The following is a 70,891-nucleotide window of genomic DNA, read 5'->3' as shown; positions in this document are numbered from 1 at the left end:
AGAGGTGGTGCACCCCAACTCCATAGAGACATAGGCTTCTGTACTTGGGACCCTATTAGACTTACCCTACTTACCTCCTCATCTGGCTGTTGATTTGTATCTTTTATAATAAATTGCAATCATAAGTTATTATTTTCCTGGGTTCTGTAAGTCCTTCTAGCAAATTGTTGTACTTGGGCACAGGGGTTGTGGGAACCCCTGATTTGGTATCTCAGTCATACAGAAGTGTAAGTATCCTTAGCACTTGATGCTTGTGACTGGTATCTGAAGTATGGGCAGTCTTGTGGGTGAGCCCTTAACCTGTGTGGTCTGCTCTACCTCTGGAGTTAGTGTCAAAATTTAGTTGAATTATGGGACTCTAGCTGGTGTTGGAGAAGGCACCACATAGTTGGTGTCAGAAGGGAAAAAAATTCAATTCCTTATATATTTTTTTGTCTCTCTGGTCTATCAATTATTTTTTTTTATTTTGTTAGTCACCATACAGTACATCATTAGTTTTTGATGTAGTGTTCCATGATTCATTATTTGTGTATAACCCCCAGTGCTCATTACAACACGTGCCCTCCTTAATACCCATCACTGGGCTAACTCATCCCCCCACCCCCCTCCCCTCTGAAACCCTCAGATTGTTTCCCAGAGTCCATAGTCTCTAATGGTTCATCTCCCACTCTGATTTCCCCCCTTCTGTTTTCCCTTCCTTCCCCTAATGTCCTCTGTGCTATTCCTTATGGCCCACATATGAGTGAAACCATATGATAATTGTCTTTCTCTGATGGACTTATTTCACTTAGCATAGTCCCCTCCAGTTCCATCCATGTTGATGCAAATGGTGGGTATTCATCCTTTCTGCTGGCTGAATAATATTCCATTGTCTATATGAACCACATCTTCTTTGTCCATTGTGTTGAAGGGCATCTCGGCTCCTTCCACAGTTTGGCTACTGTGGACATTGCTGCTGTGAACACTGTAGTGCATGTGCCCCTTCCTTTCACTTATTGAAACAGGCACATAACACCCCCCACTGTGATGGCAAGTGTGTGCAACAGGCACATAACACCCCCACTGTGATGGTGAGTGTGTGCAACAGGCACATAACACCCCCCCACTGTGATGGTGAGTGTGTGCAACAGGCACATAACACCCCCCACTGTGATGGTGAGTGTGTGCAACAGGCACATAACACCCCCCACTGTGATGGTGAGTGTGTGCAACAGGCACATAACACCCCCCCACTGTGATGGCGAGTGTGTGCAACAGGCACATAACACCCCCCACTGTGATGGTGAGTGTGTGCAACAGGCACATAACACCCCCACTGTGATGGTGAGTGTGTGCAACAGGCACATAACACCCCCCCACTGTGATGGTGAGTGTGTGCAACAGGCACATAACACCCCCCCCACTGTGATGGTGAGTGTGTGCAACAGGCACATAACACCCCCCACTGTGATGGTGAGTGTGTGCAACAGGCACATAACACCCCCCACTGTGATGGTGAGTGTGTGCAACAGGCACATAACACCCCCCCACTGTGATGGCGAGTGTGTGCAACAGGCACATAACACCCCCCACTGTGATGGTGAGTGTGTGCAACAGGCACATAACACCCCCACTGTGATGGTGAGTGTGTGCAACAGGCACATAACACCCCCCACTGTGATGGTGAGTGTGTGCATTGCTCTTCATGATTCTATAACTTTGAAGTATTTTGAAGCTACTGCATTCTGTGAATTTAAAATATTTGTTTCTTCCTGTTTAAATAATTACAGAATTACGTAATGGCATTCTGTTATCTATAGTAATGACCTTGGTCTTAAAGTTCATACTTCATCTCATAGTTATACAGCTTCAATAGCTTTCTTTTTTCCATCTTCTTACTTTTAAACTTTATGTCCTCAGGTTTTACGTAGGTCTCCATAAATCCTGATTTTTTAAAAATCCAGTCTGGTAATCTTTGCCTTATAACAGGAAAACTTAACCTGGTTAAGTTTTATGACTTTTATGACTAATATCCTGCTTTTTGTCACTTTTTTTCGTTTCTTGCCTTACTTTGAATTGATTAGGGTTTTTTCTTTCTTTCTTTCAGTGTTTACCTCTCTACAAGCTTGTAAACTACACACTCTATTTCTATTCTTTTATGGTTAATCTTGAAATTTTAATATGCCTTCTTAATGTATAAAAGTCTAAGGTTTGTCAATATTTTCACCTTCCTCCTGAATGACATAAAGACCTTTGAATAGTCCAGTATTCTATTCACCCCTTCCTGACTCATCTGCTATTCCTATCTTGACTTTCTATTTGCTTTTTAAACTTCCCAAATTAGACATAATTTCACAGTCACTGTTTTTGCTAGTAAGCTGAGCTGACCAGGTCAGAACATGGGATTCCTGCTCATGGGAAAGTAAATGATGTTTCTTGGGCACACAGAACATACCTGCACCAGTGCCAGTCTCTAGGTTTACAAAGTCGTGTTGTTTGAGACAGGGAAGCCATACTTTTAAAAGTCCAGGGGGTTAAGGGTAATATTTAGCTATAGAGAAATAACAAACTGTGTCTCCTTTCCTCAATGGGAAAGCAGAAAAGGAGTATGGTGCAGTGGTCAAGAGCACTACTGTGAAGGCGGGAATGTCTGCATTCAAATCTCAGCTCCAATACTTACTGTGTAACTTTAAAGAAGGTACTTAACCTCTGTGATCCTCAAGTTCTTCATCTGTAAAGTGGGAGGGAGGAGTCGTTGCACCTGCCTTCATTGGTTTGTTGCAAGAATTAAGTGAGATTATGTGAAGAGCTTGGCACAGTGCTTGGATAAATGTACCTCTCATGGTTGGCATTTGTTGGTTTTTTGGCTCTCCAACACCTGCCCCCTTCTCAGTAGCACCCAGTTTTGGGGGGAGGGGGGAAACTGCCTCTGCCCCACTGTGTGTAATCTTGGAGGGACATAAATTCGAGGTTTCCTCTTGGGAAGCTGAGTCATAAGCTTCCTCTCCTTGCCACAGTCCAGTCAGGGAGAACATATGTGACCTATGTATGTGAATCAGAGAAAGGCAGAGGGAATACTGGTAGAAATTTCACTTAGCAGAGCAGCCAGTTTCGGCTACGTGGGCCTGCTGCCCCCGTTCCTCCCAAGCATCCTTGTTTCCCACACCACTTCCCTTGATCCTGCAAGTTTTCCAACTTCAATATTTTCACACAACTAAGAATCCCAGATAAAACGATTGTGATGCCCTTCAACAGATGACTTGATTAAGAAGATGTGGTCCATATATACAACGGAATAGTACTCAGCCATCAAAAAGAACAATTTCACAACATTTGCAGCAACATGGATGGGACTGGAGGAGATAATGCTAAGCGAAATAAGTCAAGCAGAGAAAGACAATTATCATATGGTTTCACTTATTTATGGAACATAAGAAGTAGGAAGATCAGTAGGAGAAGAAAGGGAAGAAGGAGGGGGGGTAAAAAGAAGGGGGAATGAACCATGAGAGACTATGGACTCTGGGAAACAAACTGAGGGCTTTAGAGGGGAGGGGGGTGGGGGATCGGGATAGGCTGGTGATGGGTATTAAGGAGGGCACGTATTGCATGGTGCACTGGGTGTTATATGCAAGTAATGAATCATGGAACTTTACATCAAAAACTAGGGATGTACTGTATGGTGACTAACATAACATAATAAAAAAATTTTATTAAAAAAAATTAAAAATAAAAAATAAATTTTGATGCTACAAATCAGCTGACACTGGGTGTGGGTTTCATGCTGGACCTTTGGAGGAATCCTGGAATTGGAGTGTTTAGGCTGGTTATCAAAGGAGCTCAAAGAGGAAAAAAGCATAAAATCAGGGATCCCAAAAGAAGACAGCCCATTTCAAACTGTCCTTAACAATGGAGAAGAGGAAATTGAACTTTTTTTTTTATTCACTATAAGGTACTAGGTATTCAACTAGGAACTTAATATACTTGTCTCATTTAATTTAAACAACTCCATAAGAAAGGAATTATTCTCTTCTTAACAGAAACCAAGACTCAAGGGCACATGGGTGGCTCAGTCGGTTAAGGGGCTGCCTTCAGCTTAGGTCGTGATCCTAGGGTTCTGGGATCGAGCCCCACGTCGGTCTCCCTGCTCAACAGGAAAGTCTGCCTCTCCCCCTACTCATGCGCTCTCTCACTTGCACTCTCTCTCTCTCAAATAAATAAATAAAATCTTTTTTAAAATTAAGAAAGAAACCAAGGCTCAGAGAATTTAAATGTCTTAAACAAGATTTTAGGTACAGAACTGACCCCATCCCAGGTCTGACTTCAAATCCATGGTCTTCCCAGTGTACTAAACTGTCTGAGAGATGAGGCCTTCTCTTGAATTAAGCCCTGATGGATCCCAAGTCCAAACATCACTCAGCTTTAGAATCCACAGTTATGCTTAGAGAAGATGAAGCTAAGATGCAGTTAAGATTTGCAGGACAGTTTTTACCCTGCAAGACTAGGTTCCTGCAGGTCTCCTGCATCATGTCGCTGTAGAAGCCCCACTGAGCAGGACCTAGGAGGTACCACTTCATCAAGGAGAGGGATGCAGTCTTTGAAGGTCATCTCAGCCTGGAGCACAGAGCAAGAGAAAGCAGGTCTGCATGCGTGGAAGGTAAATCAGAACCTGTGGGTAAGGCAGAACAGAGGAGAGGGCACCTGCACTTCCCTCATCCCACTTTCCTTTCCTACCCCTCAGTTTCCTAGTCCCTCCCATCTCACCTGTCCTCACAAGGTCCTGGGCAATAATACTCACCAACACCAACCTCCTTCCAAACTAACCTGAACACTCCCTTCTAATTCACTAACTTGCCTAGTTGATGGATTCACCTAAGGGACACATGCCAGAAGCTCCTGGGCTTTTCCCAGAGCCTCGGGGACATTCTGGTTTGTCCTTCCCACCCAGTTAGCAAATTCATGACATAACTGGTGTAGCTGCTCAAAGGTAAGAAGATTCCAGGGATCCACTTACTTTTGCCCTTTTGTCACACAACACAGTAATAACTATGTACATTGTTAAATGTTTCGGGCTATCCTTGGTTGTTCCTGATCACGGCACTAAAAATGCAGTTAGCATGGAGGTGCAATATAAAGAGACTCTAGAGCTTGCAAGTATGGCTGCCTCTAAGACTGAATCCAGTTGGAATCAACACCGTGGAGGAGGTTCGTCACTTGTAGGTATAATTTTGAGATTACAACATGCAGTTGAGGAGGCTGGGAACACTCAATCCAATCACAGTGACCTGGTTAAAACCTGCGGAGATGATCTTTATTGGTGTTAGTTCAACTTTTCGGGATCCCGCCAAAACCACGAACTCGAAAGTGGACCCAGCAGCCATTGCGCCAGACTTCCGGTGGAAGGTACTTTGGGCCATGTTTGTTGGGGGTGTAGGATGGACAGGGACGCGCCGCCATGTTTATTGGGGGCAGAGGAAGGGAAGGGACTGCCGTGTTTATAGTCGGCAGAGAACAGGGCACTATCTCGGGGCCTTGTTTCTTGTGGGCACGGGAGGGGGAGAAACTCCCGGGGCTTTGTTTATCGGGGACTCAGGACGGGCAGAATCCGTAGCAACCTTTGGTGGAGAATATAAAGATCCATGGCCACCCCGTTTACTGGGGTCAATGAAAGAATCAGAGACTCAAGAGCATAGGAGACTCGGAGGAGACCTGGAGGTGGACAGCGTGCCCAGAAGAGGGCCAGTACCCGAATCCAGACTTGCCAGTGGTGCGGGTTCAGGCTAGGGGTAGGGTTACCTGGGCAGCCACATCCCCAGACCGACGCGGGTTAGGCGGGCCAAGATCTGTGTTGGGGCTCCCTCGCTGCGGCCAGAATGGGGTGGCCTTCCGGAGTGCAAGGTCACCTCCAACAGGTACCACGGGTCCCAGCCCCAGTGACCCGGAGAGAATGTGGAGGAAAAGCGTGGGGCTGGGAAACCCAGCCAGGCTCGGGAGCTGAGGAGCCGGGTCGGGAAGCCGCGGTAACCTACCTAAGCCCAACCAAGGGGTCTGCCTAGCAGGTCTCCCACCATCCAGCAGGTGGGCTAAGGACTGAAATGAGGAAGGGATGTGGGAAAGGGCTGCATATTTTTGGATTTCCACGAATGTTTACCCTACAAGTAAAAGTCAACAAGTCAAAAAGAAAGGTCAGTTGTTTCCAAAGGCAGGAATCCGACATTACCCGAATGACCATTTTGGTCAGTCTGGTCAGTTCTATGGCAATCATCTTACCTAACCACTCACTCCATTGGACAACTCCCCCTACTCCCACCCCCCCTTCTAGAAACATAACTGGTAGTTGCTGGAACAGGTGGACTGGATGGGGCAGAGATAGGTTTCAGCACCCCAACAAGGGACTGGTCTCAGGCAGGGTGGCAGTCAGGGCTGCAGTGGTGGAGGGAGCCTGTGATGCCTTCTGTGTTTGTTGGGAAATAATAATCAGAGTAATTCTGGCTGGGTGAAGAGAATCTTGAAAGGAACAGAAGAGAATCTTGAAAGGAGCAGAAGAAAAGTGACGCATTGTATACAAGAGATCCTCAGTAAGATTATCAGCAGATTTCGCATCAGAAACTTTGGAGGCCAGAAGGCAGTGGGCCAATATATTCAAGACACTGAAAGAAAAAAAAATGTCATCAAAGAACCCTATATCTGGCAAACAGTCCAAAAGTGAAGTAAAATTAAGACATTCTCAGATACACAAAAGCTTGAGGGGGTTTGTTACCACTAGACCTGCTCTGCAAGAAATGCTGAAGGGAGTCCTGCAGGGTGAAATGAAGGGGCACTAGACAGTAACTTGAAGTCATGAAGAAATAAATATTTCAATAAAGTTAAATACATGGGTAATTATAAAAGCCAGTATTGTAACAATGGTTTGTAACTCTACTTTTTGTTTTCCATGTGATTCAAGAAACTAATTTTTTTACAAACTCGGAAAGCTAGTATAATTGTAACTTTGGTTTTAAACTCTAAATTTTGTTCTCTATGTAATTTAAGACTTCAATGCATTTAAAATAATTGTTCAAATTTTAAGGCACACAGTATATAAAGATGTAACTTTGTGATATTGACAACCAAAAGGGGTGGGGATAGAGCTGTAAAAGAGCAGAGCTTTTCTTTTATTGAGGTTTAACTGGTGTAAATTCAAATTAGAGTGTTATAACTTTAAGATATTAAATGTAATTCCCATGGTAACAACAAATAGCTATAAAATATATGCAACAGGAAGTGAGAAAGGGATTTCACTACAAAAGATAAACACACAAAAGAAGACAATAATACAGAAAGTGAGGGACAAAACTATAAGGCACAGAAAATAAATAGCAAAATGACAGAAGTCCCTCTTTATCAATAGTTACTTAAATCTGAATGGATTACATTCTCCAATCAAAGGACAAAGATTGGCAGAATAGATAAAAAATACACAATCAAACCATATGCTACCTACAAGGGTTCATTTTAGATCCAAAGATACAAATAGATTGAAGTGAAAGGATAGAAAAAGATATTCCATGCAAATAGTCATCAAAAGATAGCAGATGACTGTATTAATATCAGACAAGATAGACTTTAAGACAAAAAAAAGTTTACAAGAGACAAAGAAGGACATTATTTGCAGCAGCCCCTGGCTGAGAGCTAATGCTAAGGATACAATAGGAAAACATGTCTGTGACCCTGTGGGCTTTAGCGTAAATGTCAGAGCACGAGCAGTTGGGAATGCCCAGCTTGCTCAGGGTGGAACGCTGCCCTTCCCAAAATTCCCTCAGATAACGAGCGGCCAGGAACGCCTGGTCTTCTAAGGGCAGAACGCCGCCCCAACCGAAACCTGATTGCTCTTGACAATAGTCCATGGGGTCCATAGACACATGTTTAAGAATAGGCCTCACTTGCTGAATGTTACATCATCTAATCCTGCGACCTTCCCCCGATGTACTACTATTCACTAGGATCACGAGACTCCCCTTGATTGTCTTTGATTGTCTACCGCCAATAAATACGTGAGGTTGCAGCTGTTCAGGGCGGTCGCACTCTTTGCGGTCGTCCCCTGCACCCACGCTTTCTTTCGCAACTAACCTGTCTGTGCCTTGTCCTTCTCCCCAGTCACGCTGCGGCTCTGTGGGTGGTGTCGTGGCAGTTATTAATATATTAACGTTAATAAAATGTTAAATACAGAAAGATGTTATAACAGTTATAAACATTTACGTACCTAACAACAGACCCATCAAATATATGAAGCAAAAGCTAACAGAATTAAAAGGAGAAATAGTTCTACAATAATAGTTGGAGACTTCAATACCCCACTTTCAATAATGGATAGAACAGACAGAAGGTAAGAAAGTAGAGGATTTAAAAACAAAAATACCAGCTAGATATAACGCTCTACCCAACAAAACTCTACATGTTCTCAAGTGTACATGGGACATTTTCCAGGATAGACGACGTGTTAGACACAAACTAAGTCTCAATAGACTTTAAAAGGTAGATATCCAAAGTATCTTCTCTGACCTCAATAAAATGAAGTAGAAATCAGTAACAGAAGCAAAACTGGAAAATAAACAAATTTGTGGAAATTACACAATATACTGTTAAATAACCAATGGATAAAAGAGGAAATCACAAGAGAAATCAGCAAATACTTAAAGATGAATGAATGTAAAAGAATACCAAAACTTACGGGCCACAATGAAGGCAGTGTTAAGGGAGAGATATATAGCTATAAATGCTTACATTAGAAAACAAGAAGGTCTCCAAATTACAAGCCAGAAGGAGTAAGACAAGAACAAACTAAACCCAAAACTAGCTCTAGAGGAAGGAAATAATGAAAATTAGAGCAGATAAATGAAGCAGAGTAGAAAAACAATAGAGAAAATTAATTAAATAAACATGTTTCTTTGAAAGATTAACAAGAGAGACAAACCTATAGGTAGAAGGACTAAGGAAAAAGGAGAGAAGACTCAAATTACTAAAATCAGAAATGAAAACTGGGACATTACTACCAATTCTACATAAATAAAAAGTATCATAGGAGAGTACTGTGAAAAATTGTATACCAGGGGTGCCTGGGTGGCGCAGTCGTTAAGCGTCTGCCTTCGGTTCAGGGTGTGATCCTGGCGTTCTGGGATGGAACCCCACATCGGGCTCCTCCACTGGGAGCCTGCTTCTTCCTCTCCCACTCCCCCTGCTTGTGCTCCCTCTCTCACTGGCTGTCTCTCCCTCTGTCAAATAAATAAATAAAATCTTTAAAAAAAAAAAAAGAAAAGAAAAATTATACCAACAAATTGGATAACCTAGATGAAATGAAATTTCTGGAAACATGGAACCTACCAAAGCTAAAGATTTTCTGATCTGAATAGACATATAACTAATAAAGACTGAATCAGAAATAAATATTTTTAAAAATAAAATATAAAATAAAAATCTCCTGACAAAGAAAAGCCTGGACCTCATGGTGTCACTGGTGAATTCTACCAAACATCTAAAGGAAAACTAATATGAACCCTTCCTCAAACTTTTACAAATTGAGGGGATACTCTTTCTAACTCATTCTGAGGCCAATGTTACCCTGATACCAAAGCCAGAAAAAAGCACTAACAAGAAAATAAAACTATAGGCCAATATCCCTTATGAACATTTATGCAAAAATCCTCAACAAAATTTTAGCAAACTGAATTCAAAAGCATAATAAAAGAATTATACACAATGATCAATGGGATTTATCCCTGGAATGCAAGTATGGTTCCACATATGGAAATATGAAAATTGTTCAATGTAACACACTGCATACACAAAATTAAGGGGAACACCACATTATCATCTCAAGGCAGATAAAGCTTTTGACAAAATTTAACACATTTTCATGATGAAAACACTCAACAAACTAGGAATAGAAGGAAACTACCTCAGATGTCAGTGAATAAGATCTGCCCCCATAATTGGTAGAACATGTCATGCTACCTATGAATAACAGAAAGTTAAATTCTCAACAAGTGGTAAGTTTTTATAATGTTTTACTGAAAAAAATTATTCCCCTGGACGCCTGGGTGCTGCAGTCGGTTAAGCATCAATTCGTTGTTTCTGCTCAGGTTGTGATCTCAGGGTCATGAGATCAAGCCCCAAATCAGGCTCCATGCTCAGGGCAGAATCTGCTTAAGACTCTCTCTCTCCCTCTTCTTTTGCCCCTCCCCACCTCAAATAAATAAAAACAATCTTTAAAAAATATTTTCCCCTTTTAAAGATATCATATCAGGCCCCCTTTCAAACAGTCTTTTTGAAGTGTGTTAATTTATGTCTACCAAGCTGCTTCCCCCCATTCCCACCCCTGGCCCTGCAAGTCACGCAAGGTCTCCTATTCCCTATCTCACTCTCAGGAAGCCCACTCCCCTCTTACTCGAGTGGTTCCTTTCTCCATACAAATGTCACAAGACACTACCTCCACTGGCCATAAGGCATTCTTGGGGAAGGGGGTTTGTCTAGGTTGTAGCTGTGTGTACAAGGAAATCATTTTGATGAACTAAGAAACTGAGGAGTGGTGGCCTCCCAATATCTGACTGGTGGAAGACCACTTCCTTTCTACATGTTTCTACATTGGTAAGAAGCACAGTCTAATTCTAAATTCTGAGTCCATGATCTTCGTTTCATACCACAGAAGTAAACAGAAGTATACGGTACTAGAGGACAAAAGTAAGTGCTGTGAGAACTATCTGGGAAAGGAAAGGTTTGGGGAGAACTGAAATCCTGGGGTAGTGAGCCTTGGTGGAGGGGGGTGGAGAGAAGCTCTTGAACTGTGCTCTTTTTCCCCCATCTCACAACCTTGGGAAGATCACTACCTGTGCCCTCGCCACTGTGAAAATATGTATTGGCTAGCTGGGGCTGTCATAGCAGAGTATCACAAACCACGTGGCTTAAAGCAATAGGAATATACTTTTCATAACTCTGGAGGGTAAAAGTATAGATCCAGGGTGTTAAGAGGGCCATGCTCCCTCTCAAATCTATAAGGAAATCCTTTCCTGCCTCTCCCTAACTTCTGGCAGTTTGCTGGCAATCTTTGGCATTCCTTGGCTTGTATAACTCCAATATACCCTGTGTCTGTGTTCAGATGGCCATCTTCCTACAAGGACATCAAATTGGAGTCCACTGTACTTCAGTATGACCTCATCTTAACTAATTATATCTGCAATGACCCTATTTCCAAAGGTCATATTCTGATGTACTGGGACTAGGACTTCTGGGGTTTGGGGGGGATACAATTCAGCTCATAACAGGCTGATACACACAAAGACAATCCTAGCAGCATGCAGTCCAGTGGGGTTATGTCAGGAGTCACCAGAACCTAGTTAACCCTGAATAGTCTATACCACCTTCTTGATGGCCACAGGCCTAACATCAGGTGATTCCAACTATGGGAGATAAGTTCTTTCAAAAGACTAGTGCTGGGGCGCCTGGGTGGCTCAGTCGGTTGAGCAGCCAACTCTTGATTCTGGCTCAGGTCACGATCTCGGAGTCCTGGGATTGAGCCCCAAATCAGGCTCCATGTTCAGCAAGGAGTCTGCCTGAGGACTCTCTCCCTTGTCCTCTACCCCTCTCCCCTGTTCACAGTCTCTCTCTCTCTCTCTCTCTCTCTCTCTCAAATAAATAAGTCTTAAGAAAAGACTAGTGCCAAGAGAAGATATGTGGAGGTTCCCCCAAGAGGCCTGACCATCTGGTAGGGGAGGGGGTAGTCAGAGGTAGACTGTGAGCTGTATCTGATATATGCCTCTTCCCCTTTTAAGCCATTAGGTGTGACAGAGACTGAGCCCTGGCCACCTGGGAAAAAAGCTTACAAGCAGAACTGCCAGACTACTTTGAAGCACAATCATGATAAAAGATTGAAACAATCCGTACAAACTCTACTGGATGAACTAAAATTAACAGAACAGCTGAGCCAGAATTTAAAATAAACAAAATGAAAATCTGTAAAGACATAAGAAGGAAAAGGCACTACTAATAAACCAACTGAAACTGCTGAATATGAAAACAAATATTTGAAGTAAAGAACCCTGAAGAAATAATGTAATTGAAAACACATTAGTGAGACAGAAGATGAAAGTTGAAGAACTCTTTAGCAAGCATTAGGAAAAAATGAGGGCAAGGAAATATTTTAAAAAATTGTGGTGTGCCTGGGTGGCTCAGTCGGTTAAGTGTACAATTCTTGATCTTAGCTCAGGTCTTGATCTCAGGGTCATGAGTTCAAACCCTGTGTTGGGCTCCATGTTGGGTGTGGAGCCTACTTTAAAAAGGAAAAAAAATTGAGTGATACAAAAGATGAAAATAGAAGTATCAAAATTGATATTTAAAGGAAAAAATAAATGGAAGACAAGTATTTTTAAAGTGACTTGGAATAAAGGATCAGCAACCTCAGACTAAAATGGTTCCTTGAGTGTCAAACATGAAAGAAAGAAAGAAAAAGTACACGCTCTAGACACACTGTAGTGAAATTCAAGAACATAACAAGAAAAAATGGCATCTCAAAAGCTTTTATTTTTTTTAAGATTTTATTTATTTATTTGACAGAGAGAGAGGCAGCAAGAGAGGGAACACAAGCAGGGGGAGTGGGAGAGGGAGAAGCAGGCTCCCCACTGAGCAGAGAGCCCGATGCGGGGCTCGATCCCAGAACCCAGGGATCATGACCTGAGCCAAAGGCAGACGCTTAATGACTGAGCCACCCAGGCGCCCTTCTCACAAGCTTTTAGACAAAGATTATTACTTACAAAAAAAATGTAATTAACATCAGACTGGTCAATAATGATACTAGAAACAAGAAAACAATAGAATAATATATTCATTGTGTTGAAAGAAAATAATTTTGCACCTAGATTTTCACACTTGGGGTAAACTATAATTTAAAGTGATGGCACAGGGATGCCTGGGTGGCTCACACAGTTGAGTGTACTTGACTTTGGCTCAGGTCATGATCTCAGGTGGTGGGATCCAGCTCTACATTGGGCTTGTGTTGACTGCGGAGCCTGCTTAACAGTCTCTCTATACACGCCCCCCCCGCTCACATGCTCTCTCGCCCCCTCTCTCTAAAAAATAAATAAATTTAAAAATTAAAAAATACAGTGATGGTACAAGGCAAATAGGTGAAGCACAGAGAGTCCACTGTACATATATACTGGAATTGAACAATTAAATAAATGCGTGACAGATTAGAGCCAGATTTCTTAATGCTGAAGTGGAAGATCACAGACAAGCAAGGGAGAAAGACCAGAATGATCCATGCAGTAATGGATTAGAGTTGGAAATGTCAGGTTTAGCTTAATATAAATACAGATAGATGAGTATAGAAATATTTATGTGTGTGTATAGAGTATATTAGTATACACACATGTGATTCCTTGCTGTGTTAGCTGAGATGACCTAGAAGCAATGACACTCCATTGGCAATGATCATACTTGGCACCCAGATCTTGATTTCTAATACCATTCTTCTATAAAAGAAACCAGAGTTCCATGAAAGATGACTGATGCTAGAGCTGGAACAGGGCACATACAAAAACAGCCGGGATAAGAGGTCGCAATTGCCGACTAAATTACAGTCATGTCTCAGCCAGCCCTTCTGATTTTTATTTCAAGGTCACGTTGATTAGAACTTTGAGTCTTCCTAGGTGTTATTAAAAACAAACTAAACACCTAGTTAGCTCTAAGATCCATTCTGAGTTAGTTTTTGTGGAAAGCGTAATGTCTGTGTCTAAAAATTTTCTTTGATGTGGATGTCCAATTGTTCCAGTAGCATATGTTGAGAAAGAGTATCGTTTCTCCATTAAGTGCCTTTTCTCCTTGATCAAAGATCAGTTGACTGTATTTGTAGGAGTCTATTTCTGGGCTCTCTATTCTGTTCCATTAATCTATTTGTCTCTTCTTTCACCCAGACCACACTGTCTTGATCACTGTAGCTTTATAGAGTGTTTTAAAGTTGGGTAGAATCAGTGCTTAGATTTTATTGTTCTTCAGTATTGTGTTGGCTATTCTGGGTCTTTTGTCTTTCCTTACAAACTTTGGAATCTGTTTGTTGATATCCACAAATTTTGATAACTTGGATTTTAACCTCTATTTAAAATATTTTTAAATTTTTCTTAAGACATTCTTTTGACCATGTGTTTTTTACATATGTATTGTTTAATCTCCAAATATTTGGGGATTATCTAGCTATCTTTCTATTATTGATGCCTAGCTTAATTTCACTGTGGTTTGAGACATTTTGTATGATTTCTATCATTTTAAATTTGCTAAGATGTGTTCTATGGCTCAGAATGTGGTTTATCTTGGTGACTGTTCCATGTGAGCTTGAGAAGAGTGTGGATTAATATATACCATGTTTGTAATTGTTTTTAATTCATTGCATTTGTTTCTTAAAAAAAAAAAAAAAACTCTTTCCCAGGGTGCCTGGCCAGTTCCGTCAGGAAAGCATGTTGACTCTTGATCTCAGGGTAGTGAGTTCAAGCCCCACATGGGGCGTGGAGCCTACTTAACAAAATAATAGTAAATAATAAATAAATAAATAAATAATAAAATCTTCCTTCTCTGGTTTAACTGAGCATTTTATTTAACTCCATTTTTTTCCTCCTTTATACTTCTTTGAAAAACGATTTTCATGGTTGCAATATCTATTTACAACTAATCTGCGTCCGCTTTCAAGTAACAGTACACTGCTTTCATAGGTAACACAAGTACCTATGACCAAGTATTCCCAGGTCCTCCCTCCCATCCCTTATGGCACTGCTGTCATTCATTTTACTATTGCTATTATTACTTTGTAAAACAATAATCTTTTAATTAGGAGTAAGAAAAATAAAAGATTTTGTTGTTTCACCTTCATTTATTCCTTCTCTGCTCCTTTTCCTTTCTTTAGGAGTTTCCCACTTACAACAGTTCCCACCTATCTGAAGAACTTAGAACATTTCTCACACGGTAGGTCTACTTGGGGCACCAGAGTCGGGACCAGGACCAGGAACTTGCCAGTAGCATAGAATCTTCTGAGCGGCTAGAGCGGCCGCCGGAAACGGGCCTCCGATTGGAAGGAGCTGGAGGGCGCGGCGGAAGTTCAGGGCGCGCACTTCCTGTCCTGCCGCCCGGTCTGGTGTCTGCGAGCCGTGCTTCGGCGCGAGCCCGGGCAGAGTGAGTCGGAGCGCCTGTCGTCGGCGCCGAGGCGTCGGAGCGGCCCCTGGGAACGCGGGCGGGGCCCCCGAGAGCGCGCGGAGGCTGCGTGGAGTGTGGAGGGCTGGCGAGTGGGGGGAGACGCGGGCGGGGGAGCGGCGGAGGCCCCCAGCGGAAACCTCGCGGGTGGGGGTCCGGGTTCCGCAGGCCGCCGAGCCGGGGCGGCCGAGCGGGTGGGGAAGTTGGGGCGCGCGCGGTCAGGGGATGAATCAGATAGTGCTTTCCTCGGAAAGAGGAAAGTGTCTTGCACGCCGCAGGAGCCGAGGACGGGAAAGGATGGAGCTGGGAACGCTGTCGGGGAAGGGGCCTCGGTTGCTGGGGCTGAAGGCGGGTGGGAGATCTTTCCGGAGCGTTCGTTCATTCATTCTGTGGGTGCTCAGGAAGCATTTCCTCAATGATAGTAATTAGGTTTCCTTACATTTTCCTTGTCTGTGGTATGCCAACGCTATACAAAATACCTTATACATTTTCTTCATTAAATTCTCAAAACAGTATTTAGGGTAAGTCTCATTTTAAGTCCGTCTAGAGACTCAAGTCACGTCCCTGAGACGTTTGCACCAGCAGGTGGTGTGTTCGAGATTGGGTTCAGCCCATGCTTCCAGCAGCAGTGGTACATGCGTCCCCGTCAGTCTGGAAGCAGAGACAGAGTGCCGGTCCACTTGTGATACACGTTTCGCTTGCCTGGGGTGGGGGGCTGTGGAGGTGGGAGTTGGCTTTGTATCAGAGGCTGTTTGGGAAGGTTTTCCTGGGAGGGATAGCCCTCATGTCAGCTGTCAGCCTAAAGTAAAAGCAGATGGGTGGTTCTAAATGTCTTGTGTATGCTGCCAGTTCCCAATATACCCAGCCAGCTTCAGCCTTTCTCTTGAATTTTGGACCTATATATCCAAAAGCTCTGACTCCCCATTTGTAAATCTAATGGCCACCCTAAATACAAAAAGTAAAAAAACAGCTTTTAATTTTTACCCTTTTGATGTAAGTCTTATCCTTTAGAGTGAATGGAAGTTTCATCATCTCAGTAGCTTGGAGCAAAAATCTTGGTGTCTCATCCCAGATCTAATTCATCAGCAAATCCTATTGACTGTACCTTTGAAATGCATCTAGAATCTGATCACTTAGCCCCTGCTTCCACCGCTCTGGTCCAAGATACTGTCATCTCAAGTGGATTATTGCTAGAGCCTTCCAGCTGGTTTTCTTGTTTACATCCTTACACTCCCCACCCCCACCCCCAGTGTGTTCTCAAAGCAGCAGCTGGAGAGGCCACATGGCAGGTCATATCACTGCCCAGATCTTCTGGGTGCTTCCCAACTCATTCAAAGTAAAAGACTAAGTCCTATAGCCTATGAGGCACCCCACCCTCCTCTCTCTTGCCCTACTCCACTTCAGCCCCTCTGGCCTCCTTGCCCTTACTTGAACACATCAAGTGGGCCATCACATCACCACCTTTGCACTTGTGCATTCCCCTTCCTGGAGTGTATTTCCGCTAATATCCACACAGTGCTGCCCTTACTCCATCTAGACCTCTGCTTTAGTGTTGCTTCATCAATGTTGCCTTCCCTGGCCAACCTGTGTAAAATATCTCTTACCACCAACTGCTGCCCTCTTGCTGTTCGTTCTTTCTATCCCTTATCATCACCTGACGCAGGCATTTTGTCTGTCAACCTCCCTACTTGTTTGTATACTGTCTTAAGAGTAGGAGCCTGGCCTGCTTGTCCTCAGCTGTTTGCCCACTCTCCAGGACCTCTGAGGTGGACCTGAGATGCAGCCTATTGTCTACCCCAGCCAGGTGCACTGCTGGGGCCATCATGTGGTGGCCTTAGGATGCTGTTTGTGTTGGGGGCTGCTGGGGAGGCCTCACGGTGGACAAGGGGATATAGTCTCAGAGACCACTGGATGTTTAGTCCCTCTGCCCTTCCCAGGGCTTTCTGGCAGCCCCAAACTTGGTCTCTGCTGCCATAGGCCTCTTGAGATCCAGGCACGGAAGTCTCAGTGTTGTTGTGAAAAGCAGGCTGGTCACACTCCATTACAGTCTTCCCTCTCCCTGCAGTTTCGCCTGCCTCCTTGGGACAAGCTAAGAGATCCAATGATGGCCTTCAAGCAGCTCCTTCTTCCTGGGCCCCAGGTGAGTGGTCCTCATGGAGGACCTTTCTTAGCCCTTTCTTGGCTAGTGTCTCCACGGTTCTCTCTATGAGGGGCTGGTCCCAGAGGGTAGATGGCTCCCTGTCTTCACCAATGTCCTCAGTTCCTGAGTTCAAGCCCCTGAAATGTGCTGCACAACATCTTCCCAAACCCTGCACTAGGCATAGTAGAGGGCAGGGGTTGGGCAGACAAAGACAAGTCAAAATGGTACTGATCTCAAAGAGCCCACTCTCGTGAAGACAACAGTCTGGTACATGCGTTCAAAGGGGGTTTGCCCATCATGAGCCACCCTGGGCCTGACCCTGGGGTTGCAACAAGATGCTGTTGTTCCAGGTCTTAGTTTCCTTTGAGGATGTGGCTGTGTTCCTCTCCCGGGAGGAGTGGGGCTGTCTGGGCCCCGCTCAGAGGGGCCTCTACAGGGACGTGATGCTGGAGACCTACAGGAACCTGATCTCACTGGGTAAGGCTCTTTCTGAAGTTCAGCTCTGGGTTCCTTGCTCAGGAACAGGACTAGGGTTGGGCTCGAGGTTCAGAGGCATCTCACCCTCCGGGCCCAAACACAAGGCATTCTGACCCTGGTCCCAGGCAGGCCTGATCTGCCAGAAGAGAGGACAGGCAGTGCCACGGACTCCTTCAATTTCCTTGTAGGAAATATAGAAGAAGAATATCATTCGTTGAACCCTAAGTATAGTCATATCCCGAGTTAATCGTAATGTAACTTTAAGGTTGATGTTGGGTTAAATGGTTTATAGTGGAATCTGAAGCTGACAGATATCATCACTTTCTTAAGTTCACACAGGCAGTCAGGGGCAGATCTAGGATTTGAATCCATTTGGTTTCAAGCCCTGCATTACACCAGAATATGCTGCTTCCCTTTAGTCCTTGTGGATGTCAACACTAAGACTATTATGAGTCTTCTAGCGTGATGTGTTCAGGCCCCAACTCTGTCCCTTATCCTTGGCCCCCAGAAGAGCTGGGTTTAACTTTTCTTCAGCTGGGGAAGAGGCATGCATCTGTCTCCTAGGTTTACAGATAGGTGGCAGGGGAGGTCATGACCGGCACACAGGTGCTGCCCATAGGGCCATGCTGCCCTGGACTTGGCTGAATTGTCAGCCTTGCTTCCTTTCTCTGGAGCAGGATTTCAAGATTCCAAACCTGATGTCATCTCCAAGCTGGAGGAGGGGGAAGAACCATGGGCCCCATACTCACCGAGAATTGAAGAGGGCTGGATCCAGAGTCATGGGAGTGAAAGTGAGTCTCCAGGAATGCTGCCATGCTCTCCTGCCCCTGCTGGCAGGTGCTGCCACTTTGCCAGGCCCTTCTCTGTGAGCTCTGGACCACATCTTTTGTCACTGCCAGAACTTTGCTGTCCTGTTCTTCATTTCTACCTCTCTTTTCTTTCTGTTAATACCCCTATTCTATACCCATAAATGAGTTCATGTTTCCCTTACCCTACAAAATGCTCTTTGAATACCAGAAAAGAGCTCAGGTATCTCTCTGGGGCAGCTGGCTCTGTGCCCTGGCTGCCTCCCGGTTGCTTCTGTATCTCCCAGTCTTTCTTGGGCCTTGCTGGCCAGCTCTGCCTTGGCTGCTTAGAAAGACCATCCAGAGACATGCCCTCTGCCCAGACTCACTCCTGCTATTGCTCACTCAGAGTTCCCAAGCTGATTCAAGGCCTTGGTGAAAAACATGAACTAGGGTTTCTTCCTGTGTAGCAAAGGATATGAACATGTAAATAGTAAACAGTAAGTGGAGCAGAGTCTCCAGTGCTAGCACAGCAGCTGACGATGCCTGGACCTTTGTGCTCAGTGCATGCCTAGCACTTTGCTGACACGGTGAACTTACGCAATCCTCCAATATCCTCGCAAGAAACTCTGAGACACAGAGATTCGGTTGCTGGCCTGAGATCACACAACTGGTCAGGAACAGAGCTGGATTGGACTCTGGCATACCGGCTCCACACCCTTTGTGTTCTTTTTCCCCTCTTAGAAATAACTTTATTGAGGTATATTAAGTGTGTAATATGCTCTGTGTACTTAAGATATGCAGTTTGGTAACATTTCTGCATTATGTATGTATGTGTGAAGCTATTCACTACAGTCAAGATAGCAAACATATCCATTACCCCCAAAAGTTTTCTGCTGTCTCTTTGTAATTCCTCCCTCTCACCCCTTCCCATCTCTGTCACGAAGCAGTTACTGACCTCCTTGCTGTCAATATGAATTACATTTTCTAGAGTTTATATAAACTGGAGTCAGAGAGCACGTACCCTCTCTTTGGTCTGCCGTCTTTCGACTCCACATAAGTCTTTTGATATCCCTCTATGTTACGTACCAGTAACTCATTCGTTTACTTTGGTTAGTATTCTGTATGGATATGCCGCAGTTTGTTCATCAAGTGTGTTAACAGACATTGGGTTGTTTCCAGTTTGTGGTTGATACAAATAAAGCTGCTGTGAACATTTGTGTACAGACCATACATTCCTTTTCTCTTGGAAAATACCTAGTAAGAGAATGGCTGGATTACATGGTAGGTGTGTATTTAACTTTTAGGAAACTGCCAGAATGTTTTCCAAATTGGTTGCACCATTTGACGTTCCCACCAACAATGGGTGTGAGTTCTGTTTTGCCGCATTCCCATCAGCACTTGGTGTGCTCAGTTGTTTTCATTTTAGCTACTCTGATAAATGTGTGGTGGTGTCTCCTTGTCATTTTACTTTAATTTCTCTAATAGTTAAAGATTTTGAGTGTCTTGTTTTCCTTCTGTGTATTTTCAGTGGTGAGGTGTCTGTTCATATCTTTGTTTATTTCTTAACTCGGTTTTTGTCTTCTTATTCTTAAGTTTTAAAGAGTTGCTTTCTGAGTACAGGAATGTTCTAGATACAGGCCCTTTGTCAGATATATGCTTTGCATAGATTTTCTCTCATTCTTTGCCTTGTCTTTTTATTCTCTTACCACTGTCTTTTGAAGAGTAGAAGTTTTATTAAATTTTGAAGAAATCCAATCTATCAGTTTGTTATTTTATGGATTGTGCTTTTGGTTTCACATCTAAGAAAACTGCTTACTCCAAAAGATTGTTTTCTTATAGAAGAAAATTTTATAACTTAGAAATTTTAGTATTTGGGTCTGTGATTTTGTGTCTGGTATGAGTTATGGAACCAAGTTAAATTTTTCACAGGTGGATGTCCAGTTGCTCCAGCACCATTTGTTGAAAAAAACACCCTTTCTCCACTTGTATTGCCTTTGTCAAAAATAGTAAAAAATAGCAAAGTAAATCCCTTTGAAGTACTGTGAATATGTCACTGAAGTCTGTTAAAATGACTTAGCCGAATTTTAGATGCCATCTAGTCAACATTTTCAGCTCAGTCTCCTCGTCTGCGTAAACAGTCTGAAAGTGACAGAAGGTAACAGTTACAGCTGTAATAATAAGCAGTTTACAAAAGAGAGGTTCCATTGTGCTTCCATGGAATTTCACAATGGGGCTCCCCTCTCACTGTTCTGACCTGGTTGTCCTTCTAACAGTGCTTGTGTCCACATGATTCAGAGGTTTTGTTTGGGTTTTTGTTTTGTTTTGTTTTTGGTAAATATTCATTGGATTTCAGAATTCATTTGTATCCCAGTTTTTACAAATATTCTGGTACTTTTATTCATTGGGAACGTGTGGTGTGCATTATCGCACATTTAGCTTTTCTCCCTTGTGCTGCACCTGCTATTGGGATGAGTAGTTCGCTTCTTTGTATCTTTTTTTCTCTATTTACCCTGATTTGCTTCTGTGACGCCAAGTTGTCCAGATCAAATCATTTTTTCCATTATCCTTTCATCTGTATACCCTTTATTCATTATAAGTCATTTATCATTTTTTTAAAGATTTATTCATTTATTTCAGGGGGAGAGGGGCAGAGGGAGAGACGCAGACTCCCTGCTGAGCATAGAGCCCAATGCAGGGCTTGATCTCATGACCCCGAGATCATGACCTGAGTCGAAATCAAGAGTCAGACACTTAACCGACTGAGCCACCTAGGCGCCCCTCATTCATTTGTTTTTAAATAAATATTTGAATACCTATTATAAGTAAGCTAGACGATACCTTGTTTACAAAGTAGGAGCAGTGACGGTCAGCAGTCTTTCTCATCAGCCTCGTCACCTTTCTAAGAGCTTTTTTCCCTCAGGTCATGCCTCACTGTTCCTGCTCTGTCTGTGCCTAGTTAGCCCATCTGTAGATATAAGCCTTTGACCTTGGGCTTCTCTCCTTACTTACTTCCTTCCCAAACCCGCCTTCCCCTCTTTCCTCTTCTCCTCCCAATGAGGGTGTTTTTTGGTTTTACATTCTGAAAATCCAGTGTCCTCCTAGGAGATAATTGTTTCATATAAATGTTCCTATTTATTCTCTAATTCTTTTTTCCACAGTGAAATACAAGTAATTCATTTTTCTTCATTCTTTCAGGCTTTGAGTCTTGGATGGGAAAGAAGGGATTGTCTCCAAAACAGGAAGTTTCCAAAGCAGTGGGGTCCCAGAGACCAAAATCAGAAGAACATGTAAGGAATATTTTCAAGGAACCTGATTTTGAAGAGATGAGTAAAACTGAGGGAAAGTTAAAAAATTGCTGGAGAAAATCTGCAGAGAAAGGACTTAAGAAATCCTTCTCCCAGAAGAACAATTCCAGGCCAGTGACATTGACATGTGTGAAAACCCCTACTGGAGGGGAAGGCCAGAAATCAATTTCTGTGGAGGTAAACTTCACTGCAGACCCAAACCCTCTGGGATTTCATAGAGCATCTAGAGGGGAGCGTCCCCACCAGAATGTGCCATGTATGTGTGACTTTCAACAAAGTGAGGACCTCATTAATCTCCAGTGTTTCCATCTAGAAGAAAGAGCCTGTCAGACAGATGTGTTGTTGAAAGTGCCCAGGCAGAATTCAGTTCTTACTGAGAATCAGACGGTTAACAATCCAGAGAAATCCTTTGAATGTACTGAGTGTGGAAACCCTTTCAGCCCGAGTAGGGCTCTTTCTCGGCGTCAGAGGAGTCACCCTGGAGAGAAACCCTATGAATGTAATGAGTGTGAGTGTGGTGGATGTGGAAAAACTTCCCGCCGCTGCTCTGTCCTCAGCCAACATCAGAGAGTTCACTGTGGAGAGAAGTCCCACACCTGTGCTGAGTGTGGCAAAGCTTTCAGGGCTCATTCCTATTTCATTCAGCACCATAACACTCACACTGGAGAAAGACCTTATGAGTGCAGTGAATGTGGGAAAGCTTTCAGTGCACGTTCATCTTACAGTAAACATGTTAAAATTCATACTGGCCAGAAACCTCATGAGTGTAATCAGTGTGGGAAAGCCTTTAGTCATACCTCTAACCTGATTCATCATCAGAGAATTCATACTGGAGAGAAGCTGTACAAGTGTAAGGAATGTGGGAAGGCTTTCAGTAGACACTCACACCTCCTTCAGCATGAGAGAACTCATTCTGGAGAGAAACCTTATAACTGTACTGAGTGCGGCAAAGCCTTCAGTGCACGATTATCTCTCATTCAACATCAGAGAACTCACACAGGAGAAAAACCCTATGAATGCAATGAATGTGGGAAATCCTTTAGCCTGAACCGAACCCTTACTGTTCATCAGAGAATTCACACTGGAGAAAAACCCTACAGGTGTAATGAATGTGGAAAATCCTTCAGTCAGCGCTCCCAAGTCATTCAGCACAAGAGAATTCATACTGGAGAGAAGCCTTATGTCTGCAATGAGTGTGGAAAATCATTCAGTGCTCGCCTGTCCCTCATCCAGCATCAGAGAATTCACACTGGAGAAAAACCTTATGGATGCAGTGAGTGTGGAAAAACATTCAGTCAAAAGGGACATCTGATTCAGCATCAGCGAATTCACACTGGAGAGAAACCCTATGAGTGTAATGAGTGTGGAAAAGCCTTCAGCCAGAGTTTTAATCTTATTCATCATCAAAGGACACACAATGGTGAGAAGCCCTATGAATGCAATGAGTGTGATAAAGCCTTCAGTGTGCTCTCTTCCCTTGTTCAACATCAGAGAGTCCATAATGGTGAGAAGCCCTATGAATGTCACAAATGTGGGAAGGCCTTTAGCCAGGGCTCACACCTCATTCAGCATCAGAGGAGCCACACTGGAGAGAAACCCTACGAGTGTACCGAGTGTGGGAAAACCTTTGGGCAGATATCCACCCTAATTAAGCATGAGAGAACACACAATGGAGAGAAACCCTATGTGTGTGGTGACTGTGGGAAAGCCTTCAGCCAAAGTGCACATCTCGTCCGCCATCAAAGGATTCACACTGGAGAGAATCCCTATGAGTGCAGTGACTGTGGGAAGGCCTTCAATGTCCGCTCCTCTCTCGTCCAGCATCACAGAATTCATACGGGGGAGAAGCCTTACGAATGCGAGAAGTGTGGCAAGGCCTTCAGTCAGCATTCGCAGTTTATTCAGCATCAGAGGATTCACACTGGAGAGAAGCCCTACGTGTGCAATGAATGTGAGAAAGCCTTCAGTGCACGCTTATCCCTTATCCAACACAAGAGAATTCACACAGGAGAGAAACCTTACAAATGCACTGAATGTGGAAAGTCCTTCCGACAAAGCTCTCACCTCATTCGACATCAGAGAGTTCACAGTGGAGAGCGACCTTACGTGTGTAATGAATGTGGGAAAACTTTTAGTCAAAGAATAACTCTTACCAGTCATGAGAAAATTCACACTGGAGAGCAAGCCTATAAGTATATTAAATGTGCGGACCTCTCTAGTGCTCAGGCAGCACCGTGAAGTTCACAGTGCAGAGTAACTGCATTCTTCTATAAAGTCTTCACTGTTTTACATCAGGAGCAGTATACCGATGGGGAAGCCGCCACTTTTACAGCTTTCATTTCAAGATTCATCTCTTGAATGATTTAACAATCTCCCAGTACACTGTTAACTGAAGGCAGGCTGCCAAATTATGTGGTAAAAATTCCAAGGTCACATGCCTTTCCTCTGATTCAGAGGGTTACCCCGTGCTTGAGTACTTGAGACGAGCACAGTTTAATTACACTTATTTAGGATTCTGTTTTCATAGCTCCAGACCTGAAGGTGCACTGAGGTGTTTCGTGTGGCCACTTGCTTTTCTTTCCTCATCATCATCTATTTCAGGTTCAGGGAAAGTAACTGGAATCCTTGCACTTTAAATCAGGAAAGATCCAGGTTGGGATTTCCTGGTTGGTTTGTTTGGGCCTCTTCAAAAGGTTTTTGTTTTAATGTGAGGGTTGTGGTCCCTTTAACTTGAAAAATGTTCTCCCTTTTCAGCATCAGGTAATCCAACCAAGAGCAAAATTTGTTAAGGAATGAGGTGAGGTGTGTATGTAGATTCAGACATTGAGGTCCTGCTAAGAAGTCAAATGACACACGTGACATGAGTTTTTCTACAAGGTAATTTGGAAAGTCAAACCCCTGTGAATTGGGAGGAAAAAAAGCATGAAGTAGACACATAGTGGCATGGGATATGATTTACAGATTTTGTTCTCAAAACCAAAGTTGGTGTATTCCCTATCAGTTTTTCAGGGAGAGAAGGGGAGCAGTCACAGCTGTTCCCTTTCACTGGGCAGCCTGGCACTGAACAGACTCTGGTGAGGAGTGGCAGGTCCTGCTGCTGCCAGAGGACAGGACTCTAGGTGAGGCAGGCCCATTGAGCAGCTTTTAGTAGGTAATCGTTCAGGTTGTTGCCAACCTGTGCGCCCTTGTCTGCGTCGTTTAAAGGTGCCTTTTGTCCCCTGGAGTGATGTTAGTCAGCAGTGTCTCCGTGTCCTCTGATTCTTGATGTTTGAGATGAAATATATCCTGGGAGCTCTGTTTTCCTAAACACAGTTTTCAGAGTTGCCACCCTTGCCTGTGGTCTTTCTGCCCCTGACTCAATCATGAGTGGCTCACTTCAGTATCCTTAGAACCCTGTTCTCCAGAAGCTTCTTTAGCACTTTCTCCCACTTTTTTTTTTTTTTTTTGTGGAGGAAAGATTAGGATCAAAATGAGCTGAAATAGGTTGTAGATATGAGAAATTCAGCAACAACAGTCTGTGATAGACAGTTCTACAAGCTGAAATCTGGCAACTGAAGTAGCTTAAGTCTTTGATGATCAAGCTGGATGCCATATGTACAAACATTCAGAAGGGATTGGTCAGTTAATATTTGGGATAAGCTATAATGGAGCGATGCTTCGTATGTAAGAATCAGGATAAGAAAGAAGAAAAGGTAAGAATAATGAATTACTTAATAATTGGCCGTTTTATTCCTTTATAGTGTCCTTTTCACTAATAAAATTATTCCAGTTTTCCCTTTTATCAGAGGAAGTTTCTTAGAATTTGACTGATCTTCTCCCCTTACGGTGACTTGACCTATACTTCAGGTCTTATTTTCCAGGCTGTTGTCTATATAGTAGTGGTAGTGGTCTTGGCTTATCTTAGAATGTTGAAAAGCTGATTGGAAAATCTGCCTCTTTGTGATAATCTTCCTAAGCACACTTCACCACAAATAGCTTTGACTTAAAATAATAAAATAAAAATAAAAACTGGAGTGAATTTACTGTGATAATAATGGTTATATGGTGGGAATCAGCCTGAGGTGCAGGAAGATATATCTGGATCTCTACAAATGAACATCTCTAGCACTGAGCATTGAGGTACCAAGCGGGGAGCCATGAATCCGTGCACAGATATCAGAAGATAAACGGAAGGGGGAGGTAACCTCCACACTTGGGTGCCAGAAAGCGGTAGCCACCTGCACTGGGGAGTGGGCAGACTCGCAGACCGGCACCTGTGAGAAAGCAGACTGAGACCGTGAGCCTGGGAACGCATGTGTGACCAGACAAAACCGGAGCTCCGGAGCTCTCACTGGAACTGGACTGAGACTGGGAGCTTGGGAGCGCGTGCACATCCAAACTGAAAACCAGAGCTCTGGAGTGTTCACTCGAACTAGGCTGAAACCGAGAGCTCTTACCCTATGACCCAGCAATTGCGCTACTGGGTATTTACCCCAAGATACAGATGTAGTGAAGAGAAGGGCCATATGCACCCCAGTGTTCATAGCAGCATTGTCCACAATAGCTAAATTGTGGAAGGAGCCAAGATGCCCTTCAACAGATGACTGGATTAAGAAGATGTGGTCCATATATACAAAGGAATATTACTCAGCTATCAAAAAGAACTATTTCTCAACATTTGCTGCAACATGGATGGCACTGGAGGAGATAATACTAAGTGAAATAAGTCAAGCAGAGAAAGACAATTATATGGTTTCTCTCATCTATGGAACATAAGAAGTAGGAAGATTGGTAGGAGAAGAAAGGGGGGTAATCAGAAGGGGGAATGAAGCATGAGAGACTATGGACTCTGAGAAACAAACTGAGGGCTTCAGGGGGGGTGGAGGAATGGGATAGGCTGGTGATGGGTAGTAAGGAGGGCACGTATTGCATGGTGCACTGGGTGTTATACGCAATTAATGAATCATGGAACTTTACATCAAAAACCGGGGATGTACTGTATGGTGACTAACATAATAAAAAAAATACTATTATTAAAAAAAAAAAAAACTGAGAGCTCAGGAGTGTGTGCGACCAGACTGAAAACCAGCGCTCCGGAGCGCATGCAAACCACACTGAAACAGAGAGCTCAGGAGCGCACGTGGGACCCTGGGGCGGCTGGCAGTGTTAGAAACACAAAGGACTGAGACGTGCCGGCCCTGGAAGTGAGGGCTGGGACACCGGCTATGGGGCGCACAACCCAGGACGCTGCAGGGGTTTTGGCAGCATCAACAGAAACAGAGTTAAAGAGGCCAAAAACGCTCAGTGGAGAGCAGACTGTGATCTCCCTGTTCTGAGACAGAGGCTAGGATATGGCCACTGCTGCTGTGACTCTCAGAAGAGTCACAGAAAACGTCCAGGGAAAGCCACCAGAGAACAAAAGCCCGGAAATGCCAGCTCACATTGTGCCCATCCCCATCCCCCCTCGCAGGGGACAGTGTGACTCTACCCAAACAGGGTTGCCTGAATATCAGTGTGGCAGGCCCCTCCCCCAGAAGGCAGGCTGAAAAATCAAGAAGCCCAAATCCCTAAGGTCCCTATAGAACAAGGGCACACGGCCTGGGTCCTGGTCAATAATTTGGGCTCTGGGCAACCCCGCAACCTCTCCTCATCAGAATGACGAGAAGGAGAAATCCCCTCCAGCAAAGAAAAGATAATGAGTCTGTGGCTTCTGCCACAAAACTGATGGATATGGATATAACCAAATTGTCAGAAATGGAGTTCAGAGTAACAATGGTCAAGATGATGTGTAGACTTGAAAAAAATATTAACGAAAATATTAACGAGAATATAGAATCTCTAAGGGCAGAAATGAGAGCAAATCTGGCAGAAATTAAAAGTTCTATGAATCAAATGCAGTCAAAACTAGATGCTCTGAGGGCCAGAGTAAATGAGGCAGAAGAACGAATCAGCGAATTGGAGGATGGGATGGTAGAAGAGAAAGTTAAAACAGAAACTTGGCTCAAAAAAATCCATCACTCTCAAGAATGTAGATTACAGGAGATTACTGACTCAATGAAACATTCCAATGTCAGAATCATCAGCATCCCCGAGGGGGTGGAGAAAGAGCGAGGTCTCAAAGAGATATTTGAAAAAATTATAGCTAAGGGGTGCCTGGGTGGCACAGCGGTTAAGCGTCTGCCTTCGGCTCAGGGCGTGATCCTGGTGTCCTGGGATCGAGCCCCACATCAGGCTCCTCTGCTAGGAGCCTGCTTCTTCCTCTCCCACTCCCCCTGCTTGTGTTCCCTCTCTCGCTGGCTGTCTCTATCTCTGTCAAATAAGTAAATAAAATCTTTAAAAAAAAAATTATAGCAGAAACTTCCCTAATCTAGCAAAGGAAACAAGCATTCATGTCCAAGAGGCAGAGAGGACCCCTCCCAAGGTCAACCATGGCAAACCTACACCACGTCACATCATAGGGCAATTCGCAAATATTAGGTCCAAGGATACAGTATTGAAAGCGGCCAGGGTGAAGAGATTTCTCACTTACAGAGGCAAAAATATCAGAATAATGTCAGGCCTGTCTACACAGACCTGGAAAGAGAGGAAGGATTGGCAGGGTATTTTTAAAGCTCTATCCGAGAAGAACATGCAGCCAAGGATCCTTTATCCAGCAAGGCTGTCATTCAGAATTGATGGAGAGATAAAGACCTTCCAGGATCAGCAGAAACTGACTGAATTCGTAACCACAAAACCAGCCCTACAGGAGATATTAAGGGGGTTCTATAAAAGTAAAAAGGCCCCAAGAGTGATACAGAACAGAAACTTACAATCTATAGAAACAAAGACTTCACAGGCAACATGACATCATTAAAATCATATCTCTCAATAATCACTCTCAATGTGAATGGCCTAAATGCTCCCATAAAACGCCATAGGGTTGCGGATTGGATAAAAAGACATGTCCCATCCATTTGCTCTCTACAAGAGACTCATCTTGAACCTAAAGATACATCCAGACTGAAAGTAAAGGGATGGAATACCATCTTTCACGGCAATGGATCTCAAAAGAAAGCTGGGGTAGCAATTCTCATACCAGACAGATTAGATTTTAAACTAAAGACTGTAGTTAGAGATACAGAAGGGCACTATATTATTCTTAAAGGATGTATCCAACAAGTGGATATGACAATTATAAATATCTATGTCCCCAACAGGGGAGCAGCTAGATACACAAGCCAACTCTTAACCAGAATAAGGAGACATATAGGGGCGCCTGGGTAGCACAGCGGTTAAGCGTCTGCCTTCGACTCAGGGCGTGATCCTGGCGTTATGGGATCGAGCCCCGCATCAGGCTCCTCTGCTATGAGCCTGCTTCTTCCTCTCCCACTCCCCCTGCTTGTGTTCCCTCTCTTGCTGGCTGTCTCTATCTCTGTTGAATAAATAAATAAAATCTTTAAAAAGAAAAGAATAAGGAGACATATAGATAATAATACGTTACTAGTAGGGGACCGCAACACTCCACTATCAGCAATAGACAGATCACCTAACCAGAAAATCAGCAAACAACCAAGAGCTTTGAATGACGTACTAGACCAGATGGACCTCATAGATATATACAGAACCCTACACCCCAGAACAACAGAATACTCATTCTTTTTGAATGCACATGGAACTTTCTCCAGAATAGACCATATACTGGGTCATAAAACAGGTCTCAACCAATACCAAAAGACTGAAATTATTCCCTGCATATTCTCAGATGACAATGCTTGAAATTGGAACTCAATCACAAGGAAAAATTTGGAAGAAACGTAAACACTTGGAAACTAAGAACCATCCTGTTCAAGAATGATTGGGTAAACCAGGAAACTAAAAATCAATTTAAACAATTTATGGAGACCAAGGAGAATGAAAACACAATGGTCCAAAACCTATGGGACACTGCAAAGGCGGTCCTAAGGGGGAAATACATAGCCATCCAAGCCTCACTCAAAAGAATAGAAAAATCTAAAATGCAGTTTTTATAGTCTCACCTCAAGAAGCTGGAGCTGGAACAGAAGAACAGGCCTAACCCACGCACGAGAAAGCAGTTGATCAAGATTAGAGCAGAGATCAATGAATTAGAAACCAGGAGCACAATAGAGCATATCAACAGAACCAGAAGCTGGTTCTTGGAAAGAATAAATAAGATCGATAAGCCACGGGCCAGACTTATTCAAAAGAATAGAGAAAGGATCCAAATTAATAAAATTATGAATGAAAGGGGAGAGGTCAAAACCAACACTAATGAAATTGGAAGGATCATTAGAAACTTTTATCAACAGGTTTATGCCAATAAATTAAACAACGTGGCAGAAATGGATGCCTTCCTGGAAACCCATACACTACCAAGACTGAAACATGAAGAAATTGATTTTTTAAACAGGCCGATTAATTATGAAGAGATTGAAGCAGTGATCAAAAACCTTCCCAAAAACAAGAGTCCAGGGCCTGACAGATTCCCCGGGGAATTCTACCAAACATTCAAAGAAGAAATAATACCTATTCTCCTGAAGCTGTTTCAAAAAATAGAAACAGAAAGAAAACTACCAAACTCATTCTATGAGGCCAGTATTACCTTGATCCCCAAACCAGGCAAAGACCCCATTAAAAAGGAGAATTACAGACCGATTTCCCTGATGAATATGGATGCCAAAATTCTCAACAAGATCCTAGCTAATAGGATCCAACAGTACATTAAAAGGATTATCCATCATGACCAAGTGGAATTCATCCCTGGGATGCAAGGGTGGTTCAACATTTGCAAATCGATCAGTGTGATAGATCATATCAACAAGAAAAGAGTCAAGAACCATATGATCCTCTCAATTGATGCGGAAAAAACATTTGACAAAATACAGCATCCTTTCCTGATTAAAACCCTTCAGAGTGTAGGGATAGAGGGTACATTCCTCAATCTCATAAAAACCATCTATGAAAAGCCTACAGCGAATATCATTCTCAATGGGGAAAAGCTGGAAGCCTTTCCCTTAAGATCAGGAGCACGACAAGGATGCCCACTCTTGCCATTATTATTCAACATAGTACGAGAAGTCCTTGCAACAGCAATCGGACAACAAAAAGGGATAAAAGGTATTCAAATTAGCAAAGAAGTCAAACTGTCTCTCTTCACAGATGACATGATACTCTATATGGAAAACCCAAAAGACTCCACCCCCAAACTACTAGAAGGTATAGAGCAATTCAGTAATGTGGCGGGATACAAAATCAATGCTCAGAAATCAGTTGCATTTCTATACATGAACAATGATACTGAAAAAGAGAAATTAGGGAATCCATTCCATTTACAATAGCACCAAAAATCATACATTACCTCGGAATTAACTTAACCAGAGACGTAAAGGATCTATATTCTAGAAACTACAAATTGCTCTTGGAAGACATTGAAGAAGACACAAAAAGATGGAAAAATATTCCATGCTCATGGATCAGAAGAATAAACATAGTTAAAATGTCTATGCTACCCAGAGCAATCTACACTTTCAATGCCATCCCGATCAAAATACCAATAACATTTTGCAAAGAACTGGAACAAACAGCCCTTAAATTTGTGTGGAACCAGAAAAGGCCCCGAATCGCCAAGGAGTTGTTGAAAAGGAAAAACAAAGCTGGGGGCATCACAATGCCGGATTTCGAGCTGTACTACAAAGCTGTGATCACAAAGACAGCATGGTACTGGCACAAAAACAGACATAGACCAATGGAACAGAATAGAGAACCCAGAAATGGACCCTTGGCTCTTTGGGCAACTAATCTTTGACAAAGCAGGAAAAAACATCCAGTGGAAAAGACAGTCTCTTCAATAAATGGTGCTGGGAAAATTGGACAGCTACATGCAAAAGAATGAAACTTGACCACTCTCTCACACCATACACAAAGATGAACTCCAAATGGATGAAAAGACCTCGATGTGAGACAGGAATACATCAAAATCCTAGAGGAGAACATAGGCAGCAACCTCTTCGACATCAGCCACAGCAACTTTTCTCATGACACATCTCCAAAGGCAAGAGAAAGAAAAGAAAAACTGAACTTGTGGGACTTCATCAAGATAAAAATCTTCTGCACAGCCAAGGAAAGAGTAAAAAAAACTAAGAGGCAGCCCACGGAATGGGAGAAGATATTTGCAAATGACACTACAGATAAAAGACTGGTATCCAAGATCTACAAAGAACTTCTCAAATTCAATACACAAGAAACAAATAAAGAAATCAAAAAACGGGCAGAAGATATGAACAGACACTTTTCCAATGAAGACATACAAATGGCTAACAGACACATGAAAAAATTTTCAAAATCATCAGCCATCAGGGAAATTCAAATCAAAACCACCTTGAGATACCACCTTATGCCAGTTAGAATGGCAAAATTTACAAGGCAGGAAACAAAAAATGTTGGAGAAGATGTGGAGAAAGGGGATCCCTCTTACACTGTTGGTGGGAATGCAAGTTGGTACAGCCACTTTGGAAAACAGTGTGGAGGTCCCTTAAAAAGTTAAAAATTGAGCTACCCTATGATCCAGCAATTGCACTCCTGGGTATTTACCCCAAAGATACAGACGTAGTGAAGAGAAGGGCCATATGCACCCCAATGTTCATAGCAGCAATGTCCACAATAGCTAAATCGTGGAAGGAGCCGAGATGCCCTTCAACAGATGACTGGATTAAGAAGATGTGGTCCATATATACAATGGAATATTACTCAGCTATCAGAAAGAACAAGTTCTCAACATTTGCAGCAACATGGACGGGACTGAAGGAGATAATGCTAAGCGAAATAAGTCAAGCAAAGAAAGACAATTATCATATGGTTTCACTCATTTATGGAACATAAGAAGTAAGAAGATCGGTAGGAGAAGAAAGGGAAGAAGAAAGGGAGGGTAAACAGAAAAGGGAAAGAACCATGAGAGACTATGGACTCTGAGAAACAAACTGAGGGCTTCAGAGGGCAGGGGGGTGGGGGAATGGGATAGGCTGGGGATGGGTAGGAAGGAGGGCACGTATTGCATGGTGTTTCTGTTTACTGGGTGTTATATGCAAGTAATGAATCATGGAACTTTACATCAAAAACTAGGGATGTACTGTATGGTGACTAACTTAATATAATAAAAAATTATTATAAAAATAAATAAAATACATCATCAAAAAAAATGGTTATATGCTGAACAAAAATTCTGTTTAAGTCAATAAACCTTGACTTTTTTAACTTAGCATATACCAGGCATTGTGATTAAGGCTTTGCATAGGTTTTCTCATTTAACCTTCACGTCATTTCAGTGAAGTGGGTACTTTTATTTACCCTGTTTCACAGTGGGACTGAGACACAGAGAAACTGCTCAGTGGCAGTACTGGCTCTACCGCCCAGGCTCTGGATACCTCCTGAGCCCTGCTGCACCCCAGCACCCCAAGAATGAAGACAGTGCTTGCAGGGAGCTTGCAACCCCAAGGTTGGCCCACCTGGCTGATTCCAAATGGGAAATGGTACATTTTACTTAAATGTGGTTTGGTACGTGGGTCTTTTAGGTGTTTTATCAATGAAGGAAAATGAGAAAATAGTCCAAAGGTAGGAGCCTCTGGCTTATGACTTCACTAATCATTGCCCAACAGCATGCTCCTCGTAAAAGAGAGGGAATGTTGGTCTTTTCCTGAGGTGACTGGAAACTTTAGTCTCCTGAAGTTGTGTCAGAAGCTCCTCACCTGGCTCTCCTGGCTTCTCAGGGCCTTGGAGCTTTTTATCCAGTTACAGCTTCTTCTAGAGAAGGGACCTTTAAGAAGGAATAAAAAGAAATTAACTGTTTTTGCTCCAAGGATCTCTGGCGTCCTTTTAGGAGACAGAAGGACTAGGAAGCCATGGCAGTGTCTTCCTCAGGACCACAAGTGATCTTAGAATGCCTGATCAGGAAAAAATACTGGGTTTTTTTTTCTTTTTCATTCCATCTTTACATATAGTGGAGGTATTTACTTAACTAAGAATCCAAACCTGTATCCTGACCATCTGTTTCAGTTTATACGGCTAAAACATCCTTCTGACTAATTCCTATGATGAGTTTCTCATTGTTTTAGTTTTCAGTTAAGTACTTTATCCAAATTGTATTCAATCTTATTTACGTAGTTGTTAATGTTCTCGGTTCCAGTCATAGGTTTTTCTGTTGCCCAGTTTCTTCCATAGCTTGGTGATGACATTAACACTGTTGGCAGCCAGACCCTGATGGTGCAGACCCTCTCTGCCGTCTCTGGGCTGTACTTGTTGATTACAACAGAGCCCACATCCACTGGGCACCCCAGCTTCTAAACCAGGTTAATTAGCTACAGTTGAGAAGAGAAGGACATTTCAGTTTCTTCAGTAGAGGGAAGGAAGCTTCATTCTGTAGTGACTGGCAGTGCTGACCGATGCCCTGTTCACCTGCCCCAGCCTACTTCCCCCACCCCAGGAGGGTCACCCAGGCTTGAGAAATGCATTGGCAAGGGTGCACCAATCTCCGTGGGAAATGCTCCAGTGGCTACTTTCTATGGGCTAGGAATGGCATCGGGAGGGTTGTCATGAAAATGGGTTCCATACCTTAGTGGAGTTGGTTGAATACCAGACAGTAGCTCATAACCCTTTCAAAGACTTGGAACTGTGTCACTTTAACAGGCCCAGGGCCAGAGCAGTAATCAGCACAGTTACCCTGGATAACAGTGGCAGTGTCTCTGAGACTGAAATAGTGAAAAACAGTAAATTTGGTGAAAAGACCCAAGCCTCATGAAAGGAAAAAAGACCAGATTCCCCTGAGGAAAGATCCTGATTCTCTCCCCCAATTTATACTATATCTTATTTCCTTCCCCAAAGGGAATGTGGCCAATTAGGGGTAACCACATTGAAAGACAGGAAATACCCACACTTAACAGAGATGAGAAAGTAAAAATTAGCTTGGGCTGGGAAAGAATAAGATCTATTAAACTATTCACTGGGCTGGAATCACAGGAAAAAAACAGCTTCAAGTTAATAGGAGACAGCACTTTCCCAACAGAGACGCGTGGCTGTAAAACGTCATGACATTTGACCTCTGCTTTCTTGCCGAGAAGCCTGCTCTCCGGTGTGACAGACTAGCAGAAATGCGTCATGAATTACCAAGAATGGAATACCACTCTTTCCTGACAGTCAGTCACTTTGATACGGAGAAGCAGCCTTGATTTACAACTAGACCCAGATAAGTACTTTTGGACACCGCATTCCACATCTAAATTTTGTGGTTCCCAAGGAAATAGGAACCTGGGTCCACTTCACAGTCCAGACTTGATGTTGACCACTACCCACAGCCCAGCTTTGCTGCCTACCCAACCAAGCACGGCTCCATACAGAGTTCACCTAAAATCTACCCTTCCCGGAAGTCCTGTAACAGCTCCGTTTTTCTTTGTTTAGTGGGACACCCCACAGATCTCACATTTGTCACTCTCGTGGTCATGGGTCCATGACCCTGACTTGGTTGGCATAAGCCTTGCTCCTCGTAGTCTGAGGCTGATCAGCCTAGGGCGGGGGTTACTGGGCTCTGACTGTGAACTGACATTGGTTCAAGATACTGCTGTTGTTTACCAGTCAGAGTAGGAGCCTATGGAGTCAAGTGGCAAATAGATTTTTAACTCAGAATCATCTCACAGTAAGATCACTGGGACCCAGAACCCACCCCATGTATTTATGCAAATCGAGAATGTATACCTCGACTAGACATACTGCACTTGGCAGAATCCCCATGTGAGTTCTCAGGGTGTTATGATAGGAATCTTTGGACTACAGAGGCCTGGAGGTGAGCCCAGATCCCCACCTGTAGGCTAGATTACTCTGGGCAAACTAACCTCTCTGAGTGAGTTTGCTTATATGCAAAATGGGAAAAGAAATACCAACCCATGTGGGGCTATCTGGGGATGAGATAGAGCCAAGTATGCAGAGTGACCCGTGTGCTGCTCAGAGCAGTGGGTGCACAGCAGAGCCACTCTGGTCAGGGTAGCAAGAGCAGAGGGAGCACATTGCCTTTGCAGAGGGGTAGCTTGAGTTATAATCTTCGTTTCATCTCACTGGCCTGTTTTTCAACGTAAAAGAGGGTATAATAGAAGTACTGCAGAGAGATTTATGTGTAATAACCCACATAATGTTGTGACGTAATGTTTTCCCAAATAGCACCATCTTCCTTTCTTAAAAGAGATCTAGTATAGTTGATTCATGGATTCATTAATCAACAAATGTATTTGGTAGGTACCTATTCTAGGTACGGTTCTAGATGCTAGGGATAGAGAAGTGAATAAAACGAAAACCTGCCCTCACGGAGCATACATTCTAGCAGGGAGAGAAAGACGATAAGCAGAGAAATTAGCTGGCGGTGATAAGAAAAACAGAATTGTGGAACAGAAGTAAGGTATCCTTTCCATCCTGTGGCCAAAGAAAAGTATCTAGAAGCTCTTATCTCAGAAGAATTTGGCAAGTAGCTTCAGGGCATAGGCCCCCAAGCCCTGTAGGCTGGGGTGCCTGAAGGGGAACAATTGTTTTCCCCTCAAAGCTATGGGGCCTGCATGAGGGTGGGGACTGGTCTTTATCTGCTTCTATACCCTAAGCATTCCAGGTAGAACAGTGGTCATTGCAGGTTTCAAACACTGGCTAACCATAGAAACACCTCAAGTCACTCATTTCTCACCCTTCACCCACTCCATGCCCTTGGGAAGAGGTTAGGGATCAGGTTTCAGGCCACAGCACTAGGCTCCAAGGACTGAAAACTCACCTAGGTCCCAGCAGCTGAAAGAGGAGAGAGCAGCAGGAGGGAGTGCAAGCTGCTCAGAGCCCACCTGCCCCGAATTCCTCACCAACACGGCGGGCTGCCTGGTCCTCATTATGGGCATCCATTACGAGCCAAACTAGAGAGAACCTGGCTACAGTAGCCCCAAGACCCAGGAAAGAGCAGAGAGCCTCATGGAGTTCCCGTTCTCACACTTCCAGATGCTCGGGCTGTTTTATTTGCTCCTCCTGAGTCCACTTCCTCTTCTCACCTGCCTGGGCTTCAAGGTTCTCATTCTAACTGCAGAATGAGAGGAATGAGATCAGGAGAGCTCTCTGTATTATTCACAATCCCATTTTTCCAGAAACCTAGAACTAAAGGGGCCTTAAGAGACCCCCAGCTGTGCTGAGAATCCCTTTTTCTGGGGAGGGTGATTCCCTGCCACAATGAAACTGTGACGCTGTCCAATTCCCCAGTGGTAAGTTCTGCGCTGCACCCCAAAACCCTCCCTGCATCTTTAGGGAGTTTCTCTGATCTTTTTGTCTTTCATGTTTATCGGGGTAAATTAACAAAAATGGTATATATTTAAGGTATACAATGTGATGATTTAATATACCTATACATTGTTAAATGATTACCACAATCATGCTAATTAATACATCCATCATCTTACACAGTTTCCACACCTTTGTGTGATAAGAACATTTAACATCTATTCTCAGCAAATTTCAAGTACAACATGCAGTATTAATAAGTATAATCACCACTTCAGATCCCCAGAACTTACTCATCTTGTAACTATAAGGTTATGCCCTTTGACCAAGATCTCTCCATTTCCCCAACACAGTTTCTCTGGTCCTGGTCATCTGTTCCAAATTCTTCACCAGAACACAATGCAGGGGCTCCTGGGTGCCTCAGTTGGTCAAGTGTCTGCCTTCACCTCAGGTCATGATCTCGGGGTCCTTGCTCAGCAGGGAACCTGCGTCTCCCTCTGCCTGCCGCTTCCCCTGCTTGTGTTCTCCCTCTCTCTCTCTTTCTCTATAAATAAATAAATAAATAAATAAATAAATATCTTTTTTAAAAATTTTAAAGAACACACACAAAAACTTCCTACAAACCACCAAAATGAAGGAAACACCATTCAAATGGACAAACTCATAGCTAAAAACCTCCCTTCCAGTCCTCAACAAAAAATTCTGAGAACCCAGCACCCCCTCAGCACCTACATGGGAACGTACAGCTCCAATTCCCTTATTTTTCAAAGTGAATACCATCTGTGGCTGTTGGAGCAGTAATGTCACCTCCCTTCTCCTCCATCCCCAAGTAAAGAGTAAGAGAGGGAGGGAGGACCAATCTCAGTGGGCCTGGGGCACTGGCCAGGCAGCGAGGAGGAAGAGAGAGAAAGGGGCCAGGACAGTCAGGACCACAGGCGAGTGTAGGCACAGGGCCAGTTCTCGCGCTGGGCGCAGAGTCCCAGGCAAACAGAGGCTGAGGCTGAGGCTAAAAGCAAAAAGTGGCCCAACCAGGCAGGACCCTGTGGACCAGGATTGAGCACTGGCTCTAAAACGGGGGGTCAGTGGGAGCTTGGAGGGTATTTAAGCTGTGTCGTGTCAGGGTGCTGGACAGATAACTGACGTCATGGTGTTGTTTTAATCAGCCAAGATAAGAGGCAGGGAAGTGGCTGATACAGGCCTAGTGGTAGGGAACAGAATGAGGAGGTTGCGGGGGTGATCTAGGTAAAGGTATATGGGATTTAACTGGTGGAAAGGAAATGGACAAAAAGAATGTGTCGATTTGGGTGAAGGTGATACGGAACTGAACCTATGGGAGAGAAATGGATGAGCAAGGTGAAGGGGTAATGCCAGATAAAGTTGCTTAGGACTGAAAGGGATAGGAATCATCCAGAATAAAGGTGATATGGGACTGAATTCGTGATACACATGCAAGAGAAAGGACAAGTGCCAGAAATGTTTAAAGGGTAAAATTGGAAGGGCTAGGTGACTGGACAGATTTAGACCATGAGGAAGAAATAAGATCAAGGATGACCCCTCATTTCTTATTTAAGTGTCTGAGTACATCAACCAAGGTAAAGTTGGTGTTTTCTTTATGGGGATAGATGTGAAAGAAGGTGAGGAAGTGGTGGTGCCCTGGGCCATGTTGGGGTCTCTAGATTGGCAGAAGTTTGGGGTGAAAAGGTAGGGGCTGGGGCCTGGGCAAAGCATCATTAAGGGCAGAGAGAGGAAATGGAGTCCATCAATAAGAGATGGAAGTCATTAGTGGAATCAGACTGAAATTAGGATCCTGGTAACACTGAAGCAAAAGAGAAATTTAAAGGCTGGGGTAATAACTGCATCAAATACAACAGAAGTCCTTTATAATAAGGACTAAAAGTGTCCCAGGATTTGATACCTAGGCTATCCATTGGAACTGCATGCAAAGCCCTGTGGGGAGGTTAGGTGGCGCAGGAGCCAGGCTGCACTGGGCATGATCGCATGTGGGTGGCAAGCACAGAAACGCTTCTGCGAACACCCCACAAGCTGAAAGGGCTAGGGCCAACTTATGAGCAAGGTTATATAAGGGTCAAGAGGAAGTGTGCAGGGGCGCCTGGGTGGCTCGGTCGGTTAAGCGTCTGCCTTCCACTCAGATCATGAGCCCAGGGTCCTGGGATCGAGTCCTGCATCGGGCTCTCTACTCAGCGGGGAGCTTGCTTCTCTCTCTCCCTCTGCCTGCCGCTCCCCCTGCTTGTGCTCTCTCTATATCTCTCTCTAATAAATAAATAAAATCTTAAAAAAAAAAAAGAGGGAGGGCGCAGAGGCAAGTGAGCTGAGAAAAGTGCACAGGAAGGCATGAGATCACAAAGCTCAGGCTGACAGGTAAATCGCATGCACCTGCAGTGAGGTCTTAGAGGCAGAGTGGGGACATTGGGGCGACGGAGTCTAATGCTCAAAAGGGGGAACTGCTCGAGGAGAGCATGATGTTGCAACTAAGAACACTGAAGGCCCCACACCAAGAATGGGGTGCCCTTGACAGGGGCTGTGGCTTTATAAGGGAGCCAAACTCCTGGTGCTAAACGGCAAGAGCTCCCCAGAATGGAGCCATGAGGAGTGTGCAGTGACCCACCCAATAGACCTTCCCACCTTCTGACCCTCAAAGTAGCACATGCCCAGGTGCCTATAAGAGGCAAGAGGTGAGAAGAGCATCCTGGAGAGCAAGGGGCAGACAGGCCAGACAGGGCTGGCAAGTATCCCATTTCCCCACATCCCTGATTTCTGATAGTCCTTCTATCCCTCACCTCATGGCTCCTATCACCTCCCTTTCCCTGTGCTTCTCCCTCCCAGGTCAACCACACACTGCGCAGGCCCTTGAAATCTGAGGGGGAAGCTAGAGAGAGGAGCCCTGGAATAACAGAGGGTACAAATGACTCTTCTGAGGTGGAGGCCTGTCCGCTGCCACTTTAGGGTCACTCAGGTGAGGCTTACAGCTGGGAAATAAGAGAACCGGTTGTAGTGTTGAAGGGAGGAGCAAAGGGACCCTGCAGGAGCCTGAGCAGAATGTCTTCTTGGGCATAGGCTACTTCAAAATTCAACCCTGAGTGCCCCCGGAAATTAGTGTTCAAGGTCAAAGGGTCAATGGCCACAGCAGTAAGGCTTAGTCTATGACTGCTGGGTCATGGGACAGGTGCTTCCACACACATATCCCAAGTGGTCACAGGGGGCTAAGTGCTCTCTCAAAGGAGGAGTCTGAAAAAGTAGGGGCCTTAACAACTTGTCCAAAGCCAGGACCCCCAAATTTTGCCTCTGAAACATCCAAGAATTCTTCCACTGTGTGTCACTATCCCTAGAGGGTAAGACCCCTTCCCAGCTCCGTCACTGTGTTATTCCCATGGAGAGCAGGACAGAGCAAGCAGAGTGCCAGGTCTCTCTTCCCCTGATGAGCTCCTCAGGGAGCTCTGCTTTCTGAGAAGGACTGGCTCTAGGAACTGGCATCTTCCAATTGAAGGACCTGGGCCTGGTGGAGAGGGAGACGAAGGTCAACCCAGGGTTGGCCAGCAGAGTCTCACCTTTAAAAGCCCCCACTCGTTTCTTCCTGCCTCTGTGTTCCTGCTGAAAGACCAATAAATAAATTAATAATAAAAATAAAGCTTGGAGCCTGTTTCTTGCTGTCCTCATTTAACCAAGCAGCAAGCAAACAAGCATGAGGTTCTCTACATTAACTTAGTTGAGATCTCTATTGTTTCCATGTTATTCATTTTAAAGGTGATAAAAACTTTCTACTGATCCTTTTCCGTCCAACCCAGAGAAGGGAGCATTTTGTGCATTGGTCCTCACTTGACATTTCTGTGTCCCCTCCTGAAAAGGGGCCCAGATGTCAGATCTGGGGCAACATCTGAGCTGCATTCTATGGATTCTGCTTCCTGGGGACAAATGGAGTCATTTGTGGCCAGTCTTTGAGGCTCAGTGCTGGCCTCCAGGTAGCCCTGACCCAGAGAGAAGCTTGGCGCACAGACACATGAGATGGCAAGGTGAACAAGTGTGAAGCCTGTCCACTAGGGGTCCTGAACTCTCTTAAGGAGTCCATCCACAGTTCAGATTTTACCCTGGACCTCTCCACCACACTAAGAATATGGGCTGTGAGTTTTGGATAGAAGGCCTGGGCTACACCTGACCCTGTACCCTGACCAACCCATTTTCATAGGTTGATAATGTTCCCATTTGATCAGAGAATCCCTGATGGGAATGGTCCTCTGCACCAGCAATTGCTTTAGAAAAGTGGGAATGGAGGGTGCGTGGGTGGCTAAGCCAGTCAAGCATCTGACTCTTGATCTCAGCTCAGGTCTTGATCTCAGGGTTGTGAGATCAACCCCTATGATGGGCTCCATGCTGGTCATGGACCCTACATAAAAAAGAAGAGAGAAAGAAAGAAAGAAAGAAAGAAAGGAAGGAAGGAAGGAAGGAAGGAAGGAAGGAAGGAAGGAAGGAAGGAAGGGAGGGAGGGAGGGAGGAAGAAAGAAAGAAAGAAAGAAGAAAGAAAGAAAGAAAGAAAGAAAGAAAGAAAGAAAGAAAGAAAGAGAAAGAAAAGAGAAAGAAAAGAAAAGAAAAGAAAAGAAAAGAAAAGAAAAGAAAAGAAAGAAAAGAAAAGGGACAAAGACAAGAGTCTATCTCTTTTGTGGATTGGGCCTTAGTTTCCCTTCCCTGAGTGATGTTTGTGGTTTTTTAAGCGCAGTTTTAGGTTGACAGAAAAGTTGAGGTGAAGGTACAGAGAGTTCCCATGTACCCTCAAACTCGCACACATCACAGCCTCCCCCAGTGCCAACATCCCCATCAGACTGCGACATTTGTTAAAATTGCCAGACCTACAGGAACACATCATACTCACTCAAAGGCCATAGTTCACATTTCAGTTCACTCCTGCTGTTGTACATTCCTTGGATGTGGACAACTGTATAGTGACATGTATCCATCATTATGGCGTCATAAAGAGTATTTAACTGCCCTAAAAATCTGTGCTCCACCTATTTACCCCTCCCCCTCTATCCCTGGAAACCACTGATCTTTTTACTGTTTACACAGTTTTGCCTTTTTCAGAATGTCCTATGGTTGGGATCATGCTATATGTAGTCTTTCCAGATTGGCTATGCTGGCCTCATGGAGTGGACATGGTTCTCTCCTCTTCAATGTCTTGGAAGGTTTAAGAAGAATTGGTGTCAATGCTTCTTTGAATGTTTGGCAGAATTCGTCAGTAAAGCCGTCAAGTCCAGGGCTTTTTAAATTTATTTATTTATTTATTTTTAGTGTTTCCATCTCCTATTTTACATCATTCACATTTTCTATTTCTTCATGATTCAGTCTTAGTAGGTTGTGTGTTTCTAGGTATTTTTTCTATTTCATCTAGGTTATCCAGTTTGGTTACATACACTTGTTCATGGCACTCTCTTATAATCCTTTTTATTTCTTTTTTTTTTATACATCTTTTTTTTTTAAAGATCTGTGTGTGTGTGTGTGTGTGTGTGTGTGTGTGTGTGTGTGTTTAAGATTTTATTTATTTGACAGAGAGAGAGACAGCCAGTGAGAGAAGCAACACAAGCAGGGGAGTGGGAGAGGAAGAAGCAGGTTCCCAGCAGAGGAGCCTGATGTGGAACTCAATCCCAGAATGCTGGGATCACGCCCTGAGCCAAAGGCAGACGCTTAACTACTGAGACACCCAGGCGCCCCAATCCTTCTTATTTCTGTCAAATCGGAAGTAATATCCCCATATCTGTTTCTAATTTTAACAGTTTGAGTCTTTTCTTTTTTTTTCTTAGTCAACATAGCTAAAGGTTTATCAATTTTGATGTTCATTTCCATACATATTCATCATTTTATGGGCTCTCCCAACTCAGGAAGGCTGACTTACCATTTATATGGAAAATTCAGGGCTGGTGAACTTAGATGTGGTGACTCCCATGACATATGAAATTCTCTAGTCTGTGAAAGATAGTTAAATGTGGCAAACCTATAAGACCCACATTTGAAGCAAAACCGACTAGTGTCTTAGTCAGTTTGGCTGCTGTAACAAAATACCATAGATTGGGTGACTTACAATTGACACTTACTTCTCACAGTTCTAGAGACTGGGAAGTCCAAGATCAGGGTGCCATCGTGATCAGGCTCTTCATGAGGGCCCTTTTCCTGACTTGAAGATGGCTGCCTTCTCACCATGCCCTCACATGACAGAGAGAGAGAGACAGAGTGAGAGAGAGAGCAGAGCATACTCTTCTTAATATTTTAAGAATACTAGTCCTAACATGGGAGTCCCATTCTCATGACCTCATGTAACCAAATCATCTTCCGAAGTTCCCACTTCCAAATACTATCACATATGGGGTCAGAGCTTCAACATATGAACTTGGGGGACACAAACATTCCATCCATAGCATTCCCTCCATGGCCTGCCAAAATTCTTATCCTTCCTCCATGCAAAACACATTCATCCCATCCCTACAGTCCCAAAAATCTTAACTCATTCAAGTATCAACTCTGAAGACTAATTCCAAAGTCTCATCTAAATATCTGTATCAGATATGAAACCTGAGGTATGACTACAATTCTGAGGCAAAATTCCTCTCTAGGTGAGAACATATGTAACCAGATAAGCTCTGTGCTTCCTACAGACAATGGTGGGGCAGGCATAGAATAGGCATTTCCATTCCAAAAGGGAGAATTGGAAAGAAGAAAGGGGTGATGAGTTCCAAGCAAATTGAAAACCTAGCAGGAAAAATATCATTAGAGCCAAGGCTCAAGAATAATCCTTAGGTGTTCAGGGCTCTGCCTTCCAGATCCACCAGGGCAGCAGTCTACCCTCTGTGGCTCTGCCAAGCGGAATGGCATCCTGAAGTCTCCAGAAAGCTCTGCAGAGGGCTCCCCAAGGCTCCAGGCAGCCACTGTTAGGCCTGCTGAAACCGAGGCAATGGGTACCCCCTTTGAAAATTGCGAAGGCAGCTGTGATGATCTCTGTATCACCTTTGGGTCATTCTTCCCTTGTCTTGCAGAATGGTGCACATTTGTAGCCTGGTAGCTCTATGGTTCAGTCCTATAGGATCTTAGACGTCTGACAGCCTTCCTTCATTTTGTCCAATCTCTGTCCCACTCAATGCAAATTGGCAATGTTTTTGCTCATGTCCCATAATCTCTTTATCAAGTAATAATCTGGCCACATTCCTGGTGTTCTTTTCTGAACACACTTTCTCATTTTTTGCAGTATGGACAGGCTGGGAATTTTCCAATTTTTTAATGTTCTGGTTCCTTTTTTCTTAACAATGCCTTTCTCTCTCTGTCAAATAAATGAATAAATTCTTTTTTTAAAAATAAAAAAGGGAAAACAGTTCAGAATGTTGGCAAGTGTCGGTTACTTCTTTCCACTTTCAGCAAAGCCCACCGAGGGAGAATTACGCTAGAGGAAGGCAAAAGAAGGAGACGACAGATGGACAACGGGCTTCCCTCTGCCTGTGGCCTGTGATCTGTGAGTCTGGTAAGAAGGCCCCACAAGGCTGAAAACACCAACTTCTTCTGAATCCGACATGAAGCTTTAAGAAAGTAAGGCTCTGACGAGGCAGCCAAGTCTGTGCCCCACGTTCCTCTCAAATACTGAGAGTTCTTAGCAATATAACAGGGGTCAGTCCAGCACTAAACCAAGTGCTAGACTTTCTAAGCACAGAGCCCTTGTGACTGCACAGATCCAACAGACGTGAAGACAGCCCAGCCCATAGAGAGTGGGCCTGTGTCTCACGTGTGGAAGGTCATTCTAGAAATACTTGAGGGATATATGGCAGTGCAAGTGGCCGCCAAGGTAGTCACCTTGAGCTGGAGAGAGAGACAGAGAGAAGGATGGAGAGTACATAGAGGCCAACAAATAAAAAAGAGTCCTCAGACTTAAACCCATGACTAGGTGGGGCCTTTGCATGTGGAGCTGAATGGAAGTATGTGTGTAAGAAGCGGACCCAGGGACCCAGCTATCAATCAAGAAGTCCCTGCAAAGCCAGGCAGCTGCAGCTAGGGCAGCCTCTCACATTTCTTTGCAGGTCACATGCAGATTATGGACAAGGACAACCTCCAGAGAGCCAAGTCAGACCTGATGAGGCCCAGGGAGCTCCTCCCAGAGCTGAGTCTGGGTACCAGAGTGCTGTCCCAGAGCTCCCTTCCCTGCCAGGGAGAGGGTCTCCAGCATTTATGCAGAGGTGCCCATGGGAGGACGCTGCAGACCCTGCACAGAGATGACTGCAAAGCTTGCTTACAAGTGTGTGAAAACTTTGCATTCAAATACCACACAGTTTTATTTAAATAATCGCATGTCAGGCTAACCCTTGGGCGCTGCCAAGCAGAGTGCTGTGTGTTTCCCATTCTCCTCATTCTCCACCCTCTGGGTTGGGTATGTGTGGGCACACGACCTGCCCTCCAGTCATAGGACCTGATGGAGAGGCTGCATCTTGCCCAGAGGGCTGGACTGAGCTGCATTCAGGACTGGACAGGACTTTGGATTGTTCCTCTTGACCAGGGGCTGCATCCTGGTGCAGCAGGTGACCATATGGAGACTGTGGCAGAGGCAGCTCCTTATCCCTATTATCCATTCTCCTCTTCTCCTTCAAGTCAGCAGGCAGAAAATCCTCAGTGGGGGGGACTTGGGTCCCCGATCACTGCCTAGGGAACCTGCCATACAAATTTGTGATTTTATATGAGAGAAAAATATTTGAACCTCAAGTGCTAACACTAGCGACATCCAGGCTTCTAGCTTCTCCAGCCCAGCCAGGTGAAGCATTATCTCACTGACATTTAATTTGCCTTTCTCTGATGATTAATCAGCAGAGCAACTCTTTCACCCCAGGGTCTCAACAATATTTCCCGTGTATTTTTCCTGCTAACCTCATTTCTGTTCCTATCAGGTCTTTGGTTAATTTAGACAGTACCATCCTGTGCATTGTTAAGCAGAGATCTGGTTCTGTTTTTCTCTTTGAGTGAGCTTGCTTTCTCAATACTTCTACTAAAGAGTCTACTCTTTCCCCCATTGACTGTTGTGCCACATTTATCATCTGTTGAATTTCTGCCTCCACAAAAGTCTGACACCGATCTCTCTGCTGTCCCACTTCTGCTGTCAGTTAATTCTTCTGTCAATAGAAATAGCACATCCTCCCCTTCCCTTTTTAAGTTGATTTGGCTATTCAATGACTTTTCTTTTTCCACACATATTTTGAATTTCCTCCTAACCAAGTAGAACTTTGACTAGATTGCAGCAAATTTATAGGTTACATTGGGGGGAAATTTACATCTTTGAAATACTAAGTTGCCCAATACAAAAGCAAGAAATATCTCTCCATTTACTAAGATAACCTTCAGTGTCCTTTACTAGAGTTTCAAGTGTTCTCCAGAGAGGTCTTGAGTGCTCTTTATTAATTACCCAATATTTTATGGTTTTTGTTGCTATCATGGAGTACATGTCATTTTTTTGTTACATTATCTTGTTGGTTATTGCTGGTGCAGAGAAATGTATTTTTCCTCTTTCTAACTTCTGAAGATACACCCTTTCGTCTTCTTTAGTAATGGAAAGTATTTAAGGCAATATATTTATACTGTTGATGGAATATTAACAAAACTTTTATTAGAGTCTCTTAAAGAGAGTTTTCTTTGAGCCCAAGTTAGGACAGCTGCCCCAATACAGAATATTCATGAAGAAGAGGATATTCACATCAAAAACTAATGATGTACTATACAGGGGCTAACTGAACATAATAAAAAAAAAAAAAAGGAGGAGGAGGGGAAGGAGAAGGAGAAGGAGAATGCTCTGTCCCACTTTGGGCGTGGAGCCTACTTAAACAACCACAAAAACAACAAAGAAGAGAGTGCTGGGTGGGAGAGGACAGTTGGCGCAGGGTTATATACTTTTTGTTACATAAGAAGTTACAAATCATTAGAAGACATTTCAGAGAGTTAAAGCGGTTCTCTTAAATTTTTAGTATATGCACAACTGTAGGACCTTAATCTCATGGGAACCAGGGAGATTTTTGTTTTTGTTTTACTCTTCTCTTTATGTTTGGAATGCTCCCTTTTTGGTTCTTTACAAATGAAGCAGGTGTTACGGGTTACAGGGTTCTAAGCTCAAGGAGTCGGAGAATGAATCTTGCACAAAAGGGTGAAGTCATAGTTTATTAAGTGAAGGTGAGAACAGAAAGAAAGCTCTCTAGAGTGAGAGGGGTACTGATTGGGTTGCCACTGAGGGCTTTTATGGTCTTTTATAGAACACTGACCAGGGAACTGAAATCTTGATGTCACCACTGATAGCGCCATGATTACTTGTCCTTTGAATATCTCCTCTCTGGCGTGGTTATGTTCCCTTACCTCTGGTTTCTTTTTGCCTCAGCATTTCTGGGATTTTTGGTGAGCTGAATCACGTAGCCCCCTACCTAGCTCTCCCTACCTAGCCCTGCCTGTCCCTCACTCACAGATATATAATGTGCTCCAAGTAGAAATTGAGCCCATGCTTTGACATTTTGATGACTCTGATAAATGTTAAAGTATAGCTTCCCTGTGAGCCCACACTGGGCCCACAAACATTAAAAGGTGAAAATTTCCTTCATTTTATGAATACATTTAATTTTTTTCTCTGAAAAATATTCAGTGAATTTTATATATTTTACACTTTATACTGGGTTCCATAGATGTGAGAATCAAGTTTTGCTTTCCATAGCTTTATAAGTAGTCTGTAATTTTCCAGCTACTATCATTTTTGATTGAAAGGTTATGTAGAGGGGCGCCTGGTTGGCTCCATCAGTTAAGCGGCTGCCTTCGGCTCAGGGCGTGATCCCGGTGTCCTGGGATCGAGCCCCTCATCGGGCTCCCTGCTCAGCGGGAAGCCTGTTTCTCTCTCTCCCACTCCCCCTGCTTGCGTTCCCTCTCTCGCTGCCTCTCTCTCTGTCAAATAAATAAAATCTTTAAAATAACATCTTAAAAAAAAAGATTAGACAGTGTTTCGTAAATGCCAATACTTAAGGGTTTTTCGTCAACTTTTTCTTATATATTTCTTTCTAATTTTGATAATCTTCCTGTCAAATGCATCTTAAAACATCCGTATTCTTTACATCTAAGTGTGTAATCAGTTTCGGTAAACGTTCCACGAGCAATCCCACGAAATGTGTATTACCTACTGAAGGAATCGGAGTGTTTGCATCTGTCCGCCGAGTCATCTACTGATGAGGGACTCCGTTCTCCGACGTGAGCCCTCATGTGCTCATCAAGCTGCGGTCTGTTCCGATCCCAGGGCCTGTGGACCCAAGTCCCACTGCAGCGGCATATCCCGTCTTCCTGCATTTCTAACCTCGCCTTTCCACATGCAGTCGCCAGAGCACGGGGGCCTCGGCGAGCTCCGACCTCGGGTAGAGCCAAGGAGCCCCCGCTTTGGCGCCCCGCGGGAGGAGGGAGCACCAAGTCGCGTGGCCTCCGCCGCCTAGAGCGGCGACGCCGGCCCGGAAATCGGGGGAGGGATTTCCGGGGCCCGTTTCTGGGCCCAGCCGCGGTGGTCCTGCGACGTTGCGCGGTGCCGGCAGCGACCCCCGCGAGGGGAGGAGCTCGCGTAGGTGAAGCCTCCACGTTGCGAACCGCGCTCCCGCGTGACTCCGATGCCACCGGGGTGGGTGCCGGCCGCCGGTGGTCTAGACCGGGCTTCGTGGGCAGAGGGGCGGGAGCTGCTCGGCCTGGGCGGGGTTGGGGGCCTCGGAGGGCGCCTCCGGGAGCGGGCGTGAGGGGCGCCCTCCGGAGAGTGCCCGGGACAGCGGAGCCTGACGCCCTGGAGCCGGGCCGCAGGACCGCGTGGCGACGGGGCAGGTGTGCGGTGAGTGGTGTTGGGGTGGAGGAGGGGCCTCAAGACTTGGGTGCGAACGTCAGATCTGTACTGAGCTGTGTGAGAAATGAGGTGGTCGTGAGGCGCCAGGTGTCCTGCCTGGAGGCCCCGGGTGGTGCACTCACCCTGCAGGGGGCGAAGAGGCTCTGGTGACGGGGAGGAATTTATTCTCCCCCAAGCGAGTGGAGTTGAGAGATGAGCCATGCCCATCCCGTGGATTCCTGCAGTGTGGGCTGGTGGCTGCCGGTCTTTCCAGTTGTCTCTGCTTAGCAAGAGAATCTGCTTCTGGGCTCGTTGGCAGAATCGTATTCCTTGAGGTTACTGTACTGAAGTGTATGTTTCCTTGCTGACTGTCCTTAGTTCCTGAGGCCCCAGTCCTTGCACAGGGACCTTGCATCCCAGAGTCAGCAAGGGTTCGTGTAATTGGATTGGGTCCACCAAGATAATCCCTTCTGCAAGGTCTCTTTTGCTGTGTAGTGTACTATATCCACAGGTTCCAGGGGTTGGAATGTGCACATGGGTGTGGAGGGGCATTGTGTTTACCAGAGATTCGGTCTGTGTCCTCCTGGGCAAGATCCTGAAGTGAGAAAAACAAGATGTAAAATGAGCATAGAATATTCTGGAAGGGTACATTAGCAACTGGGAAGGGGAGCAGAGTAGCTGGAGTGGTTCACCATAAGTCCTTTTTTGCCTTTGAATTTTGAAAATTTGTGATTGTGCCCCCATTCAGTGACGGTGATAATAATTTCAAGAATTTTAAAATAAAGTGAACGAGGGGCGCATGGGTGGCTCAGTTGTTAAGCGTCTGCCTTCCGCTCAGGACATGATCCCTGGGTCCTGGGATCAAGCCCCACATCGGGCTCCCTCCTCTGCTGGGAAGCCTGCTTCTTCCTCTCCCGCTCCCCCTGCTTGTGTTCCATCTCTTGCTGCCTCTCTCTCTGTCAAATAAATAAATAAAATCTCTAAATAAATAAATAAATAAATAAAATAAAGTGAACAAATATTGCAAATGACTGAATCTCCCTTTGGGAGAGGGAGAGGAACGCCCCCCCCCCCCAATGGAAGCAACATCTTCTCCATTCTTCTGCTCCACGGACAGGCACCTTAAGTCAGTGCTCTCCCTGCTTTGAATCTTGTCTGCACCGTTCCTCTGAGCACCCATGTCAGGTTAGTTCTGTCTGTCCTAGTATAGAAACATGGTCAGTGCCTCACCGTCAGGCAGCCATGGCCTCTGATAGTCTGTACCCCAATGACCCTGCCTCTGAGCTCTGTCCACACCTTTGCCCCATGTTCTACCTTTCTAACCATTGCCTAAGTCCCCTTCCCTAGGCCTGGTTTAAATGCCTGCCTGCCCCAGGGCGCCACTCCTTCCTTGCTGCCTCTTGTTTTGTGCTCCTCTCAGCCTGTCAAAAACCGATTTGGTTGGATCGACCCGTGTGGTTCTTAACTATGATTGCACAGTCCCCTTTAGCAACAACCATTAGGAAATTTTCAAAAAATAAAGGATTATTACTTACAGGGCCTGCAAATTAGCACACCTGGGGCCACATAGTGAGGTTTCTGGTAATGAGAGAGAGGTGCACTGGCCTGGATTTCTGCTTTTATTGAGGTTGAGGGTGGAGACCTAGGGTTTCGTGGGCTCACTCTTTATTGGTGAGTTTAAAACGTAAGAGTGGAGGGGTGCCTGGCAGTTGGTTAAGTATCCGACTTCAGCTCCAGGTCATGATCTCAGGGTCTTGGGATAGAGCCCTAAGTCAGGCTCCCCACTCATCAGGGAATCTGCTTCTCCCTCCCCCTCTGCCTCTCCCCATCACAGGTGCGCTCTCTCTCTCTCGTAAATAAAATCTTTTAAAAAAATAAAATAAAACATAAGAGTGGGAATTTAAAGCACAGGAAGAGAAAAATAGCAAGTGGCCACATGGCCAGTAATCAGAATCAACCAAGATTTCTAAAACAAAGGCTCCGTGAGGGGAGGCGGCCTGGCTCTTTATCTAGTCCAGTGGCTGGTATTTGTTCCATCTTTGAAACGGATGCCTGTTTGCAGTGGGTGCTTCAGCATCAAGGCTTAATTCAGGCACTTGCATTACAAAACAAAACAAAGCAACTGTCAGGGCTTATACTACATACTCCCCAGTAGGCAGGCAGTGTCTACCGTATGCTTCTGCCAGCATTTCTTGACTTGTCTTCTCTACCCTTGAAAGACAGAGGGGTGATTATAACCTATCAGTGGTGTAGTGTGAATAAGGGGCCAAGGGGTATTGCCACAATACAGGTGGGCCTCTGAGCACGGCCTGGTGCATTTGCAGAGACAGGGCAATGGGAGAGGTGGGGGAAATCACTAATTTGGTCCATATGGGGGACCCATCATGTATCAGTGGGAGTATTGTATCTCAGAAGGAGCATTTAGAACTGGAAATGAGCCCAAGCTTGGGAATCTTCACAGGATAAGGGTGTTGATGCCTTCCTTAACCGAGGAAGTTGATGTAGATTCAGAAGTGAACCCTGATGTACCAACATGAAGCGGGAAATAAGAAGGAGCCTGGGAGGGAGCCACTGGTGCAGTGGGAAGACAGCTCAGGATGGTGGAGACCTCGATGCTGCCAGGGGGGGCGCAACTCAGACACCATGGTGACCATATGCACATCTGAAGTATAGGCTACCCCTAGCTGCCCAAATGCTTGAGTTCCTTCTCTACTATGAATGGATCTGATGGTCCACCTTCAGGACATTGTGTCAGGAATGAGGGGTGGGCCCACCGTGGGTGCAGTCTCTGTGGGGCTGTTCTCCTATCACGTCAGCCCTGGGCCCTCCCCTGGGTGCCCATGGGACATTGTGTGCTCCCCTTGCCCTGAGGTCAGCATCTTACCCCTTGCCTGAGACCTAGCACCAGGTCTATGTCAGGTCTCAGGCTGTAGGGGTAGAAGAGACCCCTGCCTGGTGGGAGCTAGCTCCTCTGTACACTCACCTGCATCCTTGCTGGTCTCCAGGTCCCAGCCATGCCCAGCCTCAGGGCTCGCTCTGAAGAGACAGAAATGGAGCCCTCAGGTCCTGGACCATCCCCTTGGATCCCTGCAGCCCAGGCCTGTGTGAGTGATGCTCCTGCTGTGACCCACGCTGGATCTGCACTCCGTGATCCCCACTGCTGTGGCTACACTGAGCCAGGAACCACCCCCTCTCACCATCAGCAGCCAGGTACTGGGAACAAGTTCCCCGCTGGTTGCCCTCATTCTGGAGGGACTTTGTCCATGTCACCCTGTCCTTACCCCCAGGAGGCATCCATGTCATCATTAGGGATGGGGTGCCCCATGGACTTGAGGGCCAAGTCTAGAGATCAGAGGGGAATTTGGCCAGGCCCCATGCTGTCTTGGTGCCTGAGCAGGACACTGTGTTTCCCCACCTGACATAGAAGCATGTGATATTATGCTCACCAGCTGACCCCTGCCCAGCCCAACTACTAGGCTGGTGGTAGTCCCCTGCATTTAGGATACAGTCCTGATTCAGGCTGTAATCCTACTCCTTCTGACTGCATTCACACTGCCTAGCCACTTCCATCCACCTTCGAACTCTACCAGAGAGTCCTTTCCTGAGGAGCCCTCAACTAGCTTGCCTTTTCTATGGACCCCTCAGCAGTGATGAGGATGGTTACTCAGTGTTAGCTCTCCTTACTGGAACTCGATGGTGGCTGGTATATAAGAGGACACTCTTCAGGACATCTAGGCTGAGTACCCTAGTCAGACTCTGTGGCCAGGGAAGGTTGGGCTAATGGCAGTGTTGGTTCGCAAACCTCGCAGGCCTCCCAGGTATAACTTAACCTGGCCTCTGTACGTGGAGGGGAAGGAGAGTCTGAAGAACGAGGCAGGACACCCAGGTTGGTCATAAGCAAGGGAACTTATTTAAGAGGCTTGTCTTGGGTGGCTGCAATGCGAATAGACCCCAGCACCCACCTGCCAAATCTAAAGTTGATATAGTGGCTTTAACTGGGTTTAGTTACATATACTGTCTAGATGGTCACAGCACCACATCACTATCTCAAGGCTGTGTCCTTGCACCAGCTTCTGGGAGCAGGGAAGGCAAGCAGAATGTACGTTCAAGGACAGGGAAAAGCACGAGGAGCCTCCAGTCACCTGGATTCAGCTCACAAGTCAACCAGTAGTCACATCCTCTTGACCTCCCCCAACAGGCAGAGGTGGTACAAGACAGTCCTGGGTGTGTTGGAGCAGGAGAGTTAGGGGATGAGAGACATGATGAGGTCCCAAGAAGTGGCCCCGAGAGACAGGCCTCCTGACTGCCCCCAGGCAGAGGCAGAATGTGAACCAAATGGTTAATGGTATGCTGGGCAGAGAATGATGAGGGAGGCCAGGCCCTATTTCCATTAAAAAGAAAGAAAAACAACAGCAGGTTCATAGTGACTCATGTTTAAAAAAGCCACTGTGGAACAAAATGGTGGAGTACATAGCTCCAAATACCCAGTCTTCCACATTAACATTTAAAAAAAAACCAACAACAGGCAGAAACTGCCAGGACCAACTTTGTCAAAAATCTAAATCTAGAAAATAGGTTTACAACAACCAGGTAATGCTAAATCAAGAAAAAGGGCACTTGAAAATGGTAGGAAAGCTTTGTGGTGTTTTTCCTTGCTCTTGCTCCCAAACACTCCCTGGCTCAGTAGCAGCTTTTGTTCCCAGCGTGGGATGGTGGTCCCTGATCCAAAGGGAGCAGAGAAGATCTTATTCAAAAATTATTGTTTGTCCTAACCTGTGTGGGATTGGACAAAGGATTAATGCAAAGTGCTTGTCTCTGGTTTGCCTAACTCAGAACTTAGGGCACAAAAGCCCTGGGTTCAGAAACATGTAAGGGAACTAAAACCCCACAGCCACCTGGGACGTCAGTTAACAGTACAGTCAACCACCTAGAGCCTAGGAGGGAAAGCTGGGGAAACGAGGACATTCGAAAGCACCCTTGTATATCAGGGAATTTAGAAAACGGTATCCATGCCCAGGACAGGCTACATGCTCAGGAGAGACCTCAGAAAATCATAGCTTCACCTCTGACTCATCTCTCAGCTCAGTAAAAGCAGGAAGCTAAGATAGTTATATATAGTGTTAAAGTAGTACCCAGCGCACAGACTGGGAGAGGTGTATTACTTTTCGTTTACTGTTAGTGTTCAAGGGAGTATCTGTCAAAACACTAGCTGAACACAAGCTGAAGAAAGAGACCTCAGCGGCCATACATGACAGACTAGTTTTAGTTTGCAAAACTTAGAAAATCACTAAATGAACAAATGACTATACCCTTCAACAATGAATAACAGCAAAGCCTGGAGGAGGGAGAGACTGATTTACAGAGTAACCACATAAATATTCAGATGTCCAGTTTTTAACAAAAAAGTAACCAAGAATACAAAGAAAAAGGAAAATAAGGCTGGCCCATTCAGAGGAAAAAATCAATTGGCAGAAAGTGAACCACTGTCTTAAATGTGCTCAAAGAGCTAAAAGAAACCAAGAAAACAATGTACAAACAAAATGAGAATGTCAAGAGATTTTAAATTTATACAATTATAAATATACAATTTATATATACAACTTTTATGATATAATTATAGAAAGGAACTAGAACAGGGGCGCCTGGGTGGCTCAGTTGCTTAAGTGTCTGCCTTCAGCTCAGGTCATGATCTTGGGGTCCTGGTCCCCCCATTGGGCTCCAGCCTCGCATTGGGCTCCCTGCTCAGTGGGGAGTCTGCCTCTCCCTCTCCCCCTCCTCACCTCCCACTTGGGAGCGCTCTCTTTCTCTCTCAAATAAACAAATAATTTTTTTTTTTTTAAGGAACTAGAGCAAAAATTCTAGAGTTGAAAGGTACAATAACTGAAATGCACTCACTGGAGGGATTCAACAGCAGATTTGAGAAGGCATCACTCGAAGATAGGATAATTGAAATTATTCAGTCTGAGAAGCAGGAAGAATAAAGGTCAAAGAAAAATGAACAGGATTTAATGGACCTGTAGGATAACATCACTCAAACCAACATACACATTATAAAAGAGAGAGAGTAAGGTGTATAAAGAATATTTGAAGAAATAATGTCCCAAACATCTCAAATTTGATGAATGACATGAATCTATACATTCGAAAAGCTCAACAAATTCCAACTAGGATAAATTCAGAGAGATTCACATCAAGACTCATTATAATCAAATTGTCAAAGGCAGAATCTTGAAAACAAAAGAAGCAACCCGTCTCATATAAGGGACCCTGAATTTGATTAGCAGCCAGTTTTTCAGCAGAACCCATGGAGGTTGGAAGACAGTGGGATGACATATTTAAAGTGCTGAGAGAGAAAAAACTGTCAACCAAGAATTCTGTTATCTGGCAGAATTACCCTTCAAAATGATATTCCCAGATATTTCCAGATAAATAAAAGCTGAGGATTTTTTTAAAGATTTTATTTATTTATTGGAGAAAGAGAGCATGCAGGAGCAGAGGATGGGGGCAGAGGGAAAGGGAGAAGCAGATTCCCCATTGATCAGGGAGCCCGATGTGGGGCTCAATCCCAGGATGCTGAGATCATGACCTGAGGTGAAAGCAGACACTTAACTGACTGGGCCACCCAGGCGCCCCTGAGGATGTTTTTTACCAACAGACCTGCCCTATTAGAAATGCTAAAGGGAGTCCTGCAGATAAAGATGAAAAGACACTAGGTAGGGACTGAAAGCCATATAAGTGATTAAAAATCTCAGGTAAAGGTAACTACAGTGGTAACTGTAAAAGCTAGTGTTATTGTGTTTTTGGTTTAAAACTTCGCTTTTTAGTTCCTAAATGATTTAAAAGACAAATTCTTAAAAATAATTATAAATCTATGTTATTAAACATACAACATGTAAAGATACATTTGTGACAACACAAAGGTGGGGAACAGAAGTGTCTAAGAGCAGAGTTTTTGTATGCTGCTGTGGCTACGTTGCGACCAGTTCAAACTTGATGGTTTTCTTATGTACCATAATATACAGCATGGTGACTACAATTAACAATACTGTATTATATATTTGAAAATTTCTAAGAAAGTAGACCTCAAAAGTTCTTACCACTAAAAAAGAGGTACCTGGCTGATTGAGTCGGTAGAGCATACCACTCTTGATCTTGGGGTCATGAGTTTGAGCTCCATGTTGGGTGTAGAGATTACTTTAAAAAAAAAAAAAAGAAAAGAAAACTATATAAGGTGATGGATGTGTTAACTAACCTTATGATGGTAGTCATTTCACAGTGTACATGTATCAGTGTACAAATCACTACATTGTGCACCTCAAACTTACACAGTGACGTATGTCAATTATATTTCAGTAAAGCTGAGGGAACAAAAACTAAAATGGCTGGGATGGGGGGGATCAAACTACATTGTTTGATATTAGGATATTAATTGTAATCCCCATTATGCCATTAGGAAAATATCTTTAAAATGTCCATAAAAGGAAGAGAGAAGAAAATTAAGATGGTACACTACCAAACATAACATAGAAGAAGACCGTAATAGAGGAAAGAAATGAGGGACAAGAAAGGTAGAAGATACCAAAAACTAATAGCAAAATCAAGTAAATCATTAATTAGTAATAATTAATAATTCCTTATCAATAATTAATTATAAATGGTTTAAACTCTCCAAAGGCAGATATTAACACAGTGGGTGAAAAAGCATGATCCAGCCATATATACTGTTACAAGAGGCTTGCTTTAGATCCAAAGACACAAATAAGTTTACAGTGAAAGGTGAAAAAAAAGATATTACATGCAAATAAATAGTAACCAAAAGAGGTGGGTGACTATATTATAACACCAGAAAAAAATAAAGTAGGTAAAAAACTGTAGCAAGAGAAAAGAAGGACATTATGTGTGGATAAAAGAATCAATTCAGCAAGAAGCTATAAGTACAAACGTCTACATGCCAAAGAGAACCCCAGAATATATGGAACACATATACATCTGAGGGGAGGGATAGCTAGTTGTACAATAATAGTTGGAGACTTCAGTACCTCACTTTCAAAAATGGCTAGAACATCTAGACAGAAGATCAGTAATAGGGAACTTGAACAACACTATAAATCAATTAGACCTGATGGACATGCCCACCCAAAGGAGCACAAATTCTTCTCAAGTGTACCTGGACATTCTCCAAACATAGACCTTATGTTAGGCCACAAAACAAATCTCAATAATAAAAACAGTTGAAATCATGTAACATTATTATCTCTAGTCAATAACAGCAGGAAAAGGAAAACTGAAAAATTTACAAATGTGTAGAAATAAAACAACATACTCTTAACCCATGGGTCAAGAAAAAATCACAAGGGAAATTAGAAAACACCTGCAGACAAATGAAAACAAACAAAAACTTACAGTATGCAAGGAGGGCAGTGCCAGAAAGGACATTTATAGCAGTAAATGGATACATTAAAAAGGAAGAAAGATTTTAAGTCAGTAACTTAACTTTATATCTTAAGGAACTATGAAAAGAAGAGTAAACTAAACCCAGAGCTAGCAGAAAGAAGGAAATAATAAACATTAGGGGAGAGAGAAATGTAATAGAAAGTAGAAAACATTAGAGAATCAACAAAATCAAAAGTTGGTTTTTTGAAGATTAAAATTGACATAGCTTTGAAGACACAAATAACAAAAATCAGAAATGGACATTACTACTGATCTTACAAAAGTAAGCAGGAGTATAAGAGAAGACTGTTAACAGTTGTGCACTGACAAATTAGATGACCTAGATGAAAGAGAGAAATTCCTAAAGACGAACAAACAAAAAAATGACCAAAGTGGCCCAGGAATAAAGTATTACACCCATGGGTGTAACCCAGGAATGCAAGGGTAGTTCAGCATAACAAAACCAACCCATGTCACTTACCACATTAATAGAATGAAGGAGAAAAACCATAATCATCTCCATTGATGCAGAAAAGGTATTTGACAAAATTAAGCACACTTTGTGATTAAAAAAAAAAGAGGAAGAAAGAAAGAAAAAGAAAAACACTGGGAAAACTCAAGATAAGGGAACCTCCTTAGTATGTTAAAGGGCATTCATGAAGAACCCACAACTAGCATTATACACAATAGTGACAGATTACAATCTTTTCCCCTAGTGATCAGGAAAGTATTGCCTGTTTTACCACTGCTATTCAAAATCATACTAGAAGTTCTAACCAGCGCAATCAGGAAAGAAAAATAAGACTTTCAAATTGAGACGGAAGATGGTAAACTATCTCTGTTTGCATAAGACATGATCCCATATATAGAATATCCCACAGAATCCATTAAAAAGCTACAGGAGCTGATAAATGGATTCAGCCAAGTTTCAGGGAATAAGTCAACACACAAAATCAGTTGTTTCTATATACCAGCAATGACCGATCTGAAAAGGAAATTAAGAAAACTTCATTTAAATAGCATCAAAAGAAAAAATAGGGACACCTGGGTGGCTCAGTTGGTTAAGCATCTGCCTTCGGCTCAAGTCATGATCTCAAGGTCCTGGGATCAAGCCCCAAGTCAGGGTCCCTCGTCAGCAGGGAGTCTGCTTCTCCCTCTCCCTCTGCTCCTCCCCCCTCTACCCTCTCATTCTCTCTCTCTCTCACCCAAGTAAATCTTTTAAAAAAGAGAAAAGAACCTACAAATAAATTTAACCAAGGAAGTGAAAGACTTGTTTACTGAGAATTACAAAGCTTTGACAAAAGAAATTAACAATACATAAATAATTGGAAAGACATAAAATCCATGGATTGAACTTTTTTTTTAAAGGTTTTATTTATTTATTTGACAGAGAGACAGCCAGCGAGAGAGGGAACACAAGCAGGGGGAGTGGGAGAGGAAGAAGCAGGCTCCCAGCGGAGGAGCCTGATGTGGGGCTCGATCCCAAGACTCCGGGATCACGCCCTGAGCTGAAGGCAGACGCTTAACGACTGAGCCACCCAGGTGCCCCATGGATTGAACTTAATTCTGTTTCAGTGTGTGTGCTATCCAGCAATCTATAGATTCAATACCAACCACATCAAAATTCCGACAGCCTTTTTTGCAGGAATTGAAAAGTCAGCCCTTAGAGTCACAGAATTACAAAAGGCCCCACAACAGTCAAAGCAAGCTTGAAAAGGAAAAACAAAGTCAGAGGACTCATACTCACCAGTTTCAAAAATTACTACAAAGCTTTAGTAATCAAAGCAATTTGGTACTGACATCAAGCTGTACATACAGATCAGTGGGATAGGACTGAGAGTGTGGAGATAAACCCAGACATCTGTGACACATTGATTTGCAACGTGGGTATCAAGACCGTTCAGTGAGAAAAGATAATTCTTCAACAGATGATCCTGGGACAAGTGGATATCCACATGCAAAAGAATAAACCGGGACCCCTACTTCACACCATATACAAAAATTAATTCAAAATGTCCCAAGGACCTAAATAAAGAACTAAAATCATTAAACTCTTACAAGGAAACAGGTATAAATTTTCATAACCTTGGGTTTGACAGTGGATTCTTAGACACCAAAAGCATAAGCAATTAGAGCAAAAGATAGGCAAGTTGGACTTTATCACAATTGAAAACTTTTGGCATCAAAGGACATTATCAAGAGAGTCAAAAGACATCCTATTGAATGGGAGAAAATCTTTGCAAATTGTATTTCTGGTAAGAGTGTAGTATCCAGAATATATAAAAACTCTTACAACTCAACAATGAAAATACAACCCAATTTTAAGATGGGCAAAGGACTTGAATAAATGCTTTTCAAAAGAAAATTTGCAAATGGCCAGCAAGCACATGAAGAGATGCTTAAATTCATTAGTCATTTGAGAAATACAAATCAAAACCACAGTGAGATAACCACTTCACAACCACTAGAGTGGTTGTAATTCTTCAATATGTAACAAGTGTTTTCAAGGGTGTAGAGAAATTGAAAGGCTCATACAATGCTGGTGGGAATGTGAAGCGGTGCAGCCACTATGGGATAAAATTTGGCTGTTCCTCAAAAGTTTAAACATAGCATTGCCATAGGACCCAACAATGCTAGATAAATACACAGAGTTGAAGACAGGTACTCAAACACGTACATGTACATGATGTTCATAGAAGCACTATTCACAGTTTCCAAAACAGCCTAGATGTCCATCAATGGACAAATGGATAAACAAATACGGTATATCCATACAATAGAATATTATTCAGCCAAAAAAAAAGGAATGAAGCAGTGATAAATGCTACAATGTGGATGAACTTGCAAAAACTAATTAGACTAAGTGAAAGAGTCCACACATAAAAAGTCACATGTGATATCCCATTTATAAGAAATATCAGGAATAGATAAATGTATAAAGACAGAATGCAGATTGAGGGTTGCTAGGCGTTGGGCAGGAGAGAGAAGATAAACCAATGGGTAAGAGGCTCTACTTTGGAGTGATGGAACTGTTTTGGAACTAAATAGAGGTGATGATTGTACAACATTGTAAATGTACTAAATACCACTTAATGTTCATTTTAAACAATTTTTTTTGGTAAATTTCACCTCATAAATTAAGTAAATGAAAAGAAAAGCTGCTCAGGAGATAGGAGACTAGGGGAGCCCCCACCTGAGTATGTGGTGCCCTTGGGAGTCTGTATGACAGGTGGCTGGGTTAGGTCCTGGGTGAGCGGACTGCTGTGCCACCAGCAGCAGCCAGTGCACCACAGGCACACGTGGCATTCACGTGAGCATGGCTTTGACTTGGGTACGTACCTAAGCTGTTTTCCACAAACCTGGAACCCACTAATTGTAAAGGTCTTTAATGAGTGCTTTCTCTCAGGAAAAACGAATAGGTCTGTTGTGCTCTAGAAGGGTTGAGAACCCTCACCATTTTCTCCAGTGGGGGTCAGTCATGGGGCAGCAAGGGTAGCACAAGCAACTCCATTTGTTTTCACATATTTTTCTTTGCCCTAAAACCCAACTTTTTCTTTATTAAAATATTTTATTTTTAAGTGATCTCTACACCCAACATGAGGCTCAAACCTACAACTCCAAGATGAAGAGTCACGTGCTCCACTGACCAAGCCAGCCAGATGCCTCCCCTTAAACCCAACTTTGTGTGTGTGTGTGTGTGTGTGTGTGTGTGTGTGTGTGTGAGAGAGAGAGAGAGAGAGAGAAGGGAAACTACGTTTCCAATTTTACATTTCCTTTCAAAAGAGAAACTTTGATCATTGTTTCCAATAGTCCTTAAATTGCAGAGAAGAATTATATCAGATTTAATAAATCCAAAGTGACCTCTTACCATCCTCACCCACAGGACTGTTTAGTCTCCTGTCTCAATAAAAGGCTTCCAGGTCAACAGTGGCTTGGGGCTAAAAACCAATCATTGTCACCATCTCCTGAGCCACATTAGTGACCTTATCTTAAGGTCAACAAACTATGACCCACAGGCCAGATCCAGCTAGCCAGGGATTTGTTGGGGTTTTTTGTTGATTGTTTGTTTTAATGGCCTGCAAGCAAAGAATGGTTTTGAGGTTTTTTTCAGGGTTGTAACAAAGCAGACCATACGACCAAGACCATATAGCCACAAAGCCTAAAATGGGTACCCTCTGACCATTTATGGGAAAGCTCCATTGACTCCTGTGCGTCATCCCCTTCTGGTCCCTACTCCATATGTAGCCAGAGGAGGGTGGGAGTCTCCCTGGGTCAGTCGCTGGGGAGATTGGGGGACATTGTGAGCTTTGGGCCAGCCTGTGTAGACCCTTGTTTCCCATAGGAGCTCCCCTGTCCCTGCAGTCCTCAGTGAGCCCTCCCATTACTCCTAGGAGCCCAGCCTCATGTGGACATTTCCTAGACACCCCCAGAGCCAGGGCTCCTGACTTAGGGAGCTCTGAAGCTCACAGAAGAACATGGTCAGGGGCGCCTGGGTGGCTCAGTCATTAAGCATCTGCCTTCAGCTTAGGTCATGATCCCAGCATTCTGGGATCAAGCCCCGCATCGGGCTCCCTGCTTGGCGGGAAGCCTGCTTCTCCCTCTCCCACTCCCCCTGCTTGTGTTCCCTCTCTCGCTACCTCTCTCTTGTGTCAGATAAATAAATAAAATCTTTTAAAAAAAAAAAGAAGAACATGGTCAGTCCTTATGCTGCATGTGATGATGGGCCTGCCTGAGGGTCAGCAGAAGGGTAAAGCATGGCACCCGTGTGTTGTGCCGGCCACATGGCTGAGTTCCATAGGAGAGAGTCTGGCACAAGGAGTCTGGCAAGGAGTGTGGAGGGGTTTCCAGATGTGTGGGCATGGCAGGCAGACAGGCTGAGTGTGTGGCCAGGCCAGGTCTGCATTGAGATCACTGTGGTGGCTCCAGAGGGAATAGAAGTGTCCAGATGAGACAGGGACACAGAATGCTGTTTTGTTAGATCCCAGAACTTGCAGATGGGGAGAGGCAGTGTCAGCCTGAACTGAGGGGCAGGTCAGAGGACAATGAACCCAAGGAAGCATGGGGAGGGGTGTCCACCCACCTACTCAGCACCACTGAGTGTGGCCAAATGAGGGGTTGCTCCAGTCCCAGGACATGGAGCACTGCTATGTGGCCATAGCAAGAAGGGGCAATGGTCAGAGAAGGTCTCTCCAATGAAATGTGTTTGGGCAGACACCAGGCAGAAGTGAAGGAAGAAGGGGCACCTGGGTGGTGCAGTCCATTAAGTGTCTGACTCTTGATTTCAGCTCAGGTCATGATCTTGGGGCCATGAGATCAAGTCCTATGTCTGGCTCTGTGCAGAGTCTGCTTAAGTTTCTCCCTCTCCCTCACGCTCATTCTCACTCTCTCTTTCTCTCTAAAATAAATACATTTAAAAAAAAAGAAATAGTGAAGGAGCATGAGGACCATCTGGGAAGAGTGTTCCAAGCAGGGCAGATCCTAAGGTGAGTGTATCCATCCTGCTCAGGGAACAAGAGCAGAGGTGAGGTGAGCTTAGGAAAGGCCTGGGAGAATGTCAAAGTGCTCTGATGACACTAGGGTGTCTGTGAGTAGGAGGGGAAGGGGAGGTAAGCTACTCAACATCCAGGCAGGAAAAGACAGCAACAGAGTGGTCTGGGTGTTTGAGACAGAGACTTAAGATCTGCATTTAACTGAGAGATCCAGGGGAGTGAGGGTTTCCTTGTTCCTTCAGATGTGAAGATAGAAGAGGAGGAGGTGACAGAGTCCTGATGTTATGAGGAACCTTGTGCACATTTCTGCCTTCAGACAGTTGGACACAGCTGTAACATTGTACCAGGGCACAAAATTGTCCAGCTAACACCAGTCAGAATTGTGGGTTTTAGGGAGTAGGAGTTGCTTTGGTAGGACAGGGCACAGTCTCTGAAGCTTCTTTTGAACAGGACAGAATCTGATGTTTTAGACAAGTCCCCACTCCAGTTCTCAGCCTGCCATGCAACCAGAAGCACCCTTGCTTCTCTGAAGGTAACAGTCCCCTCTGCACCTGCCAGGAGAGAGCCCACCTCTCCATACTGGTGACTCCTGAGGCAAGGCCTGAATGCCATGAGTTGGTGCTAAGAAAAATATTGGCCCAAGAAACATTGTGGGAAAGACAAAAGGGTACAATGAATAACAATATAGCATGAGGTGGGGCTCCTGGGTGGCTCAGTTGGTTAAGCCTCTGCCTTCTGCTGGGGTTGTGATCCCAGTGTCCTGGGATCGAGCCCCATATCAGGCTCTCTGCTCAGCGGGGAGTCTGTTTCTCCCTCTGCCTACCTGTGCTTTCTCTGTCAAAGAAATAAATTAAAAAATCTTAAAAAAAAAAAAAACACAATATAGCATGAGGTGTATAATGTTTTACTTGTACAGGTGAGAGCAGTGAGTACCTGGATTTGAGGCCCTCCAGGGTAGAGCCAACAAGACTTGCTGATGACCTGCAGTGGGAGAGGGGCACCTGGGATTTTGACTTGAACCAGTAGGGAAACTACAGGTGATTTCTGAGATGTGGGTCGGGGGGTGGTGAGGGTCAGTCTTATAGATTGAGGGCCCTGCTGCCTCGTCCCCTTGGAGCTCTCCCCTCTCTTGTCCCCTTGAGAGATTTGGGACTACCACCCCCAGTGGGTCACACATTCCCAGATGTGTCATCTGTATTTTCCTGTTTCCTTCCAAATGACTATGTTTGTTATTTCAGATTGGGACACCAGGACTAAGGGCAAGGAATTTCTTCAGAAGAAAGAAGTTTCTGAGGATTTGGAATCACAGGCAGAAATATCAGAAAACTATACCAGTGATTTTTCGCAAGCACCTGAGCTTGGAGAACTGTGTGATGATGTACTGGAGAGAGATTGGGGAACCCCTGACAGTGAGAGACGGGTGCAGTCACTCTACCAGGAGGGGGGCTTCACACCAGTGGCAGTGCGCCTTAGGAGCCCCTTAGAGAAAGAGCTGGGCTGTGATGACTTTGTAAGAAGCTTCAGTCTGAGCCCAAACCCAACAGCGTCTCAGGGAATTCCTACAGAAGAAAGGCCACATCTGTATGACATGTGTGGCCACAACTTCCAACACAGTATGGACTTAAGTAGCCATGAGGGGTTTCACATAGCTGAAAGCCCACTCATATGTAATGATTGTGGGAAAACCTTCAGAGGAAACCCTGATCTTATTCAGCATCAGATAATCCATACTGGACAGAAGTCCTTCATATGCAATGAATGTGGAAAATCCTTCAGCCAGAGCTCATTTCTTAAAAATCATCAGAGATCTCATGTGAGTGAAAAACCCTACCAGTGCAGTGAGTGCAGGAAAACCTTCAGTGTGCACTCAAACCTCATTAGGCATCAGAGTAACCACAGCGGAGAGAAGCCTTATGTATGCAATGAATGTGGAAAAGCCTTCAGCCAGAACTCAAGCCTTAAAAAGCACCAGAAGTCTCACATGAGTGAGAAGCCCTATGAATGCAGTGAATGTGGGAAGGCCTTTAGACGGAGCTCAAACCTCATCCAGCATCAAAGAATTCATTCTGGAGAGAAGCCGTATGTGTGCAACGAATGTGGGAAGGCCTTTAGGCGGAGCTCAAATCTCATTAAACACCACAGGATTCACACAGGTGAGAAACCTTTTCAATGTAATGACTGTGGGAAAGCATTCAGCCAGAGCTCACACCTGAGGAAGCATCAGAGGGTTCACACTGGAGAGAGACCTTATGAGTGTAATGAGTGTGGCAAACCATTCAGCCGGGTCTCCAACCTCATTAAGCATCACAGGGTTCACACTGGAGAGAAACCTTATAAGTGCGGTGACTGCGGGAAGGCCTTCAGTCAGAGTTCAAGCCTCATTCAGCATCGGAGAATTCACACTGGAGAAAAGCCTCATGTATGTAATGTGTGTGGAAAAGCCTTTAGTTACAGCTCAGTGCTCAGAAAGCACCAGATAATCCACACAGGAGAGAAGCCGTATGAATGTAGCATCTGTGGGAAGGCCTTCAGCCACAGCTCAGCCCTCATTCAGCATCAGGGTGTGCACACAGGTGACAAGCCCTATGAGTGTCACGAATGTGGAAAAACATTTGGTCGGAGTTCCAACCTTATCCTTCACCAACGAGTTCACACCGGAGAGAAACCCTACGAATGTACCGAATGTGGAAAAACCTTCAGCCAGAGTTCAACTCTCATTCAGCATCAGAGAATCCATAATGGATTGAAACCCCATGAATGTAACCAGTGTGGTAAAGCCTTCAACCGAAGCTCAAACCTCATTCACCACCAGAAAGTTCACACTGGAGAGAAGCCGTATACGTGTGTTGAGTGTGGTAAAGGCTTCAGCCAGAGTTCACACCTTATTCAACATCAGATAATTCACACTGGTGAAAGGCCCTATAAGTGCAGTGAATGTGGGAAGGCCTTCAGTCAGCGTTCAGTCCTCATCCAGCACCAGAGGATCCACACTGGCGTGAAGCCCTATGACTGCTCTGCTTGTGGGAAAGCCTTCAGCCAGAGGTCCAAGTTGGTCAAACACCAACTGATCCACACCAGGGAGTGAAACGGAGTACAGCTCCATTCCTGACGGCTCTGGCCGTGTCCCAGCCTCACCCACCTGCCAGACTTGAAGCCAGGTTCACTTGCTGCCCTTAACTCCATCCCACTGTCCACAAAGTCCAGACCCTCCTTCCCCTGCCATCACTCCTGCTTCCTGTGACCTCTTGTTTCTTGTTTGTTTTGCTTGTATAGTTTGTTATAGTTGTTAGGAGGGAAAAGATGATAGAAGCTGCATATTCACGAGTAGAGTTTATTACTATAATCAAACAGAACCAAAAAAGTAAACTGACATTTGGTTCAAAATAACCACAGGAATTCTTTTCTTTGGTTATTAGTCATAGAGTGAACTCTTTTTTTTTTTTTAAGATTTTATTTATTTATTTGACAGAGAGAGTGAAGAGGGGACAAGCAGGGTGAGTGGCAGGCAGAGGGAGAAGCAGACTCCTGGCTGAGCAGAGAGCCCCATGTGGGACTCGATCCCAGAACACTGGTATCATGACCTGAGCCAAAGGCAGACACTTAACTCACTGAGCCACCCAGGTGCCCCTAGAGTGAACTCTTTGTCTATGGTTATAATTGATATTCTGCTTACATAAAATCAGGTCAAGAGTTTTTCAGGTCTGATTGCAGTCATCCTGCCCCAGAAGTGGTGTGTACTCATTACCACCAGTTCCTCACCCTTTCTTGTCCCTCCCATGTATTCACTAGACTGAGGATTCCTGCCACCTTTCCTTTGTGCCTGAGTCTGAGGTCATGCTTTCTTACGGTCCCACTTGGGGCTGCTGCACAATTACACAAGCAGCTGTTTCCTACCCTCTGGCTCTGTGCCATATGGTCCTGGTTGTTGGCTGCACAGAGGCCTGTCCTCTCCATGCCCCTCCTGTTCTCTTCACAAGCTCCCAGGCTCAGTTTTCTCCCATGCCCATTCATCTCAACATTTATGGAGCACCTGTGACTGTCCCTAGTAAGTGAGGACTGGTCCCTCCTCAGTTTCCCAGAGCTGTGGAGCAGTGGGAGTTGTCCCAGAAGCAACACATCTGCCACCAGAGAGACCCCTGGATGCCAGCCAGCCAGTCCATCTCAACTTGGGGATATCCTAGGGTAGGTGGACAGAGAACCACCTCCTCTGTTTTTCCAGGAAGAAAGGCATTAATGGGCAGATGTGGTTTGCAGGTTTGCAGTTAGCGTAGGAAGGTAGGGGCTTGACTTCTGTGCTTTCGAGGAAGTAAAGGCAAAGCCATCAATTGCAAATGAGGAGGGAGAGGTTTGAAGAGGGAAGTGTGGAAGAGTTGGCTCAAGGGTACACAGGTCAGGCTTGGGCTACAGTGGGCTGCCTACCCTTCTTTCAGAGGCCATCAGAGTAACCCATCACTGCTCACCCCCTCCCCTCCACTTCACCCCAACCTTCCCAAGGAAACACCCTAGAGAAGAAGCTGCCACATTTGCAGTTTTGCTGACAGCATTGCTGTGCTAACCGTCCATTCCACCCTGTGCAGACCTCCATCTGTTCACCCTCATGCTTTCTCACCATCAGGCAACCCTCTGTGGCTTCACTTTCCCTGTTGTTCAGCCTGGATTCCATCCTTTTTTCCAGTAAATACTTGTGGGAGGCTTACTGCATGCTATTTGCTGGGGACACAGGAAACAAGACAGAAAAACACCTGCCCTTGAGGACTTCACATTCCAGTGGGTAGAGAAAATGCACTAGTGGCTATGATTGTCATGAGGCAAAAGGAAAGCAGGAAATAGGGTCTGGGTGTTTTGAGGAGTTGGGGAAGGCCTCACCAAGATATCCTTTGAGTAACAACTTGAAGCAAATAGAATGACCGCTGAAGATGGGGGATAGGGTATGACAGCAAGAATAGCCAGTTTTCTTGGGAAGCCAGAGCTGGGTAGTAAATTAGGAATGTGCAGATTATGACCTGCTGAAGGGGGAGGCACAAGCCACCCACATAGGTCACCAGTTAGCTCCCTCAGCATCCAAGCTCCTGTTTTGGGAAAGTGAAAACCCTGGGGTCTTTTTCATTGAAGGCACAGTTTCAATACACTCAAACAAAGGAATTAAATTCACAAGATTTACTACAGAAAGATCCCAGAAGCAAGGGGGACACAATGACCCAGGAGAAGGGCAGTCCACCATCCCAGGTCATGAGTGAGCAGGAAATTGAAAGCAGGGTAGCAAGCATCTGTTACTCCGGAGGTGCTTAGAGTGGAGATGACCAGCTCAACTCAAGTTGTGATCTCAATGTCCACACTCTGGGTGTGTGTAGGGTTATCATATGGTAAAATGCCTGGGCTGTAACTGGGAAAAACAAAAGTTTTTGTTTTCAAACAAAAGGCCTGAGGCCTTCTCAGAGGCCCTGAGAAGAAGCAGGCCTAGAGTGTTCAAGAATCATCACAGGTCAGTATGGGTAGGAGTTGAGTGAGCAGAGGGAGAAGCAGATGGGGTGGGTGGTAATGGGCCATATCACAAAAGGCCTTATGGCCATGACAAGGACTGGCTTTTATGCTGGGTGAAATGGGAGATGCTGGAGGCTTTTGATAACTTACATTTTAACAAGGTCATTGCTGTGTGAAGAGGCTCTAGTGGCAAGCATGTCCTCTGTGTTACTGCCTCCTCAACTCCTTTTGCCCCTCTGACCTCCGCACCCTTGGCAGACCCCCTGGGGCTGAGGCATAGCTGTGGGAGGCCAGAGTCTAGACCCAGGAAGGAAGAGTGAGTGTCAAGCTTCACCGGGCCCTTGTCCCTACCCAGTGTCTGGGCAGAATTGGCCAAATTTAGGGACCTGCTGTCTGCAGCCTGAGGAATTTCAATTTTGGAATATCATGTTTCCAAAGAGAAACTCTGGAAAGCAAATTGTCAGCTACAATTTCTTTTGACTTTCATGACGTCCTTGGAGATGTTTCTTGGGGAACGAGGGCTCAGAAGCCTGGGTGCCCCCTCCTTTTTGCCAGCAGATTTCAAACCATTCAAACCCTGCTGGACAGGAGGTGTGAGGTGTGTGCTGCAGCCTCACCCCCAGCCACAGCAAACACCCAGGCCAGTGCCCTTCACCATTGCCCCTCAAGCCACTTTGGACCTGCCCTGTGATCCCTGCCCTGCTGACCTCAGTTATCCAAGTAATAAACCTCATGCCCTTGTGGTGTGTGTGGCATTGTCAGTCCTGACCTCTGAACCAAATTTGGGGGCGGTGGGCATCCAGCCTGCAGGTAACAGTAAGAATTGGAGTTGGCACTGTGAGCGGAATATCTGCACGATGGCACCCCAGGGTTCTACCTGCTCATGCTTTGGCTCACTATCCTGGCCACTGTCTGCAAGCCAGCATGCACTCACCCATGCCACACACGTTGCATTGTCAAGTCCAACAGAGCCTTTGTTAGAGATTTAGCTGTCCTAAATCACTTGATAATTACTTGGTGTTTAGGGACAGCAGTATGGGATTGGAGCCCTCCTTAAAGTGGCCCTGAGTTGTGTGTCTGATCCCAGACCTATCTGTGTACTTGAGACCAAGGCTGCAGCTGACTCTAGCTCAGGGGAGAGACCATACCCTATGTGAGATCTGTGTTCATTAGGTGGCCACTCAGAAGGAACACATTTGCAAGGAGGCATTAGGTGGCATGCCAAGTGAAGTCCACACTCCAGAGAGCAGATGCTTACTAGAACCCTTGAATACTGCCACCATCCCAACAAAAATCGCTATTCTCCAGGTTCTAGGGAAGAACACCCCCAGCACAGCCAAGAGATTAATTCAAACCCAAATTAAGCCTGTAAAGCAACTGTTGCTATTGGAAGGCCTTCCAACTGCTGAGGCCACAGTATATTGGTACAGTATAAAGCCAAACCTGGGCCCTCTGGCATATTCCACATGCAGAAGAGGCAGCCTCCTCTGTCCTCAGTTCCTGCCGGATGCCAGGGTGTTGGAGGGCAGCCCTCCTCAGACCCTTTAACTACCTGGGGAGCCTCTTGGGATGAACTAAGTGAAAAGCAGTGAGAATTCACAGACTATACGAGCCAACCATCATAGGTGATGGAGCTCAGTGGGGAGCTGCTGTTCCTCATTGCTTAACCAGGATATCCCCAAACATCAGCACGACTGGCTAAATTCCAGGCAATTATCTTAGCACTGGATGGCCTGGCTAATGAATGGCGCCATCTGCACATTTTTACAAACTCTTGTGTCACTGCCTAAGATTTGCCCCCTTTAGGGTAAAGAACTCTCAGAATCTCCTGCCTCACGGATAGATGTCCCAAAATATCAGCCAAGGTCGTAGATGTCTCTACCCATACACAGGCCACAGTACAAGGTCTCACCAGGACACCCTCATCCCCTCTAGCAGCTGAGGCACTCTTGTCGTTTCTCAGAATACACAATGCTGAGCTGTTGAAGAAGGATTCAGTGGGATTTTCATCTCCCTCACTAGCCTCAGGCTCCAGGTTGCAAGAGTGCTGTATAACTTATTTAAACAAGCACTAATTCGATTAAATATGGTGTGTTTCAGTCCTCAAATACCAGACGTGAATTATGAGTGGTCTAGTTCCATTTTTTGATGTTTGCTGATAGCTTTGGAACCTCATCCCCCTTATTCTCCATGCCCACATCGGACAAGGTGATAAGAAAGCTGGGTGCTCTCTCCTTTGACACCAGCAGAAGATTCAAACCACACAAGCCTTCACCTATGCTTGGCAATCCTCCCACCCATCATACCCACTGACCACAATAAAGACCCTAAGTCAGTATCCCTTTCTTGACTCTCCTCTCAAGCCATTTCAGATCAGTTTGAGAGGCCTTCCCTACTCCCCAGATACCTCCTTTCCACACCTTCAAAAAAAAAAAAGAAGAAGAAGCAGCAGCACTAAGCACTCTTTGGCCCCCATACCCTCCACT

At 44.6% G+C, this 70,891-nt stretch overlaps 3 protein-coding genes and 1 long non-coding RNA gene across 8 annotated transcripts in view; 2 read left to right on the top strand and 2 right to left on the bottom strand.

Annotated features, from left to right (window-relative positions):
* Positions 1 to 5,357, bottom strand: part of CUNH8orf33 (chromosome unknown C8orf33 homolog) — a 14,262-nt gene extending 8,905 nt beyond the window's left edge. The window contains exon 1 of the mRNA XM_026488801.4: positions 5,215 to 5,357. Within this exon, the coding sequence (XP_026344586.2) occupies positions 5,215 to 5,357 (143 nt within the window). The remainder of the gene's footprint in view (positions 1 to 5,214) is intronic.
* A 9,742-nt stretch (positions 5,358 to 15,099) lies between these two features.
* Positions 15,100 to 25,901, top strand: LOC113247607 (zinc finger protein 252-like). Of its 3 annotated transcripts, none has more exons than XM_026488820.4 (5): positions 15,100 to 15,165; positions 17,249 to 17,323; positions 17,674 to 17,800; positions 18,478 to 18,591; positions 21,784 to 25,901. In XM_026488820.4, exons 2-5 carry the CDS (start codon positions 17,285 to 17,287, stop codon positions 24,129 to 24,131), a joined length of 2,628 nt encoding a protein of 875 aa, XP_026344605.2. In that variant the 5' UTR covers positions 15,100 to 15,165; positions 17,249 to 17,284; the 3' UTR covers positions 24,132 to 25,901. The 3 variants fall into 3 exon arrangements, with proteins under 3 accessions (XP_026344605.2, XP_057163969.1, XP_057163968.1); XM_057307986.1 differs by having other exon boundaries at positions 15,130 to 15,165; positions 17,231 to 17,323; XM_057307985.1 differs by lacking the exon at positions 15,100 to 15,165 and having other exon boundaries at positions 15,445 to 17,323.
* Positions 25,902 to 37,175: 11,274 nt separating this feature from the next.
* LOC130542897 (uncharacterized) lies at positions 37,176 to 48,617 on the bottom strand. Its single transcript, XR_008957773.1, has 5 exons — positions 48,325 to 48,617; positions 43,250 to 43,358; positions 43,051 to 43,121; positions 40,718 to 40,760; positions 37,176 to 37,695 (listed from the first exon to the last, which is right to left on the bottom strand). It is a non-coding gene; the product is annotated as an uncharacterized LOC130542897 (long non-coding RNA).
* Positions 48,618 to 48,654: 37 nt separating this feature from the next.
* ZNF16 (zinc finger protein 16) lies at positions 48,655 to 70,526 on the top strand. Of its 3 annotated transcripts, none has more exons than XM_044380229.3 (3): positions 48,655 to 48,810; positions 52,008 to 52,212; positions 64,163 to 70,526. In XM_044380229.3, the coding sequence occupies exons 2-3, from the start codon at positions 52,017 to 52,019 to the stop codon at positions 66,007 to 66,009; spliced, it is 2,043 nt and encodes a 680-aa protein (XP_044236164.1). In that variant the 5' UTR covers positions 48,655 to 48,810; positions 52,008 to 52,016; the 3' UTR covers positions 66,010 to 70,526. The 3 variants fall into 3 exon arrangements, with proteins under 3 accessions (XP_044236164.1, XP_026344615.1, XP_026344616.1); XM_026488830.4 differs by having other exon boundaries at positions 48,662 to 48,753; XM_026488831.4 differs by lacking the exon at positions 48,655 to 48,810 and adding an exon at positions 48,895 to 49,011.
* Positions 70,527 to 70,891: the final 365 nt, after the last annotated feature.

This window comes from Ursus arctos, unplaced genomic scaffold (genome assembly GCF_023065955.2).
Source record: "Ursus arctos isolate Adak ecotype North America unplaced genomic scaffold, UrsArc2.0 scaffold_6, whole genome shotgun sequence".
In the NCBI taxonomy this organism is placed as follows: domain Eukaryota; kingdom Metazoa; phylum Chordata; class Mammalia; order Carnivora; family Ursidae; genus Ursus; species Ursus arctos.
Note: the sequence above shows the minus strand (reverse complement) of the source record. Positions and strands in the feature narration are given on the sequence as shown.

Excerpts from the sequence above, each read along its gene's own strand:
- LOC113247607 (XM_057307985.1), top strand. The coding sequence starts at position 16,961 with ATGCAGCCTATTGTCTACCCCAGCCAGGTGCACTGCTGGGGCCATCAT. Across the intron at positions 17,801-18,477 it reads CAGGAACCTGATCTCACTGG|GATTTCAAGATTCCAAACCT; the intron begins GTAAGGCTCTTT and ends TCTCTGGAGCAG. Across the intron at positions 18,592-21,783 it reads CCAGAGTCATGGGAGTGAAA|GCTTTGAGTCTTGGATGGGA; the intron begins GTGAGTCTCCAG and ends TCATTCTTTCAG.
- ZNF16 (XM_044380229.3), top strand. The coding sequence starts at position 52,017 with ATGCCCAGCCTCAGGGCTCGCTCTGAAGAGACAGAAATGGAGCCCTCA. Across the intron at positions 52,213-64,162 it reads CTCTCACCATCAGCAGCCAG|ATTGGGACACCAGGACTAAG; the intron begins GTACTGGGAACA and ends TTGTTATTTCAG.